We start from the raw sequence: 72089 nt of genomic DNA on the forward strand, positions 1-72089 counted from the left end.
AAAAAAAATAATGAAAACAATTAAAAATTCTGCTAGGCTGAATTTTCTAAATCAAAAGGCCTTTACAAAATTAAATTAGCGTTCAAACACAACCTGTAAATCATTTACAACTAGCCTCAATTATAGGGGGCCTGAGAATGAAAAGTTACATAATGGACAGAAAGTTTATAAGTTGAGACACAAGGAAAAGTAGAAGGGAAAAAAAAAAATCAACGGACTTCAACGACGCCTAAGGCGAGACTTCTCAAATGCACCCCAAGAACCAGAACTCATGCCATATAGAGGACCTTTGTCAGCACCACTCAACCTTGAATAGAGGTCAGGTAATAAAACAGTATATACACTCATAGTCTAAGTTACACTATCTAAAATTAAATTTTCAGTCATAAATATTTTCTGCAAAAACAACCATACCAAATGAAGTCCATATCCAATATCCATCACCATATGAAGCAGCAAAGCCCCCCTCTGTTACTAATGCTCCACCTTCAGTTACCAATACAAAGACAAAAGTTTACAAAACAAAATAAAATAACCAAAAAACAAATTTGATATAAAATAAAAGGAATCAATAAATACCTGTAATAAGTAGATGGAGGAGAGTAGCTATGAATTTTTTTTTTTTTATAAATATGTGGACAGATTTTTCTTCCCTTTTTCTTCAAGGATAAAACTGCATCATAGCATGCAACTCAATATGAGCTTTTTTACAGAAGCATTAACTAGCATGTAACTCAATATGGATGGACCTGAATTCAGCACAAGGAAAGCCATATAGTGGCTTGTACCTGATGAGCAGCTTTGATCATGCATCCATGTAAGCATTGTGGACCCCTGAGCCTACACTCTATATAGTTACTTTCACTTTGAATAAGCATCTTACAACCAAAGATAAATACAAAATATAACTCAAACATTATGGAAACCCTTCTTTATATTGAAGCAATGAAGATTGGTAAGAAAAATAAAAATAATAATAATAAGCCAAGGGTGTGGGGCCCTTGCTTTTGGTGATCCTTACATGGAGTGGACTTGCCTGATTTTTGGACCGTGGCATCAAGAAGTGGGGAACCACCTGATGGAAAGCTTGGATATTGCACACCTTCTATCCAGGCCTGTGTTGGATTGTAAGAGAGTTGGGTTGCACAAGCTCGAGGCTTTCTGACCTCAATGCATCTGTGTAAGCATTCGATATAAGGATAATTAGTGGTTGAGGTCCATTTCTTGGCTCAAGCAATTATGGACAAGCCAAGCACACAAGCTCGAGGCTTTTCTGGTCTAGAGGTTTGAATTGATCCTTGTTGCAAGTGTCTAATAGGTCTACTAATCTTTAATGGGAAATATTATCTCTTTACCTTTTATAGCATATGCCCCGACTGCAAGATATAATTGAAAAGAAAATCTTACCATTGAGAAAATTACCCTTAAGTTTAAAATCAATAGGTTATTACTCCTGGTACTATCCTTCTTTGAATAAAAAAAATATAGATAGTAAAATAGTAGGTCCCATAGCTTAGATTTACTGTAAAAACAAAAAAAAAAAATTAAAAATTTAAAAAAAAAACTTGTAGATTTACAAATTAAGTGAGTCACAATTTACAAAATAAGTGCATGTCAAGAATATTGACTGAGTACTCTTCACTGTCCATTTGTCAGGACCTGGAGATGAGTGGACCAGATCTCACACTAATTACATACAACATGTCGAGTGCTCTAGTCTAGAAAATCAGAACGTGCCACCTAAGACATACATCTGCACTCGGCCACACATGCCAACCTGACACGAGAAGGACATTGGAGTCATCCATGTTGCTGGGGGATGCATGTAATGTGTATAAGGATTGTAGATGGAAACAGCCATTAGCAGGCCCTACCATTGGTGGCCCATTTTTATTTTTTATTTTTTAAACACCAATCAAATGGTCTTGGTGGTCATTTGGATGAAATACTTTTTAGTCCTTCAAAACCCTTTTCTCAACATGCAAAGAAATAAAATAATAGGAAACACTTCTGAGAATCAAAACAATGTCATATTTAACCAAAAGGAATGCAAGTATAACAACTAGAGAGGATTCTTATCATCCAAACCTTACACATAGAGGAGCACTATGGCCACTTCAGAAGCGTAAAAGACGAGGATCCCCATCAGTTGTGTCAAAAATCCACATCTGATTCAAAGAAAAGGCAAATATGTTGTTTTGGTTAAAAGAAGAATCATTGGCATCTCAAGTGCTGACAACAAGTAGGAAGAAGAATTTGTAATTCAATATTTTCCGCTGATCTAAACCTGCAAGGCTGAGGAAACAGTCTCATGCATAGATGAATCCTTGAGAAGAACCACCAAAAGTTTCACAAGGTAAACTGATAATTAAAATATATATTTAATGTTCTTCATAGGTCATAAAATATTTAATGTGGTCTAAATTGTATGCCCTTCATTGAATCTTCTTTTCATTTGGCTATCCAATTGGAGAATTCAATCGAGCAATTGTTATTGTATCTCCTAACAAGTGACAAGCAATCTGCAGGAAGCTTCACAAAAACTTCATAGGGCTTCTCAAAGATTGGAAAAACAGGAAAACGGGCACGTGAAGTTACCCCCACCCCTGTTTTAGTAATTGCAAAGGGGTTTATGGCCCTTTTTAGGCATAATAAAATACATTTAATGTAAAAGGGTGGCTACCAAAGCTATGGCAATCAGAAAGTCTGTTCTGCACACTTATGCAGAGCACATTTATTTGTATCTATTAAATAGGCCTTTGGTAACAAATACCAATAAAATGTTGAAATACCATGATAGTTTTGCAGTATTTAAAAAATCAAAGATTTAAATACAAACTGCTTCCATGCAAAAGAGACTAATACATCAAATCTAATAGTAACGTCTAGATTTGAGTTGGAATTTGAACTTACACCGTGCTGAGTATGTCTACATGAACGTTTTATTCCTTTGTAAATACAAAGGGGATGATCCCTTGAGGAAGAGCTGCCTGCATGCAACAACATAGAACTTTTAAAGGCCCAACTTCTAGTAACCTAAGATGTTGATCTTTGTGGGACCACCAAGGGATGAGCTCACTTATACCTCCCCCATCAGATGATCCAACCAAATGAATGATTCTCATCTAGGTCTATGAAATTATAGCCATGGGCAAGTGATGTAGAGCGGGTCGCGGACAGTTACATGGCCAAGATGGATCAGAAAAGGCCCGGTTGATGACAGAAGTGATCCAGACCATCGAACCTTAAATCGGGCGTATCTCGCAATCCGGAATGAGTTATCTAATATAAAATATATGATTTTGGGGTAGAACGAGCTACTGAAGCCAACCAACCCTGCTACGCTAGGTTACGCAGCCTGAAATTGCAAAAAACCCTTGGATCGACGGTCGTTTCCCTGTTTTAATTTCGTTTTTACTATAAATAGTAAGTTTTAGTTTGATTATAACTCTTCATCCGTCGGGCTTTAGGAGTTGCGCCCAACGTGAAAAGAGCTTAGAATAATTAGGAGAATGGTTTGGTGAAGCCAAATAGGATGCTTACTATTTTTGGCTGAAAACCTCGCGCACTAGTAGACATCACGACCGTCTACAAATAGTAAGTTAACTATTTATAGTAAGTCGCGGATTCTAGGAGTTTGAGTTGTAGTTTGATTCTAATTTCTTTCCCATTGCTTGGAACCCCTATTTAAAGGGTTGTGAACTCGTTTTCATTCATCAATTAATCAATTTCGAATTTATTAGAATTTATTTCTATTTTCTGCTTTCTTTCCTCGTGGATTCGAGAAGTCTCTGTGAGGCGTCCAGAGAAGCTCCATGGATTCGGAGTAGTTATCCTCATCACGTTCATCTCTGCGTCAATTGGTATCAAAGCGAGGATTTCCCTCGGACTGATGGTAAACAATAAAGGTATGAATCAAAATCCTGTGGACGGTGATCCAGGGATTCGTTATCTTTCAGAAAGAATGAAAGCTTTCCACTGGGAGAGTCAGTTGACCATGCAAGGGCTGTAGGCAACTCTCGACCGTCTTGTGGATGCGCTACTTCCACCCCGAGCCTTAGGCGGTGCTCCAACACCCATGGTGGTTCCACCACCCATGGTTGCTGTACGACACAATCCCAATTTTCATAGAGCACTATCAGTGGCAAACCGTAGGGCTACACCAGATGATTCAAGTTTTAGCGACGAGGACCTTAAAGAGGATTTTGCTCGACGACCAATCCATGGAGGTGATCATCTAGATCGTGCTGAAAGAGACTATCGAGATAAGGCTGAACTTCCTAGTTTTAACGGTTTATTACGTATAGAAGATTTTCTCGATTGGCTAGCCGAAGTAGAGAGATATTTTGATTACATGGACGTGCCAGATCATAAAAGGGTAAAATTGGTAGCGTTTAAATTAAAATCTGGTGCTTCTGCATGGTGGGAACAATTACAACTCTTACAAGCCCGCCAGAATAAGGCGCCCATCTCATCATGGCCACGGATGAGACGTCTTCTTCGATCACGATTTCTTCCCAATGATTATGAGCAGATATTATTCCAGCAATATCAAAATTGTAGACAAGAAAATCGAACTGTCACAGATTACACTAAAGAATTTCAACAGTTGGCTACACGAAACGATCTGTCAGAATCTGAGTCACAGAAGGTGGTACGATTTATAGATGGGTTGCGACCAATAATTTAGGACCGAGTTCAGATGTACCCAGTCGGGACCGTCGATGAAGCAGTTCAATTGGCGGGTAGGGCAGAAACACAACTTGCAAGAGCTCCTGTTCGTCCATATCCTTCAAATTGACCCCCCATGACGGGTCCCACGTAGGATTCAATGCTGCCACGAGGAAAAAATCCAGTACCTCAACTTTCTACAACCACAAACTGTGATATTGGGAGCGGCTCATCCAGACCTCAATGTGCAACACCCACAACAGCGGGTCCGAGTAGGATTCCAAATCTTTATACTCGGCCAAGGTCGAACAATTGTTACCACTGTGGCCAACCAGGCCACTTATCAAACACTTGTCCTCAACGTCCCACAGCACACTTGACTATAAATGAAGGGGGCACTGAAGATGAGGCCACAAAAGAAGACCATCGCTTTGATGAACATGAACAAACCACTGAAGAAATAGCAGGTGGCGATGAAGTGACGAACGAAGATCGTGGCGAATTTCTAGTTATGAGGCGATTACTGTATGCCCCACGAAAGGAATTACATCCACAGCGACACAATATATTTCGTACTCGGTGCATCATCAACGGAAAGGTCTGTGATGTGATCATAGATAGTGTTAGTAGCGAAAACATCATCTTAAGAGTAATGGTGGACAAGTTGCGACTACCAATGATGAAACATCCTTCCCCATACTCAATTGGCTGGATAAAAAAAGTGAATGAGACCAAGGTAACTGAACAATGTACTATGTCATTTTCAATTGACAAAAATTATAAGGATCGTGATGCGACCCATCGGGGACGAGATAATGTCTACGTATTCGTCAAAGATAGTCGAAAAATAATCCTTGCCCTTATGACACCAGAGAACCACCCTGAAGCCTCTAAAGTGGATGGGAGTTTTCTCTTGACTATTCAGGATTTCATGGAGGAATCTAAGGAAACTGACGAGGTATACACCGTAGTAGTGAATGGCGAGGAAGAGGAACCCTCAAACATCCCTTCAAGTTTAAGACTGTTGCTAAACAAATTCAAAGAAGTCTGGCCTGAGGATTTACCTGATGGATTGCCCCCCATGAGGGACATCCAACATCATATAGACCTTGTCCCTGGGACTAGCCTGCCCAATCGCCCTCATTATCGGATGAGTTCGAAGGAGTGTGAGATACTTCAAGGGCAAGTGGAGGAATTGATCCATAAGGGTCTCTTGAGAGAGCATGAGCCCATGTGCCGTACCAGCATTATTAACGTCAAAAAAAGATGGAAGATGGCGCATGCATGTTGATAACCGAGCAATCAACAAAATTACCATCAAATATTGGTTCCTAATACTACGGTTGGACAACATGCTCGATATGTTAGAAGGGACCAAGGTATTCTCTAAACTAGATCCAAGGAGCGGGTACCATCAGATTTATATTCGACCCGGTGATGAGTGGAAGACGACATTCAAGACCAAGGAATGGTTGTATGAGTGGCTGGTTATGCCCTTCGGCCTATCGAACTCACCAAGTACTTTTATGCATTTGATGAATCAAGTTCTAAAACCGTTCACTGGCCGATTTGTGGTAGTATATTTTGATGACATATTGATATATAGCCAGGATGAGGCGGAGCATAGGAAACATCTCAGGCAGGTGTTACATGTCCTACAAATTAACAAGTTGTACCTCAACTTGAAGAAGTTTAGTTTTTTAACTGACAGCCTGTTGTTTCTAGGATTTGTTGTAATGTCCACATGCATTCGCATGGAAGATGAAAAGGTGCGAGCTATTAGGGAATGGCCGATCCCGACAAACATTCATGAGGTGAGGAGTTTTCACGGGTTGACGACTTTCTATCATTGATTTGTGCGAGATTTTAGCACCATAGTCGCACCTATAACAAATTTCATGAAAAAAGAACCATTCCAGTGGACCGATAAAGCTGATAAGAGCTTTCATGATATCAAACATCGTTTGTCTACAACACCGGTCTTAGTGCTTCCTAATTTCGATAAATTGTTTGAGGTTGAGTGTGACGCTTCATATGTCGAAATTGGATGAGTATTATCATAGGAAGGCAGGCCGGTAGCCTTCTACAGCGAGAAGCTCAGCGAAACCCGAAAGAAGCGGTCAACTTATGAGCTTGAGTTATACGCAGTTGTTCAGGCGCTATGACATTGGCGGCATTATCTGATTCAAAGAGAGTTTGTTTTGTACACTGACCATTAAACATTAAAGTTTATTAATAGTCAGACTAACGTGAATTGTGTGCATGCTAGATGGGTTACGTTTTTATAGGAATTCACGTTCGTTCTGAAGCACAAGTCAGGTCAGTAGAACAAGGTGGCTGATGCACTTAGCCGTCGTGCATCACTACTAGTTACAATGAGCAACGAGGTAGTTGGCTTCGACTATCTCAAGGAGTTGTATGCCGAGGATGAAGACTTTAAAGATTCTTAGATGAAGTGTCAAGAAGGTCAACCCTGTGACCTTCATATATAGAACGATTTTCTCTTCAAAGGGAATCGATTGTGCATTCCCCAAAGTTCTCTAAGGGAGCAGATTATTTAGGAGCTACATGGAGGTGGCCTTGGTGGACACCTGGGGCGAGACAAGACGCGAGCTCTTGTGGAAGAGCGGTATCATTGGCTGCAGTTAGTACGCGATGTGGGAAAAGCCATACAACTTTGTTATGTTTATCAGACCTCCAAGGGACAATCTCAGAATACGGGCCTCTACACTCCGTTACCTGTTCCTGACGGTCTTTGGGAAGATTTATCAATGGACTTCATGCTTGGTCTCCCACGAACACAACGTGACATGGATTCGATATTCGTGGTGGTAGATCGTTTCTCAAAGATGGCGTACTTTATCCCATGTAAGAAGACCTTCGATGCAACACACGTGGTGAATTTATTTTTCAAGGAGGTCGTTCGGCTACACGGGGTCTCCAAGACCATTACTTCTCATCGTGACACGAAGTTCATTAGCCACTTTTGGCGGACTTATGGAATCGATTCGATACACGACTTCAATTCAGCAGTGCTACCACCCACAGACTGATGGGCAGACCGAAGTTGTGAATCGCACATTGGGAAACCTCCTTCGCGGTATTTCAGGAGAAAAACCGAAGCAGTGGGATTTGTCATTGTCCCAAGTAGAGTTTGCATTCAACAACATGGTGAACCGCTCGACAGGAAGATCACCGTTACAGATTATCTACGGACGAGTGCCTCGCCATACACTTGATTGATTCCTCTACCCAAGCACCCAGGCACCAGCATTACAGCAGAACATATGACAAACAAGATCATGGGCATCCATGCAGAAGTGCAGACCAAGCTACATGCCTCGAACGAGAAGTACAAGGAACAAGCGGACAAGCATTGGCGACAAAAAGTGTTCGAGGTGGGAGACCGCGTTATGGTCCATCTGCGCAAAGAGAAATTTCCGAATGGGACATACAACAAGTTAAAAAATAAGAAGATTGGACCCGTCCCAATCATCCGAAAGATCAATGACAACGCTTATATTGTTGATCTTCCAGATGACATGGCAATCTCACAAACTTTCAATGTCGCGAACCTGACCAAGTATCATGAACCAGAGCATGACGAGAACTCGAGGACGAGTTCTTTTGAAGTGGAAGAGACTGATGTAGAGTGGGTCGCGGACAATTACATGGCCAAGGTGGATCAGAAAAGGCCCGGTCGATGACAGAAGTGATCCAGACCATCGAACCTTAAATCGGGCGTATCTCGCAATCCGGAATGAGTTATCTGACGTAAAATATATGATTTTGGGGTAGAACGAGCTACTAAAGCCAACCAACCCCATTACGCGGGGTTACGCAGCCCGAAATTGTGAAAAACCCCTGGATCGACGGTCGTTTTCCTATTTTAATTTCATTTTTACTATAAATAGTAAGTTTTAGTTTGATTATAACTCTTCATCCATCGGGCTTTAGGAGTTGTGCCCAATGTGAAAAGAGCTTAAAATAATTAGGAGAACAGTTTGGTGAAGCCAAATAGGACGCTTACTATTTTTGGCTAAAAACCTTGCGCACTAGTAGACATCATGACCGTCTATAAATAGTAAGTTTACTATTTATAGTAAGTCGTGGATTCTAGGAGTTTGAGTTGTAGTTTGATTCTAATTTCTTTCCCATTGCTTGGTACCCCTATTTAAAGGGCTGTGAACTCATTTTCATTCATTAATTAATCAATTTCGAATTTATTAGAATTTATTTCTATTTTCTGCTTTCTTTCCTCGTGGATTCGAGAAGTCTCTATGAGGAGTCCAGAGAAGCTCTGTGGATTCAGAGTAGTTATCCTCATCACGTTCATCCCTGCGTCAGCAAGTGCTGAACTCTCTGCTTCTAGCAGGTTGGACCCAGCTGTTTTTGATTTAAGCTGAAGAATGGATACCACGGTTTCTTTGACAGGTTTCAATGATTAGTAATAGCTCCTCCTGCATTGAAGGCCTGTTCAGGGCCTAGTGAGTTCAGAAATCCTTCCACTTTTAATTAATGCTAATACAATTGTGTTTCTTAAGGAATCAAAATGTTTTAATGCACTATTGAAATGAATTGCAATTGTTTGTTCAAGAGAGAGGAAATGATCACATTGCAGTTGCATTCCTTCCATGTCTAACTTGAATTATGATTGGGTCATTTCAACTTTATTGGGTTTCAATTCAATTAGATTGTGCATCCAAACATGTCCTTATTATTCTTAGTTCATGTGAGACACACCCGAAAAATAAGCCCACCTTATGAACCACGTGCTGCCATATGTTTCTCAGTTTGTCTTCAGATAGAGGTTTCTGAAGAAACTCTGTTGCACCCAACTGAAAAAATAATAATAATAAAGAAAGGAAGAAAGAAATCATGAGACTCTGAATAACCACCACATACAAACAAATGTATACATGTGTATCAGGAAGCAGATGAGAAAACACACCTTTGGGCAATTTTACCATTCTTCATTTTGAACCTCACATTTACTATAATGAAGATGAAGCGCATAAGTGGAAGTTTGGTGTGAATGGAAGCAAGAGTCCCTACCATCATAAATAAGAATGTGCGCCTTGCCATGGCCCATAAGAATGCCTGATCTTATCATGAACCATACTTGAAGCTAGGACCCACAACACAGGACCACCCAAGCAACCAGATTTTAGGAAGCTATAAGAAGCCAAGGTATCTCCAATTTGTTTCCATGTACCTAGGTATTAGGTAACAGTATCAGCCAGTGTATTGGCATGTTGTTATTTCCTTCTTTAGCATTCATACAGTGCATCAAGGCTTCAAATTGCAGTCACATTACTTCCAAGTTCCAAGTTGGACCTGTGAAGAACATGATTGCAATTTGAAGGCTACTTCCTCATTACAAACATTTGGAAACATGTACTTCGACTAAAGCCAAAATACTCTCAGGAGAAATGTAAGAACAAACAACAAACTTTAGAAAGCCAGATTACAGAGAATGACATAACAATGAAATCTTTGGAATGTGTTTTCTTTCCATACAAACTTGGGGATGGTGCATCTCATGCCCAAAGATCGGGTGTAGTTGGCCTTGGCCGTGCAATTTGACAAGGTAATCTATTGATTCCGTTCACAGTAATTTGGAAGGACTCTGCACATGTAATGCTAGTAAACTAAAAGAACATTGGAATTTCAAAAGGCTAGAAAGATAACATCAAATCAAAATATGCACATGCTGAGATGATCTGTACAATTATCTGAATTTTTTAAACTATCTGAGATGATTTGTACAATTTCAGAGCATTTCACCAATTTAAAGCTTTAAATTCCACCTAATGTGTATTTAGAAGGACCGAATCACATCTATAGTCATCAAAGCTTGGGCTAACTTTGAGGACTTTTTACTGGGATTTGGCAATATGAAGCCTGGCCCCTTGACAGCCTATCCAATAGATCACCACCAGGCCATTCCTTATAGCCCATAGTTCTAACTATGAATGCAAGTGGAAACACCAGCCTATCCAATAGATCACCACCAGAAGGATTATTTTACAGCTAAAGTGAACTTCATTTTCTAGAAAAATATAGCATGGAATCAAATGGAAACGAACCTGCTGTTTGGGAGATTCTTCAATGCATTAACTACAAAACTCTTGTACAACCCAATGAAACTGTCAAGTGCCACGATACCTGCATTCGCATTGGGCAATCAGAAGATTGCTTTCCTTCGCAATAGACAATTTCTGTTGGAAGCAAATTAGAGATCAACAGTTGCACAACAAAAGACTACACGAACTAAACTGAGAAATGCAGTATCATTGTACAATACAGGAATGTAGAATATTGGTTGGTTTAGTTATCATCTAGTGCATGAACAAATTTTTTTATATAATCATTTTAGTGTATGCAACCTGGCTTCCTATGTACAAAACAGATTTTTTTTTTCCATTCAAATTAACTGCAATTTACTGCACCGGTTGCATTCTTAGTTTGCTGATTCAGTTTTTAACATGTTAAAACTGAGAGAAAGATAGGCCCGATAGTTGAACACCTCTTTCTTGTGGAACCGAATGCAGTATAGTACAAGAATATTCTGGAACTATCTTATAAAACCCATGTTAAGGAAGTATGTTTGACAGATGAAGCTACCAAGCAATAATTTCAAAAAGGGAGTAGCCACGATTTACACCCACCTTTGTCACTAGCATACAGTCAATTTTTCCATTTGGAAAAATGGTGGGTGTGGACGATATCAACTCCCTTCTTAAAATACATCAAACTCCTTATTAAAATAAATCATTTCTTAATCCATATCCATGCCCAGTCTTGTCCATGCATAGGCCTTGCATGATAGCAAACACACGTTGCAATCAAGAAATCCATGTCCAGGGCAGGTATTGCTTGTAGAGGTTTACTAATCAGACACACAAGTATAAGGCATGCCATCTACATACTCCCATTTGTGTCAATCAGACACAAGTACAAGATCCAAGCTGTCCACCAATTGAGTACCAGCTTGCAAATGTCCTATCCCAACATTCATGCTGCTTTATTCTTGTTGACCATAACATTTGAAATAGGGAAAGTACATAAATCAATTTCACTTACAACCAAACAGAGCGTGGGCCATGCCGACTATGTCAAGTGACCTGAAAATTAGTCAAGTGACTTGAAAATTAGTCGAGTGACCTGAAGATTAACGTTGTATGTAAAATAAAATGGAAGAAAATGACACAACTCACCTTGACGCCCTTTTCCCTCCTCCTTTACTCGGGCTTGGGACCGGCAATGCGAGAAGTTGCATTGGCGGAGTTAAAAAAGGGCTTAAGCTCCATTTGGTTTGAGAAAAAATTATATTCATAAAGATTGATGTGATGACCAAATAGAGCCTAAGACTTATATGCAAATTTACTAAAAGTTATGATAGGAACTCTTACACTACAAATATGATGACCAAGTGACCACATGTAAAAAGAAGAAAAGAAACAGAAGAGATTAAATTAAAGACATGCAACTCAAGAAAAAAACACCCACAACAATTAATAGGAAACTTCACATTCATCTATAAAAATATGAATCCGCACAAGGAAAACAAAGCAAAAAGGAAAAAGAAAATGTGAACTTGTGAAGATGTCAAGACATGATACACAAAGCTCCCAACTCAAGAATACAAACCTGCAGTCAAACAAGGAAAATCTACATGAAGCACTCCAAATAGTGAAGAAAAAGAAATGTTTTCATGGACTTATAACCATTATGTTTTAGAATTTTTCAATGGGACTCTTGATCCACACATGATTGAGATCCTGACTGTTCATCGGGTGGAGCCACAACTTAGATGTGTTGGCCTAAAACTCGGGTCTATGGGCTAATCATGTGCTCCTCACGTGTAGACAAGAATAGATAGTTAAGAAAACTTGATTCATAGCACATTTGATGTATACATGTGTTCCACTAGATAGTAGGTCCGTTTTACAAATTCCAGGTTGGCATGGAAAACATGACTGTTTCTATGGTGGAGAATCATGAACTGCATAGTCTTATGTATAGCGGTTAAATTGCAGACCTATCATGGATATAGCATGGCCTAACAATCATTTAACTGATAAAATAGACAAAGGGCCTCTGTGTTAGAGAAAACCCAAATCAAACCACTTGAAAATAAAAATTTAAAAATAAAATAAACCTCTGTTTTGCAGCCTTCTTTTGCAAGAATCCAAAAACCAAAAAGAAGAAGAAGAAGCAAAAATCCAAATCAAATTGCTTCTTTATTAACAAGTTATTTTAAATAACACACACACACACACACACACACACACACACACACACATTTGAGGCCTTTGATTGCTAGCTAATTAGACAAAAAACCAAATTTAGACTAAATAAAAAATATTTAGGACTGCTACCTGTGCAACATGTAGATCCACTTCCAAGAAATTGTTTTGGGTTTATAAGGTGGTAAATACAGTCTTAGGTAGCTATTTTGGATAGGCTTTCTTTTGCAATTCTATTGAAGTAGTGACTTATTTGATATGCTCTTGAATTCAGGAGAATGTGTATAAAACATCATACTTGTTGTGCTGAAATGTTTAAATTTTCTCATTAGATTATGGTGAACATAACTTTTGAAAATGATGAGTAGAGTAAATCAGTTAAAGTGTTAAATTCAAATCACAGACACACAACAAACAGATCTCGACTCTGGCAAGATACAAAAAGATGCCAAAGGTAACTGAGTGAAAAAGCAAAGTCTTCCCACTAATGATCAAGATTGGAGAATGGGAGCATGCTGCAAAGGACTAGAAACACAAACACACATCTGGGACCCCTCAGTGCCCAAGCCAATTAACAGTGGTAATATCCAAACATGGATTCTTATCAGTGGATAATATTTTTAGAATCAAGTAAACAGAAAAGCTTACACAACATTTTTGTACTTCTAAAAAACCAAAAAGGTAAAAAAAGAAAAAAGAAAAAGAAAAAGAAAGAAGGTTTGAAAGAAAAGTAGCACTCTAGGAATAATAATAGGATCAATCACAAGAAGACTTACAAGGCTTATCATCTTTTGAGAGTGCCAAAAGTTTACCCTGATGATATATGAGAGTTGTATTACCTGGCATACGGTTATAACAATCGGTTCATTTCCAGCATGTGTCATTCTAAAGTTTGAAAGAAGATTATGGATGGAAGAATGCTTTGAAATTTTAATAGGTATGTAACAGGTATACTAGGATGTTGCTGCATTGAAAGAGAAAACAAGTGATAAACTATCATAATGGGCACAAGTAACAGCCTTACCTGTCCCTCTTCCTTACGAGACATCCAGAACTTTCAGTTTTGCTCGAAGAATTTGCATGTTAACCATAAAAAGTCCAAACAATCCCTTAAGGTCACCAATATACAGGAAAAAACAAAAATTTACTGTGATTATGGGAGTTCAAAGCATACTTCACTCAGCCACAGTTAGTCAAGATGTATTAGCCCCAACTCGGCCGAATTTATGTGACTCCAATCGACTTGATTTCCAGATATTGCACAAGAAAGTCAAGTGTTGGATTTATGTGACTCCAACTGACTTGATTTCTAGATTTTCATATGCTAAAGTGAAAATCACCTTGTTACTTTCTATTATCTGGGTTATCCTAAAAATTATTAACAATGCAGGTGCAACCAAGGAGGCACATGTCAAGTTCCTAACACAAAGGGGCTGCCTCAAGCCCATTGGATATCAGGCTATCAGCTTAATGTACAGGAAATGAAAAATGCATTGCTTTTCATGGTTCGCACTTGGTAACATATGCTTGCATATGCATTTCATGGTTCGCACTTGGTAAACTCAAAAACCATCCATGCTATGAATTCAAATGTATATAGGTGGTATCCCAAAAATCAGACTTGTATAATGGATTTATACTTTGATTCGTAAACCCTTTTGTTGAATTAGGTCCAAACCGTCGAATCTCCTAAGCGTAGGTGGGTTCATTGACCCGTTGTTCTTCTGTCTTGGGAGGGATCTCAAAATCTGAAATTCCCATTAGTGGTCATGCTCAGCAGAGTCCATGTCATTAGTGTTCAGGATTTAAGTCCGGTTGGGTCAGCTCTGTCTTGATTGCAGCCCTTGTGCACAGCTCAATCTATAACGCTGTCAGTGTCATGGGCATTCACCTCTCCCATGGCCAATTCCAATGCCAGGTAAATGAGAGAGCATGTGGTATGGTCAACAGATATATCATAGGACTTCTGCCAACCATTTAAAGCACAACCCAAATTGCTACATGAAAGCTTAAGGTAATGATGATAGTTTAATGAAAAGCTGACATTGAAGGTTAATACTAATACAAAAGTGGCACCCGCTGGAATGTTTTCTTCATAGCACAATAAAAGATGCATGCAGTTATTTAGGAAGAAAAGAAATTTTGAAAAAAAAATGAAAAGAATTTGGGAAGACAGTACAAAACTTACAAAACAGCAGGAGCTTGCATGAGTCCTATCACTTTTGGAATCTTCCCAGTAAGCCTATTTCCCTAAAGAGACCTAATAATAGCAAGTTTTTTATCAGAAGGGTCAGCACACCATTATCAAGAAAAACAACCTAATTAAATGCAACAAGAATGGATGACAACTGGATGCAAAAAATAAAAGAAAAAAAAGTTGCAAATTATCAGCTGCAATAGAGATTCGGTGCTGTATACTACAGCAAGCAGTTTAACTATAAGAGTTCAAAAATATCAGTAGCTGAATGATTCTGGTTAGTTGATTAGTAGATGAAACGAATAATTATTTGCAGATGAAAGAAGAGATACAATAGAGCTTTTGAAAGATGGAAACATACAATGTAGCTACTTGTAGGAAACTAATGTTGTAAGGAATCTCTCCAGTGATTTGATTGTAAGAAATATCCTTGGAAGTCATAACAGTCAATAGACCATAAACAATTGAAGAAAGAATAAGAACAACACCCACATCAAAAGGAATGCCAGCCATCTTACAGGATTTCGTAGCTTGTACAATTCCCAATGTTATCCAGTATGGTTCCTGAGATGTTATTGCCCCTCACATCACTGCAACAACACCGGTAGAGATGGTTCAAACAAGGGTATGAACAAAATCTCAAATATAAATTCCCAGACAACCATTGATGCAGGTTCCATCAGTATCCACTTACAAGTACCATAGGCCAGTCAATTGGCAAATATCAGGAGATAATGTTCCTGTCAGCAAATTCTCCCGTAACCCACTACAGAAAACAACATCATTCATCATTTCGCAGGGAAAAAAAATTAACATAGCAAGGTTTAGAAAATGGAATTGTGACCATAGAAAAGCTGATTGGTGTTACAGTTGCATAACGGTAAAGGCCATGTGAAAGCAAAAAAATGGGTAAATTGAGAAAACAGAAAACATCAGGCGCACAAAATAACGGCTGTTTTTCATTGGAATAGTGTTACATTGGATGACATAATGCCACTAGATGAAGAAACAAAACATCCAGTGTATGCAATGGATGCAATTACATTACATGGAAGCAGTTATTGAGGAAACAATAGCCTGATTTTGGCTAACAACTATTGTTTATCTAATGTCCATCTTACATAACAAGAATCAAAGTGGTCATCACATTACATAACACAACCCATAGTGTGGCAACAATAATGGGCGACTCCAAAACATACCAAATTCCTAGATGAACTAGATCTAATTTGAGATAGACTTATAAATTGTGATTTACATGGGAGTACACAAAGTGCAGGAAGTACTCATAGATACTGCAATACTTCATTCCAATAAATCAACCTCGGAATGTCACCAGTGAGCTGATTCTGAGCAAGATCCCTAAAAAAAGTTTAAACAACAAGGGACCCATTAAAATCATTTTGTACACACAAATCCACACCATTGAAAACAAACAGTTGTAGTTCAGGTATGTTTTATCAGACAAACCCCCAATGCAAATGTGTGACTAAGAAAACCATAATGAGAAGGGATTTTCGGATTCCCAAATAAGTGATTAGGAATCTTTAATTCCCAAATTGAAATCAAATAGGGATTTTAATCCCAAATTCAGAATCACAGATTAGGGATTGCGATTCCCATATCAGCCATTAGGGTTTTCCATCCCCAAAAATTGACTATTGAGGATTTTGGATTGGAATCCCAAATCCAGTTACGATTGGGGAATTTTGGATCCCAAAACCCAAATTCCAAATCGCCCATTAGGGATTTCAAATCCCCAGATCCGGAAGAAATTGGGGATTTCAATCCCATTAGGGTCTAGACAATCATACCAATCAGGAACACTTAGGGTGGATCTATGCGACCTTGGACTCGGATTTGGCCATTAGGGGTGTTTCTGCATCCAATTCCAGCATCTAGCCACAACAGCAATGTCTATCGCCATTGAGAGACTGTATTGAGATTGGGATTAAAGGATTACAGGAATCCCGTGATTAGAATCATCAGTCCTGTGTATCAAGTGTAGAGATATTATCGAAATCCATCATACCTATCAGTTACAACCATGGTAGCTTGATCCCGATAGTGCTGCCACCCACTAGAGCCGAAATTAAGATAATAGACAACCCTATTAGTGCCATTGGCAGCCATGACTGAAAGCAGCGGCCTCCTAATTTGCGTATGTCGTCGGAATCCAACATGATGGTGAAAGTATATCTCTCCATACAGAATCCTAAAAGGGAAAACCGCATCAGATTGCTCGGCTATTGGGAAAAACTCTCTTTGCCAGAGAGAATGACATTAGAGGAAGCTCAGGCGCTGTCATTGGTGGCGGTCTTCCTTTTCATCAGCCTCTTTCGCACGGCAGCCAAATTTTGCAGCCGTGGTTTCAGCCAACGATTTAGGCGAGATCGGCAGTAGTGACGGTGTAGAGGGAGAACCGATAAAGATAGTGCAGCTTTGATTTGGGGTTACAGGGACGCAGCTGCTCCGTTGATTAGGTTAGGGATTTTTTCCCTTTTCCCTCCTTCCTCCCAAAACCCAACCCTAGAGCTGTAGATCTGATCTAAGAACCCTGAGAATGAGAAGAAAGGAAGAGAAATAAGAGAGAGAATGAGATTTGGAGATGGGAGATGGAAAGTTCCAAATCAAAGATGGGGGAAGCAGGAGACGAGAGGGAGAGATGATAAAGGGAGTGCTAATTAACCAAATAAGCAGCAGCAGAATTCTTTTGGAGAGAAGAGGTGAACCTGACGAGGAATAGAAAGAGGGGAGAAGGTTTTTGGAGAGAAGAGGCGCGCGAGAGAAGAAGCGCCATTTGGAATTCGGGTGGGCAATTTGCCCACCCCAAATTGAAATGTGCAGCGGTGGCTTCATCCTACACGGGCGGCCACAAAAAAACGCCCCTCATTTCCATCTATAGTGGCGTTTGTTGTGGCCGCCTGTGATAAAAACGCCCCTAATAAGGATATTTTTTGTAGTGTGGTCCAGGAGTTGGAATCATCTGATCTAGAACTATTTTAGGCATTTCCCATCCTTTGTATTTACTTAGATCAATGTGATGTAGAGCGGGTCGCGAACAGTTTTATGGCCGAGATGGATCAGAAAAGGCCCGGTCGACGACAGAAGTGATTTGGACCGTCGGACCTTAGATCGGGCGTATCTCGCAATCCGGAATGAGTTACCTGACGTAAAATATATGATTTTGGGGTAGAACGAGCTGCTTTAGCCAACCAACCCCGCTATGCTGGGTTACGTAGCCTGAAATTGTGAAAAACCCCTTGATCGACTGTCGTTTCCCTATTTTAATTTCGTTTTTACTATAAATAGTAAGTTTTAATTTGATTATAACTCTTCATCCGTCGGGCTTTAGGAGTTGCGTCTAACGTGAAAAGAGCTTAGAATAATTAGGGGAACGATTTGGTGAAGCCAAATAGGACACTTATTATTTTTGGCCGAAAACCTTGCGTACTAGTAGACATCACGACCGTCTATAAATAGTAAGTTTATTATTTATAGTAAGTCGCGGATTCTAGGAGTTTTAGTTGTAGTTTGATTCTGATTTCTTTCCCATTGCTTGGTACCCCTATTTAAAGGGTTGTGAACTCATTTTTAGTCATCAATTAATCAATTTTGAATTTATTAGAATTAATTTCTATTTTCTTCTTTCTTTCCTCGTAGATTTGAGAAGTCTCTGTGAGGAGTCCAGAGAAGCTCCGTGGATTGGGAGTAGTTATCCTCATCACATTCCTCCCTGCATCAATTGATATTAAAGCCAAGTTTCCCCTCGAGCCATGGCAAACAATGAAGGTATGAATCAAAATCCTGTAAACGGTGATCCAGGGATTCATTATTTTTTGAAAAGAATGGAAGCTTTCCATCAGGAGAGTCAGTTGATCATGCAAGGGCTGCAGGCAACCCTCGACCATCTTGCGGATGCGCTACTTCCGCCCCAAGCCCTAGGCGGTGCTCCACCACTTATGGTTGCTCTACCACCTATGGTGGCTCCACCACCCATAGTTGCTGTACAACGCAACCCCGATTTCTGTAGAGCACTACCAGTGTCAAACCGTAAGGCTACACCAGATGATTCAAGTTCTAGTGACGAGGACCTTAATGAGGGTTTTGTCCGACGATCAATCCATGGAGGTGATCATCTAAATCGTCCTGAAAGAGACTATCGAGATAACGTATAAAAGATTTTCTCGATTGGCTAGCCGAAGTAGAGAGATATTTTGATTATATGGACGTGCCAGATCATAAAAAGGTAAAATTGGTAGCATTTAAATTAAAATCTGGTGCTTCTGCATGGTGGGAATAATTACAACTCTCATGAGCCCGTTAAAACAAGACGTCTATCTCATCATGGCCATGGATGAGACGTCTTCTTCGATCACAATTTCTCCCCAGTGATTATGAGCAGATATTATTTCAGTAATATCAAAATTACTGACAAGAAAATCGAATCGTCACAGATTACACTGAAGAATTTCATCAGTTGGCTATGCGAAACAATCTGTTAGAATCTGAGTCACAAAAGGTAGCACGATTTATAAGTGGGTTGCGACTGACAATTCAGGACCAAGTTCAGATGTACCCAGTTGGGACCGTGGATGAAGCAGTTCAATTGGCGGGTATGGCAAAAACGTAACTTGCAAGAGCTTCTACTCGTCCATATCCTTCGACTCGACCCCCCATGACGGGTCCCACGCATGATCTAATGTTGGCACGAGAAAAAGATCCAGTAGGAGAATGTCCTCAACCTCCTACAATCGCAAACCGTGATACGGGGAGCGGCTCATCCAGACCTCAACATGCAGTACCCACAATAGTGGGCCCTAGTAGGATTTCAAATCCTTATGCTTGGCCAAGGTCAAACAATTGTTACCGCTGTGGCCAAGAAGGCCACTTATCAAATACTTGTCCTCAACGTCCCGCAGCACACTTGACTATAAACGAAGGGGGCATGGAAGATGAGGCTGTAGAAGAAGATCATAGCTTTGATGAACATGAACAAACCATTGAAGAAATAGTAGGTGGCGATGAAGTGACGGGTGAGGATCGTGGCGAATTCTTAGTTGTGAGGCGACTACTGTATGTCCTACGAAAGGAATTACATCCACAGTAACACAATATATTTTGTACTCGGTGTACCATCAATGTAAAGGTCTGTGATGTGATCATAGATAGTGGCAGTAGCGAGAACATCGTCTCGAGAGTGATGGTGGACAAGTTACGGCTACCAACGATGAAACATCCTTCCTCGTACTCAATTAGCTAGATAAAAAAGGTGAATGAGACCAAGGTAACTAAACAATGCACTATCTCATTTTCAATTGACAAAAATTATAAGGATCAAATACTTTGTGACGTGGTCAATATGGAAGCTTGTCATATGCTACTCGATTGACGGACTGTGATGTGACTTATCGGGGACGAGATAATGTCTACGTATTTCTCAATGATATTTAAAAATAATCCTTGCCCTTATGACACCAGAGAACCACCCTGAAGCCTCTAAAGTGGAGGGAAGTTTCCTCTTGACCATTCGGGATTTCATGGAGGAATCCAAGGAAATCGACGAGGTATACGCCGTAGTGGTGAAGGGCGAGGAAGAGAACCCTCAAACATCCCTCTAAGTTTAAGACTATTGCTAAATGAATTCAAAGAAGTCTGGTCTGAGGATTTACCTGATGGATTACCCCCCATGAGGGACATCCAATATCACATAGACCTCGTCCCTGGGGCTAGCCTGCCCAACCATCCTCATTATCGGATGAGTCCGAAGGAGTATGAGATATTTCAAGGGCAAGTGGAGGAATTAGTCCCTTAGAGAGAGAGCATAAGCCCATGTATCGTACTAGCATTATTAACACCAAAAAAAGATGGAAGGTGGCGCATGTATGTCAACAGCCGGTCAATCAATAAAATTACCATCAAATATCGATTCCCAATACCACGGTTGGACGACATGCTCGATATGTTAGAAGGGGCCAAGGTGTTCTCTAAACTAGATCTAAGGAACGGGTACCATCAAATTCGTATTTGACCCAGTGATGAGTGAAAAACGACATTCAAGACCAAGGAAGGGTTGTGCGAGTGGCTGGTCATGCCCTTCGGCCTATCGAACATACTAAGTACTTTTATGCATTTGATGAATCAAGTTTTAAAGCCGTTCACTGGCCGATTTGTAGTAGTATATTTTGATGACATATTGATATGTAGCCAGGATGAGACGGAGCACAGGAAACATCTCAGGTAGGTGCTGCAGGTCCTACAAATTAACAAGTTGTACCTCAACTTGAAGAAGTGTAGTTTTTTAACTGATAGCCTGTTGTTTCTAAGATTTATTATAACGTCCACAGGCATTCGTGTGGATGATGAAAATGTGCGAGCTATTAGGGAATGGCCGATCCCGATAAACATTCATGAGGTGAGGAGTTTTCACGGTTTGACAACTTTCTATTGTCGATTTGTGTGAGATTTTAGCATCATAGTCGCGTCTATAACATATTACATGAAAAAAGGACCGTTCCAGTGGACCGATAAAGATGACAAGAGCTTTCATGAGATCAAGCATCGTTTGTCTACAACACAGGTCTTGGTGCTTCCTAATTTCGACAAATTGTTTGAGGTTGAGTGTGACGCTTCATATGTCGGAATTGGAGGAGTATTATCACAGGAAGGCAAGCCGGTAGCCTTCTACAGCGAGAAGCTCAGCGAAGTCCGAAAGAAGTAGTCGACTTATGAGCTTGAGTTATACGCAGTTGTTCAGGTGCTGCGACATTGACAGCATTATCTGATTCAAAGAGAGTTTGTTCTGTACATTGACCATCAACCATTAAAGTTTATTAATAGTCAGACTAACGTAAATCGTGTGCATGCTAGATGGGTTGTGTTTTTACAGGAATTCACGTTCGTTCTGAAGCACAAGTCAGGGCAACAGAACAAAGTGGCTGATGCACTTAGCCATCGTGCATCACTGCTTGTTACGATGAGCAACGAGGTGGTTGGCTTCAACTGTCTCAAGGTGCTGTATGTCGAAGATGAGGATTTTTAAGATTCTTGGATGAAGTGTTAAGAAGGTCACCCTAGTGACTTTTATATACAGGACGACTTTCTCTTCAAAGGGAATCGATTGTACATCCCCCAAAGTTTTCTGAGGGAGTAAATTATTCAGGAGCTACATAAAGGTGGCCTCGGTGGACACTTGAGGCAAGACAAGACGCGAGCTCTTATGGAAGAGTGGTATTACTAGCCGCAATTAGTACGTGGTGTGGAAAAAGCCATACAATGTTATCATGTTTGTCAGACCTCCAAGGGGCAATCTCAGAATACTGGCCTCTACACCCCGTTACCTGTGCCTGACGGTCCTTGGGAGGATTTATCAATGGACTTCGTGCTTGGTCTCCCATGAACACAACACGGCATGGATTCGGTATTTGTGGTGGTAGATTGTTTCTCCAAGATGACGCACTTTATCCCATGCAAAAAGACCCTCGATGCAACACATGTGGTGAATCTATTTTTCAGGGAGGTTGTACAGCTACATGTTCACTCCCCAAGTATAGGGTTGTGATGTAGTAATAAACTCGGTAAGACCGAGGTCGAATCCACAGGGACTGAAACTTGTACGTTTCCTGAAACTAGGTAGAAATAGAACTAGCCTAAGATGTAATCAAAATCAAATGTAAATTTAAGGAATAATTGTGGAATAATTATCTAAAACTTTAAGGAATTCAGAGGAAGGAAACTAGGGATTCAGAGGATCCACTTGTAGAGATCAGGGAGAAATTATGCCTGCTTCAGAAATCATGGAATTGAACTAGACTTCCTTTGATATAGTTTTCAAGAGGTGAATGGTATATGAATTAGGATGGATTCCATCATCTAACCATGCCCAGGAGACAAAGCAAACAACAGGATTAAACTAATTACCAACCAATCAACAATGTATGAGGATCAGGAAGGGTACTGTCATCCTACCATGCCCATGGAGCAATGATGAACAACAGGGCTTCCTGACTTCATAAACATAAAAGGGGAAAGAAATATTCAGAGCCATTGCAAACCCATTGTAATTTCAGTCACAACAGACCATTAAAGACTAAGAAAAATATTCTTTATAATAATCACTAAATCAAATTCAGTTTATGAAATTTAAAGGCACAAAGTAGAATCTCCCATCTTCCTACAAGCTTCACCTCCTAGCCCGAGCTAAGAGGTCTAGCCTAGCATGATCCTGCTAGAACCAAATAAAAAATATGAAAGGAAAGAAATAAAAAGAAAAAGAAAAAGGAAAAAAAAACTCCCGAAACCGGCTTCAAAATTCGCCTCCACGGCTGCACTTCCTGTCCCAGATGATGGCTCCCTTTCTCTCTTCTCTGTCCTTTTATAACTCGATGTAGGTCGGCTGGGCTGTTTGCGCAGCAAGCAAGTCAGTTTTTCGTAGTTGGAGACGTTTTACGCAACAGAGAAAACTAACAATTTTTCAATTTTGTTTGCACATGCAACCATGATCGAAGTTGGACAGGAAATCCACTCCGTCCACTGAGCTCACCTAGAAAAACCGGTCGTATATGGATGGTTTTGGATCGGATCTTTAGTGGTACGAAATATCTCTCTCACTGCCGTCTATCTTGCGTTTGAACGGATGAAAATATATCTCTGCTGCCTCTTGAAAATTCGTCACCTAGGTTAGGATGATGGGGAGCGTGGGCTTCTTATGGACGGTCCAGATCAGACCGTTGCTGTCCTATGGAGGCCTATAGAGATCAACCGCGAACTCTGTTTGCGAACAGAGCTTCCGCGTCCGCGCTGTGATGGATGGCGGCCCACTGATTGATGTCAGGACGAAAATCCATTCCGTACATTGGAATATACTCCAAAAAACATTTTGGAAGGGATATTTTTGGAGTGAAATTGGAGTGGCCCATACGATATTTTATTCTGCCGTCCATCCTACGTTTAACGGCTAGGATCTTACAATAGCTTGCATGGTGGTAAAACGACACCTAGGCGAGGGTCTACCCCAACCTCTCGTCACAATAGACGGTCCAGATCTGTCTTTTGAACAATGCCTGGGCCCCACAAATGCCAGCTGCGAGCTCTGTTTTCGCGCTGGCGAAAATTTGAATCCGAGAGGATGACGTCCCTGTGTTGCCATGCAGTGTTAGTGCAAAAAGTGTACTATATACACTGTATGATGATTATGAGAAATCCACACCATCCATCTTGTTCTTCTCATGATTTAAGGCGTTGAGACCGAAGATGAGGAGTATCCAGAGATCAGGTGGGTCCCAGATCAATAAATTGTGGGCTGATCTGTCCGTTGGGCCCCTTCCACAGCGATCCAATGGATGAAAATTTACGTGTACGGTTAATTTATGACCCTCAGGCCATGTATAAAGTTTTGAGCTGATCGGATGGCGAGAACCCCGTGATCTTGCATTTTGGACGTCTTTTGGGCCACTTAAGCTTCAGTTTCTCGATTTTCGCGGACCCCTAGTGTATAATTCCGTTGCTCTTGGTCTTCTAGAGTCCGTTCCTTGCCTTGGTGCTTCTGGAGCGTCAAATCCATGCATTTACCACCCTTTTTCAGTCCAGGCTCTTAAAAACACCCTGCAGCACAAACACGATTTAAATAGGCCTTTAAACATTATCATGGTCGTAAATCCATGAATAACTGGGGTCTAATATGCAATATTTGACCCTCAACACAACCCCCAACCAGCATCTTGCTAGTCCCGAGCAAGGTATGCGAAAAAATAAATTGAGAATTACAGGACAATTTCTACAAACCCAAGAGATTTATGAAAAACAATTCAGATACTCGAATTTAAAAAAACTAAGATTCATGAATGTTGGCATTACTTTCTCCTGAAATCAAGCTCACGGTAAACTTCATAATCAAGCTTAAATACTAATCCATTAATTAAAACGATTCTAAATATTGAATTCCATGGATGTATAGTCTAATCTCGACTTGACACCATTTAAATTTCACTCCTCTATTTCAGGATATCATTGGTAACCACAAGAGAATTCATGATAACCAATACCTAAACCAAAGCTTGATCCATTCTTCCAGCTTTTGATGATTTTCACACTATGTCAACTTGCTTAAAAGTACAGCCAAGGAGGAGAATCGAATCTACACCTATAGGAGCAAACCTATGGTAAAGACCGGTTGCCAAAAAGTTTATGAATGTTAACCTTGGGGAATCAAACCTTCACCTGTAGGGAGCAAACCTATGGTGAAAACCATTCGCCCAATCTTTTCAATTTCTCAAGTTGGTTCCTTTCAAGCTTAGTGATTACCAAATTAATCCTTCAATATCGAATGAAACCTTAATGTGTAAGCGAGATGTGACATGTAAAATTAGGATTCAATCAGTGTTTAAAACTTCTAATCATGGATTAATAGTTCTAACTTAACTGTGAAATCTAACAATAGTTGAATCCAAGAGTCATCAATTCCAACATCACTTATCTTGTAATTCTAAGTCTAAGATGGCCATTAAAATCGCTTCGAATTCATACGAAATTCTGAAAAATTAAAAAATTTCACAACTTTTGCTCAAGACCAAGAAACACTGATTAGGAAACCTAATCTCCCACCCCCAACCAAAAATCTACACTGTCCTCAATGTAAAAGATATGAGCGTGCAATGCACTTAGGACACGAAAAGTGAATATGAAGTGATGGGAAGATAGTACCTGGCTGATGAATCGAGAGATACTTTCCAAGAGATCGCAGCATGGGCGTCGGTCAGCACGAGAGAGAAAGTAACACAAAAATGATAAAAATAAAACCCTACCTGTACCACTTTCACAGGTGCCCTCGATTGCATTTAGCATATGCAACGAGCCTTTAAACCCCTAGGTTACCCCTAGTGGACAAGTTGTAGTCTCGTGAGGGTTTGCAGTAATGTTACCCACAAACATTGAACTAACTAATGATAAAAACGAAATGAAATGAAGAGCTGGGTTGCCTCCCAGGAGCGCTAAGTTTACCGTCTTCAGCCATACAAATAAAGCAACTACTCTAGTCCTAAGAAAGCAAGGAAAAACTACTGAGTCAAGCTGCAAGGTTCCTCTTTCGGCCAGTATCTTGATAAGTTTCTCAGTAAGTTCCTCAACAGGATCATCCAAAAGCCCTTTTTGCAATAGGCTTGGACGCCTTGGAGCATGACCTTCCATAGAAACTTATGTACCTCATTAAAATTTTGCTGTTGATTCGCTTGAGGTATCCAAAGTATATGTGATTCACCTGTGTCAGAAAAAGTTGCAAAGTTACTATCCCATGGTGAATCAGAGACTACAGGTAGATTAAATTGAGAAAAATTTTCAGGAAGTAGTGTAGTCTCAACACATTCCGAAGTAGCAAACTTCAGTTCAATTTTCAGCTCCTCCTCCCCTAATGGTAAATATTCAGGGTCTGTGGAAGAAGGGGCTTCAGAGTAAGGGTTCACTCGGTCAGTGATGACTACCGAGATGTCGTCTTGCAAGGCATTCACTATGTCTCTTATCATGTGATCATTTGAATCTGCAAAGTGTGCCAAACAATCATCAAAAGAGTTGGGACATTCAGCTGAGGGTGACTCATTTTCCACATTAAAGCTTGTGATGATCTGCCCAAGGAATCCATTGTCCTTAAAGGTAAATGGAGGTGTACTCTCTTGCTCCAGCCCTACACAGATGGATTGAAAATCAATAGGGGAAGCATCGATGTGATCACTTTGTTCATTGAAACTACTCAATCGAGGTGTTGAATTGTCAAACGTGTACAGCTCAGATGGTGGCCTCAACTTAGTGGTTTCAATTTCCAAGGTCGTAACGAGCAACTCGACCTTCTCCTGAATCACATCATCATTTAATTCAAAAGAGTGGTCCAAACATGTTTCACAAGAGTTAGAAGGGTCGATTGTAAGGGGCTCAGCCTCCACCTTAAAATTCAGACATGTCAGGTGAAGGGAGTGGCTCATTATGACCGACCACTTCATGTACATCTTGATCATTGACCTGGACCAAACTTGAGATTGATTCTAGGGGACTTTGGGCTGTATATTCATGATCATCATCCCAATAAGCATCATTGTCTAATTCCGTGCAGGTACACACTTGGGATGGGGTCGCTCTCCTCACATTCTACACCTAAGTTCGGTTGAGGTTTGAAAAACTAACCTCTACGTCATCATTGAGATCCTGTGTGTCATGTGAGGAAAGTGTGTCATCATCACGGTATTTGAAAGATACCCACGCATCTTGACCATTCCTTTGAACAGTCATCGAGATCAACTCATCGGGAAATTGAACCATATGTTCATTGATAGAATCCAACTCCTCATTTGTAATTCCGGAGTTCTTCCAAAGCGAGTTAGGATCACTTTTCTCGCATTGTATTTCCGGAATGAATTGTGGTTGAGATAACCGAGCCTCCTCTATCTTATCAAGGCGCGAATTAAGCGCTTCCAACGATTTTCTCATTTCCGTGAGATAGGCCAGCCTACGCTGAGCTGAATCCCTTGGATTGTTTCTGGTTGGATATCAATGGTAGGATATCTAAGAGGATAATCATTATAACATATAGTTGGTTCATCTTCCAAATTTTGATGTTTCCCCTGGTAATAGTCATAATGATCATACATGGGAGAATATGATGGTTGATAATAATCCTCGTTTCCATAATTACGATCATATACGGCCCTATTAACGATGGAACATAACGTTCTAGTCGGTTCTCAATGTCTTTCTTGATGGAGAAAAATCTTGAGGTATACGTTGAATTCCACAACCCTCGGGCATTCCCCAATATCTCTTATCCATCTCGGCATATGCACGTACTCCACGCTTCCATGGTAGAACCCTAACTCGGAGTCTAATTCTAAGAAGAAAAACCCTACAGTAATACATAAAGTAAGAGGAGAAGTTAGAAGGATGTTACAGACTAGAGATTCTTATATTAAGATCCTGCAAAAGAAAACAACAGAAATTAGTTTCTAAATTTAAAAATTCTAAAATAATGTTAGTTTTTAAACAAAAAGTCTACAAATAGAAATTTCTAAAAATAAATTAGGAAACAAAGTTAGATTCTAAAAGAGTTAGAATTAGAAAGTTAATAAAAATAGAAAGTTAGTTCCTAAAAAGGAAAGTTCCAGAATTAGAAAATTTCTAAAAATAAAGGGAAGATGAGTTAGTTTCTAAAATTAGCAAGAAACTCTAAAAAAATAAAAAAAAGAAATAACTAACCAAATTTCTAAAAACAAAAGAGGAAAGTTTCTAAAAATAAACTATTTCTAAAAAAAAATAAAATAATAATAATAAATAAATAAATAAATAAAATAAATAAAATAGGAAAATACTAGAATTAGAAAATTTCTAAAATTCAAACCCTAATTCTAAAAATAGAAAAAGTAGAGGAATCAGAAAAGGATTACCAATTTAGAAGTTTATGTCAGGATCCTACAAAACAGGAAACAAGTTAGTTCTAAAAATCAAATAGAAATAAGAATCTAAAACTAAAGTTAGTAAAATCCTAATCTCAAACTAATTCTAAAACTAATTAATCCCAGAAAACGTAACCGTCAGTCCCCGGCAACGGCGCCAAAAACTTGTTCACTCCCCAAGTATAGGGTTGTGATGTAGTAATAAACTCGGTAAGACCGAGGTCGAATCCACAGGGACTGAAACTTGTACGTTTCCTGAAACTAGGTATAAATAGAACTAGCCTAAGATGTAATCAAAATCAAATGTAAATTTAAGGAATAATTGTGGAATAATTATCTAAAACTTTAAGGAATTCAGAGGAAGGAAACTAGGGATTCAGAGGATCCACTTGTAGAGATCAGGGAGAAATTATGCCTGCTTCAGAAATCATGGAATTGAACTAGACTTCCTTTGATATAGTTTTCAAGAGGTGAATGGTATATGAATTAGGATGGATTCCATCATCTAACCATGCCCAGGAGACAAAGCAAACAACAGGATTAAACTAATTACCAACCAATCAACAATGTATGAGGATCAGGAAGGGTACTGTCATCCTACCATGCCCATGGAGCAATGATGAACAACAGGGCTTCCTGACTTCATAAACATAAAAGGGGAAAGAAATATTCAGAGCCATTGCAAACCCATTGTAATTTCAGTCACAACAGACCATTAAAGACTAAGAAAAATATTCTTTATAATAATCACTAAATCAAATTCAGTTTATGAAATTTAAAGGCACAAAGTAGAATCTCCCATCTTCCTACAAGCTTCACCTCCTAGCCCGAGCTAAGAGGTCTAGCCTAGCATGATCCTGCTAGAACCAAATAAAAAATATGAAAGGAAAGAAATAAAAAGAAAAAGAAAAAGGAAAAAAAAACTCCAGAAACCGGCTTCAAAATTCGCCTCCACGGCTGCACTTCCTGTCCCAGATGATGGCTCCCTTTCTCTCTTCTCTGTCCTTTTATAACCCGATGTAGGTCGGCTGGGCTGTTTGCGCAGCAAGCAAGTCGGTTGTTTCGTAGTTGGAGACGTTTTACGCAACAGAGAAAACCAATAATTTTTCAGTTTTGTTTGCACATGCAACCATGATCGAAGTTGGATAGGAAATCCACTCCGTCCACTGAGCTCACCTAGAAAAACCGGTCGTATATGGATGGTTTTGGATCGGATCTTTAGTGGTACGGAATATCTCTCTCACTGCCGTCTATCTTGCGTTTGAACGGATGAAAATATATCTCTGCTGCCTCTTGAAAATTCGTCACCTAGGTTAGGATGATGGGGAGCGTGGGCTTCTTATGGACGGTCCAGATCAGACCGTTGCTGTCCTATGGAGGCCTATAGAGATCAACCGCGAACTCTGTTTGCGAACAGAGCTTCCGCGTCCGCGCTGTGATGGATGGCGGCCCACTGATTGATGTCAGGACGAAAATCCATTCCGTACATTGGAATCTACTCCAAAAAACATTTTGGAAGGGATATTTTTGGAGTGAAATTGGAGTGGCCCATACGATATTTTATTCTGCCGTCCATCCTACGTTTAACGGCTAGGATCTTACAATAGCTTGCATGGTGGTAAAACGACACCTAGGCGAGGGTCTACCCCAACCTCTCGTCACAATAGACGGTCCAGATCTGTCTTTTGAACAATGCTTGGGCCCCACAAATGCCAGCTGCGAGCTCTGTTTTCGCGCTGGCGAAAATTTGAATCCGAGAGGATGACGTCCCTGTGTTGCCATGCAGTGTTAGTGCAAAAAGTGTACTATATACACTGTATGATGATTATGAGAAATCCACACCATCCATCTTGTTCTTCTCATGATTTAAGGCGTTGAGACCGAAGATGAGGAGTATCCAGAGATCAGGTGGGTCCCAGATCAGTAAATTGTGGGCTGATCTGTCCGTTGGGCCCCTTCCACAGCGATCCAATGGATGAAAATTTACGTGTACGGTTAATTTATGACCCTCAGGCCATGTATAAAGTTTTGAGCTGATCGGATGGCGAGAACCCCGTGATCTTGCATTTTGGACGTCTTTTGGGCCACTTAAGCTTCAGTTTCTCGATTTTCGCGGACCCCTAGTGTATAATTCCGTTGCTCTTGGTCTTCTAGAGTCCGTTCCTTGCCTTGGTGCTTCTGGAGCGTCAAATCCATGCATTTACCACCCTTTTTCAGTCCAGGCTCTTAAACACACCCTGCATTACAAACATGATTAAATCAGCCATTAAACGGTATTATGTTTGTAGATCCAAGTAATAACTGGGGTCTAATATGCAATATTTGACCCTCAACACTACACGGGGTCCTCAAGACTATTACTTCTGATCGTGACACAAAGTTCATTATCCACTTTTGGCGGACTTTGTAGACTCGATTCGATACACGACTTTAATTCAGCAGTGCTTACCACCCACAGACTGATGGGCAGATGACAGATCGAAGTTGTGAATCGCACGTTAGGAAACCTCTTTCACTATATTTCAGGAGAAAAACTAAAGCAGTGGGATTTGACCTTGTCTCAAGCAGAGTTTGCATTCAACAACTTGGTGAACCGCTCGACAGGAAAATCACTGTTCCAGATTATCTATGGACGAGTGCCTCGTCACATGCTTGACTTGGTCCCTCTACCCAAGCACCCAGGCACGAGCAATGTAGAAGAACATACGGCAGACAAGATCATGGGCATCCATGCGGAAGTGCAGACCAAGCTACATCCCTCGAACAAGAAGTACAAGGAACAAGCGGACAAGCACGTTCATCCCTGCGTTACAATGACACCATTCATCGTGGTCTAAAAAGCCAGCACATCATGACACCATTCATCATGGTTTTAAAACCCAATAAAATTGATATGTGACTCACCTGAAAACTCATTGAACTAACTCAACTCCACCGAATGACTCACCTCGAAATCTCATTGAATTAACTCAACTCAACTAAGTTTCAAGTCAAATCACCAAGTTTTATAACTATGATTGAGGCTCAAAAACATTTACATTTTAAATACAACAATGGGAAAAACTAGTCCAAAAGCTACTCGACCCGACAGGCCTATGAATCCTAGGAATCGAGTTTCCGAGTATTTAAACTAGGCAATTAAAGTTTGATGGATCATGGCTAAAATTCTTCATGGTTGACAATCTCTTCTAAGCAATCCACTTGAAAAATACAAGCTTGAAGATTTAATCCCAACCCTAAGTTTCCACAAGCCGCCTTTTAGGCCTTATCAAGAAGTGGGCCTTTACAGGCAAGAAAGATGCATTGGGATCTTTTAAAAAAAGGCACCAACATAGAATCACAACCCAACGTTAATCATTATTGTTAGATTTCACAGTGTAAGGAATCAGAGATTGTCACTCAAGCCTACCGCATAATTCAACTTCTAGAAAAGCAATTCCCACTAAACCTCTCTTTTTCCATTCTTCTTCCCTTTGCTTTTGGATAACCTAATTTATGCAACTCTCTCCCTCTTGGAAGATTATCAGAATATGCTTTAATTATAGAGGAATATGGAGCCCAGGGATCTAGCTCTCTTCTGATTAGTCCCTCCATTGCGGCCTGATTCTATTAAGCAGGTGGACCCTCAAGTGGACGACTGACTAGGATTAGATTCCATTCTCGGATGGCAGCGATGCTTTTCGTCAAGTCATGAAAACTAACTACATTATGAAAAGGACCCAACTCTAGCATCCAGCTTGTTAGTTGAGTTAGCCCACTTGAGCTCGGGTCAACTAACCTGTCGCTTATGGAAAATCCTTCCCAATGAAAGAGAAAGGAAAGGGGACCCTACTCCCAGCTGAACTGATTTTTTCTTGGCAGTTGGGTGGTAAAGGTTGTTTCTTTGAAGTCAGGTATAGGGTTTACGGTTTAGGGTTTTTAACATAGAATTTTAATTTGACTTTTACATAAAAGATAACTGTTCATATAAAGAAAAGAAGACACCAACCTTTCCCCTATTCACAAATGCCAATTAGGAGTAGCCCGCGTGGCCTCCCTTTGAACTTAGCTTGTGGGTGGCCTTGGGTTTCATCATTTTAATATTTTCCTGGTTAAGGAACACATGCATCTTTGTATTTAAAACTGCCTGTTTCATTTTTATAAATATTTATTTTTATGTATGTAGAACTCACTTGGCTTGTTTGGATTGTGAATTGCAATATTAATGTATTGTAAAAATACAATGATTATAAATTAAAATACTTGTCTTTTAAAAAGTAAGTAGTTTGATCAATAATTTTCATATTTAAATAGGCATAGTAAAATTATAATAATGATACTATTATATTACTAAAATATTATCTCGACAATTAAAATACATTTATTTTCATATTTGGATGAGAGATTTTCACATTGTAATGAATATTTCACTACTGTTAATAAACAGTGTAAAATCATAATGATGCCATTAATAATTCAAACAGATTAATGGACGGATTAAAAGCATTTATAAAGGAAATTGGGATTTATTCAATTTTGGGCCAGGTTGCGTTGAGTATGGGCCAACCAATTTATCCAGAGTAAACCAAGCCATTGCGGAGCCTAAAAGGCAGTGGGGTCCACTAAAATATCTCTGGCAGTAAGTAGTAGGAGCCGTTAGATCGTTGATTTGACCGGACGATAGTACTTGGGTTATTCCTCCTGACCACTGCCACTAATGTAGCACATATACCATGTGTAGACATTAGAATCGCTACTTTTCTTTAGGTAATGGAAAGACACTATGGTAGACAGTGGATGCCCCCACACCAGACACGTGGCACCGCCTAATAAAGAGCGGCTGCATTATTGGTGGGCCATCCAGGCGCCAAACTCGAGGGAAAGAGAAAATCGATCCCGCGGCTATTTCTTACAACCTAAGAAACTGGAAGCTTTCATAAGGACCCATCCTCCAACTACTACCAGCCTTCCACGCGTCAAATGAATCAAACACATCGCCATGTAAGCACAACCTACCGAAGTTCCGAATGCCAATTTTCAAGCGTCTTGCATAAACGCACCGGATGCCAAAACAGGAAAACTTTGATAGTCTGCACAATGTGATAGATGATACGTACGCGTGCACTAATGAATTACTTAGAAATTGTGTACTTCAAATAAAAGTAAATCAAATTAACTATTCAGATTGTGGGTCCCATGGACCAAAGATTATCTTATTTGATTAGCTAACTATTGTATTGGTGGACATTTATTTGACAGTTAAGAATGAAATATTTCAACAAGTGTCTAGGAATGAGCGGCTAGATTTGTTTGACCAATCTGATTTTAAGGCAATTTCTACAATTTACTTGGTTTAATTTGAGTTACATATGACTTTTGTATAATTTATGAGTACTTGCTTATCAAGCGTCATATGAGGCAGAGTACCAAATAACAGTCGAAACCAGAGTCCATTGTTTGGTTTGGCTGGAAGAAAGCATTGCATTTTAAAGCTTCGAAAGATTGCTTGCTTGCATGATAACACTTCTCTTGATGAATAAGAGGCGCTTCTTATTGTTATTTTTTTTTATTTTAATATATTTTTAATTAATTCCAAAAAGAATATGAAGAATTTGATACGTTGATTAATCATCTGTTAGGTGGGAGTCATTTTCTGGATTATGCCCACTTCTCTGTTTTTGGGGCCCACATGGTGCCAGGCTATTGTGGGGCTTTCATGCGCTTTAATCAGTTTATGACATCCAAACCATCCAAAAGATGTCCTACAAATGGTAGGCACGTAGCTTAAAAAACAGGATGATCTATTTTAAGTGGGTCGCAGCATTAGAAAACTATATATGTACAACCACCAAAAGGACACCTTATTTTTAAGTGGTGGGATATAGGAATGGGTACGGTATCCGACATCCCAACCTATCTAATAGGTGGGCCCCATTACATTACACTCCTAAAATAAGTCAATTCAATAATCAAGTGGGCCCCATCTCTTGAATTTGGAAGTTTAGGGGATTATTCATTGCTTTCTACGGTGGGAATATCTTGATTCATGTGGTGTGGCTCACTTGAGTTTTGGAATAACCTTATTTTTAGTTTTATGGTGTGGCCCACTTTTGAGTTTTGGAATGCATATACACAACACGGTGGCCCCACTAACCATGGAAAAGGTTTATTGGTTTGGTGTACTCTCCCAAATGTTTCTTGTTTTGTGCCTCACCTAAGTTGCTATTAAAGCTGAGTTTTGGCACCATGGCATAACATGGAAGGGACATCTAAGTGGATAGGGTGGATCTAACCACTTACCATATTGGCCCACGCTAACCTAGCAGCACCACAGGTAGTTTTGGCACCAGTACCATGTAAAGGGTGCCGCTATAGTAGGTGTGGTTACATGGTGCCATTACTCACACTATTAGCCAGTAACTTGGCTATTGTTGGGCCCACATGACCTATTAATTGTAAGTTCCTAATATAATTTTGAGTGTTATTATTATGAATCCAGTCAAGTGATTATATGACGGTTTGAGTAGCTAAAATACAGAACTCAATGGTCCACTCAAACAGGAGCATTTCTTCATTTTGAAAGGTTTCCTTCTTTATAGTATATTTTTACCTTCTTGCATTTGGATTTCTTGTATGATGGGGGAACCTCCAAGATCCAGCACTGCTTACCTGTCTGATTGTAAGTGTTTTGATACAATTCTTAGAAAAGTACTCTATTTGTCCATACAAGGGGCATTTTCTCGATTTCGAAACATCCAAGCTGTTTATTTAGTGGGCTCAAATAGAATTTAATTAACTAGGCTGTTGGGCTGGGGCTTTTGAGTTCTTTGTAACATTATATAGATTTTGCGTCACAACGCGTGGTAACCTAATCCCAACGCGTGGTAACCCAATCCCAATGTAACTTTATTAACTAGGCTGTTGAGCTGCCAACCGAACCAAGTCAAGCTGGCTAGTTAGGCTCTGTACTCGAGCTGAAGTAGGTTGCTGACCGAACTGAGACGAGCTATTCGAAGCTCGACTCGGTGTCTAGCGCTAGACTGATGACTAGATGGACATGGACTTTTGGACCCATCTCAACCCATGGGCCCACGAGCTTGAAACCATGAGCTAGGCTAGAAGATTGGGTGGGCTGGCTAACCCGACCCACTAACAAACATACACACCAGTCCCATTCTTTGGATGATCTGTTTTGGGTTATTGTGAGGTACTAAAAACGATGATATACCTCGAAAATGTCGATATGTCAGGTCGCAAAAAACAATCATGTGTATACCCTATGTTAGAGCTTACAACTAATAAAGACAGAGAAGGAAGCAGGATTACAGCCCAGTTATTTTATAATCAGCTCTAAAATGTTCTACTACACCATTTGAGACAAAAACACAACATACGATGCTTGATCGAGATTTTGTTTTGTCTCCACAGACCATACGTGCGAGGCCCACAGGCTGCTGATCCATTTTATTCCTACTGTGGTAGGTCCCATGGTGGATAAGAGGTGGACCCCAAGATCCTCCCAATCAAATGATGCTAAGGTCTAATAATCTGACCCCTTGGGATAGGGATAATTGGTTGTAATTAATTTGTGGCTCCAGTTCAAAGGCTTATGTTAAATACTAATGCCGGGTCAAAAACATATCTATGTCTATCTGTTTATCTCTCCATCTGCTTATATGTGTTCGTTCGTGGCCCACTGGTTAGGCCATTTACTGTGGATTGAGTTGACTAGCTCAGGTAGGCCTTTTTCTCATTATATGTGAAATCCTTTTGGTACATAAAAGTGCGTCAGCCTACGTTGGCCTGTGGCCCAAAACTCAGCCCAAAACCCAAGTTTAGGCCTAGGGGATAAAAAACTAGTCATATCTGTGATTCAGGTGGATTACACGATTGGAAACAGTATATGGGACGACACTCGCCCTCCAAACTGTTGCCCTTGGTGTGGCCCACCTGAATTAAGGGTTGACCCAGTTTTTAGAACTCTTACCTAAATTTTAGTGTGTTATCTGATGGTTTGAGTGGATTTCACCTGATCATCACAGTAGGCCTCAAAACAATCAACAGTGTATGCATGTTTCTCTTCCAATAGTTTCCTTTGGTATGGCCCACTGAATCCTGGATAGGGTTGATATTTGGCCCTCGGCCAAATGGGGGTGACTTACCTGGTGGTCAAGGTGGATTTCACATAAACATGACGGTGGGGCTTACTTGAGCCACCGACCTCTTAAGACCGCACTTAAGGTTCCTTAGGATCTGTTTGGCACCATTGAGAGAGAGAGAGAGAGAGAGAGAGAGAGAGAGAGAGAGAGAGAGAGAGAGAGAGAGAGAGAGAGAGAGAGAGAGAGAGAGAGAGCATTTTGTCTCTTAAGCCATACATAGATGTATTCTACAAGGGTTGCGTGTGGGGTCCACCATATGTATGGGCCCTAACCTGTTGAAAAGGGTCAGCCCATTGCGAAATTTGGACGCTCCAAAATCAGTCTAATCCAACCATCATGTGAGTCACCATGCCAATGAGATGTTTATGTGTTCTTCAATTGTTTTCTATGTTGTGGCCTATCTCATTATATTGGTATGCCTGATTATTGGAGCATCCCATCATCATAGTGGGACTCACTTAATTCATTAGGTTGGATGGAATACACACAACATGGAGGGCCCCACACATGTATAAAGAGAAGGTTACTTAGTAGGTGATCAAATAGTTGATAAATATCAGGTGAATAATTTTCACACATAGGTTAATGATTTGGATACTAATTAGAAGTGTACTCAACAAGGACCAGTAGGTCCGGCTAAAGTTTCAGTAGTTATAGAACAGAAGCACCAACAACCCTACAAAACAGACCATTACACACACAGACACGTCTATGCTACACTCATTACTAGTTGTAGCATTTTATTTCAACATTTAGACCCAGCAAAAGCATACTAGATGCAACCCGAACGGCTGTGAGTACTACTTCTCTAGCAGTTGAAGTAGCAAAAGCATGCAAATCCCGGAAACTGGAAGAGGCAGGCTCCATGCTTAGCCTTCTCCCAGGTCTTGCATTGTCGGTTGCAGTTGCCGGTGTTGGTGCAGACGCCCGACCATGTCTTGCTTCGCCTCTCGCATAGTTTCGCTTCAACCATTGGCACACTATATATATATATATCCCCAACACCAAAAAGTATTAGTCTTACACAAATGGTGATAAAATGATCAGGCCGATCCAGTCATTGAGTGGGTTTCATCATCAAAATGTCTGAACCAACATGCAGAATTGGCCCACTCTAATGAATGGATCAGACCCATTTTTCAGTCGACTTACAACATCCTACTCTATATATGAAATCTCTTTGAATATTGAATATGAAAATCACTCACCCAATGTAGTAGCTACGAGGACTATGAAGAAGAGGGAGAGGAGACCTTGATACTTAGCCATTGCTTTCTTGGGTTTCTATTTCATTTTGATGACTGCTGAGATATTTATAGGCGATGGAGAACTCAGAAAATCTACAACCAAATAAAGAAGAGAAAATGTATCGAGTTGGCGTAGTTTATGCAGATTAACATTACATTCGGGTGTGGATATTCGTGCAATCCGATCCTCATATCTACCATTTCTGTTTATTTTTTATTTTTATTTTTATTTTTTCCAAAGACCACCTTGAGGACAGTTCATCATGCATGCTTTGCAATGCTTTCTTTGATTGTAGAATATAAGAGCTTTGGTAAGAGCTCATGTAGACATAATACATGTGCCAATATGGCATTATTAGTTGTAGATCCAATCTATGTTGGAGTTAGTGTCTTATAAAATCATTCGTGCCATTATTCATGTAAATATGATTTGGTGGATCTTAGCCATTGATCGTGATAACCACAAGTTTTAAATTGGACATGCAATATGCCTTAGATTTAATGTTGCGGAGGGTTTGTTAAGGAATAATTCCTTTGGCAGTCCTCGGGAACATGAGATTAGACATGATGATGATTGACTTGTGAGAGTTACGGTCTATGAATCTCAGTACCTTGCTTGACCATGACCATCACAGATGTATGGGACACACATGTACGCATTAGTTCATGAGATGTATGGTCATCCTGCATGAGGGGATTGACTTGAATTAGGATGGAGTATGATGTGGATCTAACAATTCATCAATCAGAACGGCACCACTATGTAAATGCCCTACCCTAAGAATCCGGTTGATCAGATGATGGGTGGGCCACAATTTGCAGAACAAATGCATGGGTCTGAAAATTTTCGTTGAAGTTTTCAACCCATCAACCTGTAATTCCAACATTTAGGCACGCATATAAGTGGATCAGAATTATTTTTATTTTTTTAAGGAAAGCGTGTAAAAGGGCAGAACCCCATGGCAGGCATTTCATTGTACACTCATGTGCAATGGATACGTGCAATCTTATCCTTATAGTATAATATTAGCCATTGAATGCAGCGCACCACTGACTTTCACGAGTCACAAAGGCCATATCCCACGTCGCCATTTTAATGGAGGAAAAATGTCACTCGAGCATAGACACTTCTATAGATTATGGATTATTAAACCATCATCTAAAGATGAAATCTCAATATCTTTTACAAATCACACTACAAGAGAATCCCCACGTATCTGGAAATTAATCATATACAATTAAAGAATAAGCTAGGTTTTCTAGCTCAAGCCAAATCCAGTACCCAAACATATAAAGATAAGTAAGATAAAATGTAAATGATGATATAGAAGTTAAATATGGCATTGGCCCGAATTTGGATTGACTAGGCTTAGTGCTCTTTGTTCTTTGTTAAATTTATAGAAATTGTGAGGAGGTGGCTGGAGAGTTTTACTCGGATTCGACCTCTATGATTTTCGTTCAATTAATTAGCCAATCAAGAGTTATGACTGTTCATGTTTCCATCCTTAAGAAGAATAATATAATTTTCCACTAAATCAACCAATTGCTAAAGAAGCATAGCCGATTGGGTTTCTATGATTCTTAAATGATTTTTTTAACTTCTACTCTTCGTACTATCGATTATGATTTGCCGTAAATTTGGAAGCAAATTACTGCTTAGCGTTGTATGAGCATTTTAGGCCATTACACAAGTTATGACCATTACCATATTGCCATGTGTCTATGGTAACATTGGTGTGCTTTTGTCTCCTAAACGTGTGGCACACATAGTTTGAAGAGAGATTGCTTTCTCTTTATGATTTACTGCTGCAGGGGTTTTGTGGGATCTTCATTTGGCGTGCCGTCACATGGCCACTTCCTAGCGATTGGGCTTGACCGCGTCAGGTCGAGTGTAAACACTAAAAACTGAGGTTCTCATTAATTATAAGCAATATACGTTGGGACCCAACTAATAGATGGATTGAGTTGTTGATTGGACCTATTTTTGTTCAAACAATCTTTGACTGTCCATGTTAAAGGCTAGTGATCAAATAGTTATGAATGTAATAAAGTCAATATGATATTTACATGATGGCCCATGAAATATGTGTTGAATGTAATGGATAATCCGGACTCTCTACAAGTTCCAATACAACTAGGAGCACTAGAACTTGTAGTTATCTAAGAGATCAGAGCATATCATTATTTGGACATGGTTTCCTTCTTTATAACATATTTTTACCTTCTTGCATTTGGATTTTTGTGAGGTGGGGGAGCCTCCAAGACTCAACACTGCTTGCCTCCGACTGATTATAAGTGTTTTGATACAAATCTTACAAATGTGCTCCATTTGTGTCAATACAAGGGCACTTTTATCCTATTCATAACATCTAAGCAGTTTGTTTAGTGGGCTTCATCAGAGTTTAACTAGGCTGTTGGGCTCGGGACTTTTGCTTTCTTTGTAACTTTAATCAGATTTTAATTTGCTAGATTTCAGGTCAAGTCACAATGCGTTGCAGCCCAAACCCAATGGCCAGAACATGCATAATCAGCCCAATGCTACTTGACCCGATTCCAATCCATGTTGGGGATCTTCACATCAATGGTCTAGATCAGTTTTCATTGGCCCATTTTAAATTTTCAGATAGAGTCATGTAAGGGTGGATTGTGTAATTTGATAGTGAGTTGGGTTCTTGCTGATGAAGTGGGGTTGAAAATCAGATCGAGTTGGGTTCAAGTTAATAGTTGATTATTCAGGTTGGGTAGCGGTTTACCTTAACCTGCGCTAACAGGTTGCACCCCGAACTAAAACTGATGTTACAGCACATTGTGGTCGACTCAGTGGAGTGCGGGAATTGCAAGAATTCAAGCTGGAAGGGTAGAGATTGGGTAAAAACAGCTTAATGCTCACTATGACATTCAACGGCCATAACTTTATAACTAGTTATTGTAATCACATTTTTAATAAGTCATTATTGGAAAGTTATCAAACTTTCAATCACTAAGTTTTATTGGGCCCTAAATAATATTACAAAATTCAATCATTTTAGAAGTCTAATTTCAGTTAAAGTCAAAACTTACTTTTTTTAGTAGTTCTAAAATTATTATTTTTAAGGTATTATGAGTTTAACAACCGTTAAAGTCTTTATTAATTTATTCAGGTACAAGTTTGGATATATGTTTAAACATCTTTTATATTTTAAATGTTTGCCATTTTCATTTTTTTTAAAGTCAAATTACATGGCTAGGCTTATTTAAGCATATCAAGGTTGTTAAGAATATTTTCTCTACAATTCTCAATTATATTCTCATTTTTTTGAGAGTTGTTACTTTCAGATTCAAAGCTCCTCATAGATTTAAGTGAAATTGCATAGTGGGATACCGGATTTTACTATTGGATATTTTAAACTAGGTTCATCTCTAACTTTTATAGCCCAACACAGGATTGCAGTCTTACATAAGAACCTACCAAGCATACACTCCTACTAGAAAAGGGTTACACCATTGCAAAAGTTGGACACTCCAAAATCTGTCTAATTCAACCATCATGTGAGCTGCCATGTAAATGAGATGTTTAGGTAGTTTTCAATTGTTTTTTTATGGTGTGGCCTATCTCATTAGTCGCATACTGCTTGATTATTGGAGTATCCCATCGTCATAGTGGTGCTCACATTTGTTGGCTTGAACGGAACACGGACATTATGAAGGGCCCCACACATGTATGGGGAGGTTAGTAAGTGAATAGTTGATGAATATCAGGCGAATAACTTTTCACACGTACGAATCACTTGGACCAGTAAGTCTGGCTAATGTTTAGGTAGTTTTCAATTGTTTTTTATGGTGTGGCCTATCTCATTATTAGTATACATGATTATTGCAGTATCCCATTGTCATAGTGGTGCTCACATTTGTTGGATTGAACGGAATACGGACATTATGAAGGGCCCCACACATGTATGGGGAGGTTAGTAAGTGAATAGTTGATGAATATCAGGCGAATAACTTTTCACACATGCGTAAATCACTTGGACCAGTAGGTCTGGCTAATGTTTCAGTCAATTGCGACGGCTTAGAAAATCAGAATAGTTATGGCATACATGCACAGACCATTACATGACACACATCTATCCTACACTCATTACTCGTAGCATTTTATTTCAGCACTGAGACCCAACAAAATCACACTAGACACAGCCCGAACAACTGTGGGTGATACTTCTCTAGCAGTTGAAGTAGCAAAAGCATGCGAATCCCGGAAACTGGTAGTGGCAGGCTCCATGCTTAGCCTTCTCCCAGTTCCTGCATTGTCTGTTACAGTTGCCAGAGTTGGCGCAGATGCCCAACCATATCTTGCTTCTGTTGTTGATGTCTCAAATCTGTCAATAACAGGGTCTAGGATCTGTCGATTCCATCGACAGATATTCAATCCCATTGAGAAAATTCAGAAATTTCATATTGGTTTCTGGACTGATTTAGAGTTGCCATTTGATGGTATCGAATGCCCTATTAACCAACCTGACCCACTTGGCATCCATCAAACCTAAGCGTGACCAAGTAATTTATATCATTCTTGTTGTACGTACATGGGGTTCAACCAACCCCACCTAACCTGACACTACCCAACTCAGGTTTAAATTAATTGATACATACATATATATACATACATAGAAATTGTCTGGTGCAAACGTTTTTACCACAATATGGTGCAAATGGTTTGATGTGGGACCCAATAATGTATAGTTGATGACATCCACTAGGACCATCATACATACATTACACTTATTTGTACTGTTCTATTATTTTGTTCCTGATAAACTATATGGTGGGCCTGCTGTGTAGGGTCCAACCTGAGCCCTTCCCATTTCCCAGACTAGAGCATGTTTTATAGCCCAAGCCCAATCAACTACCAATTGGGTCTGGCTAGTTGAGACGTCGGAAAGTTGAAAAGTGGATGGCCAAAGCCACCTCGATTTCTCACGGGTTTCTATAGCAATGGCTGTCGATGGTCTGGTACCAAGTTGAGCAAAATTAAAATTTTGAATAGGGCCAACCTAACTGGCCCATCCCGAACAGTTATGATAATCAAGGCCAAAGCCAACCAAAGATCCGGCCCATGGACAGCCCTTGTAATCTTGCTTTGGCTATGGGCTTTATGAGAGTAACCAAAGCAACGGTAAATCTGATATCCATATGAAGGGTTTGGTCAGCATCATTGTTTCTTCAAGGGTTTGCTTGCAAGTGAGGTGAAATTGGTATCCTTCTGTGGGCCCTGGGACAGGCGGTATACAGGCCCAATTACTAACCTGGCCTAGGCCTGGAGAGAGTGCATAAAGGCCCAAAATAAAACCATTCACCAGGTTGAGCTTGGGGCACAGTGTTTAAATTCATCCCCCACCATTTAAAGATAGTGGCGGGAATCTATAAGAATTACGAATTCGAATTGTCAAAAGTCCAGTTTGAAATGCATGGTAAGATTCCCCCCAATGTGGACACTACTTGCGAGAGATTTAGTGATCTAGATGGTTCAACCATTGATTCCAGTGTGGATGATGAGCCCCATTCTAACAATTACATCAAACAATCTTAACTGTCCAAATCGTGAGGGGCCACAGGTGAAAAATCAAATCAAAGGTCAAAGGATTTTAACCTTTGGCCGTTTTCTAAATTTCTCTTGTGGTAGGGTGCCTATCAAACAATTGAAATCATCCAATGCGTGTGGCGTTGAAACGGCAGGACCCAAAAGTTTCCAGAGTGGATGATTCTACCTATCCAATCTACAACTGTTTTTCAGTCCATGTTTTAGGCCACTGGTCCAGGAGTTGGAATCATCTGATCTAGAGATATTTTAGGCATTTCCCATCCTTTGTATTTGCTTAGATCAATGTGATGTAGAGCGGGTTGCCGACAGTTTCATGGCCAAGATGGATCAGAAAAGGCCCGGTCGTCGACATAAGTGATTCGGATCGTCGGACCTTAGATCGGGCGTATCTCGCAATCCAGAATGATTTACCTGACGTAAAATATATGATTTTGGGGTAGAACGAGCTACTTTAGCCAACCAACCCCGCTACGCCGGGTTGCGCAACCCGGAATTGCGAAAAACCCTTTGATCGAAGGTCGTTTCCTTGTTTTAATTTCGTTTTTACTATAAATAGTGAGTTTTAGTTTGATTATAACTCTTCATCCGTCAGGCTTTAGGAGTTGCGTTCAATGTGAAAAGAGCTTAGAATAATTAGGGGAACGGTTTGGTGAAGCCAAATAGGACACTTACTATTTTTTACCGAAAACCTTGTGCACTAGTAGACATCACGACCGTCTATAAATAGTAAGTTTACTATTTATAGTAAGTCATAGATTCTAGGAATTTTAGTTGTAGTTTGATTCTGATTTCTTTCCCATTGCTTGGTGCCCCTATTTAAAGGGTTGTGAACTCGTTTTTAGTCATCAATTAATCAATTTCGAATTTATTAAAATTTATTTCTATTTTCTTCTTTCTTTCCTCGTGGATTCGAGAAGTCTCTGTGAGGAGTCCAGAGAAGCTCCGTGGATTCGGATTAGTTATCCTCATCACGTTCATCCCTACGTCAATTGGTATCAAAGCCAAGTTTCCCCTCGGGCCGATGGCAAACAATGAAGGTATGAATCAAAATCTTATGAATGGTGATCCAGGGATTCGTTATCTTTCGGAAAGAATGGAAGCTTTCCACCGGGAGAGTCAGTTGACCATGCAAGGGCTGCAGGCAACCCTCGACCGTCTTACGGATGCGCTATTTTCGCCCCGAGCCCTAGGCGGTGCTCCACCATCCATGGTTGCTCCACCATCCATGGTTGCTATATGATGCAACCTCGATTTCCGTAGAGCACTACCAGTGGCAAATTGTAGGGCTACAGCAGATGATTCAAGTTCTAGTGACGAGGACCTTAATAAGGGTTTTGCCCGACGACTAATCCATGGAGGTGATTATCTAAATCGTCCTAAAAGAGACTATCGAGGTAAGGCTGAACTTCCTAGTTTTACGTATAGAAGATTTTCTCGATTGGCTAGCCGAAGTAGAGAGATATTTTGATTATATGGACGTGGCAGATCATAAAAAGGATAAAATTGGTAGCGTTTAAATTAAAATATGGTGCTTCTGCATGGTGGGAATAATTACAACTCTCACGAGCCCACCAGAACAAGACGCTCATCTCATCATGGCCATGGATGAGATGTCTTCTTTGATCACAATTTCTCCATAGTGATTATGAGTAGATATTATTCCAGTAATATCAAAATTACCGACAAGAAAATCGAACTGTCACAGATTACACTGAAGAATTCCAGCAGTTAGCTACACGAAACGATCTGTCAGAATCTGAGTCACAGAAGGTGGCATGATTTATTGGTGGGTTGCGACCGACAATTCAGGACCGAGTTCAGATGTACCCAGTTAGGACCGTGGATGAAGTAGTTCAATTGGCAAGTAGGGCAGAAACACAACTTGCAAGAGCTTCTACTTGTCCATATCCTCCAACTTGACCCCCCATAACCGGTCCCACGCAGGATCTAGTGCTGACACGAGGAAAAGATCCAATAGGAGAACGTCCTTAACCTCCTACAATGCAAACCGTGATACGGGGAGCGGCTCATCCAGACCTCAACGTGCAGTACCCACAACAGCGGGCCCGAGTAGGATTTCAAATCCTTATGCTCGACCAAGGTCGAACAATTGTTACCGCTGTGGCCAACCAGGCCACTTATCAAACACTTGTCCTCAACGTACCACAGCACACTTGACTATAAACGAAGGGGGCACTGAAGATGAAGCCACAGAAGAAGACCATAGCTTTGATGAACATAAACAAACCATTGAAAAAATAGCAGGTGGCGATGAAGTGACGGGCGAATATCGTGGCGAATTCTTAATTGTGAGGCAACTACTGTATGCCCCACGAAAGGAATTACATTTACAGCGACACAATATATTTCGTACTCGATGCACCGTCAACGGAAAGGTCTGTGATGTGATCATAGACAGTGGTAGTAACGAGAACATCATCTCGAGAGTGATGGTGGACAAGTTACGGCTACCAATGATGAAACATCCTTCCCCGTACTCAATTGGCTGGATAAAAAAGGTGAATGAGACCAAGGTAACTGAACAATGCACTATCTCATTTTCAATTGACAAAAATTATAAGAATCAAATACTTTGTAACGTGGTCGATATGGAAGCTTGTCATATGCTACTCGGTCGACCCTGGCAGTCGGACAGTGATGTGACCCATCGGGAACGAGATAATGTGTACATATTCGTCAAGGATAGTTGAAAAATAATCCTTGTCCCTATGGCACCAGACAACCACCCTGAAGCCTCTAAAGTGGAGGGGAGTTCCTTCTTTACCATTTGGAATTTCTTGGAGGAATCTAAGAAAACTGGCGAGGTATACGCCGTAGTGGTGAAGGGCGAGGAAGAGAACTCTCAAACATCCCTCCAAGTTTAAGACTGTTGCTAAATGAATTCAAAGAAGTTCGGTCTAAGGATTTACCTGATGGATTGCCCCTCATGAGGGACTTCTAACATCACATAGACATCGTCCTTGGGGCTAGCCTGCCCAACCGTCCTCATTATCAAATGAGTCCGAAGGAGTGTGAGATACTTCAGGAGCAAGTGAAGGAATTGATCCATAAGGGTCTCTTGAAAGAGAGTATGAGCCCATGTGTTGTACCAGCATTATTAACACAAAAAAATGAAAGCTGGCGCATGTGTGTCGATAGTCGGGCAATCAACAAAATTACCATTAAATATCGGTTCTCAATACCACGATTGGACAACATGCTCGATATGTTAGAAGAGGACAAGGTGTTCTCTAAACTAGATCTAAGGAGCGGGTACCATCAGATTCGTATTCGACCTGGTGATGAGTGAAAAATGATATTCAAGACCAAGGAAGGGTTGTATGAGTGGCTGGTCATGCCCTTCGGCTTATCGAACGCACCAAGTACTTTTATGCGTTTACTGAATCAAGTTCTAAAACCGTTCACTAGCCGATTTGTGGTAGTATATTGTGATGACATATTGATATATAGCCAGGATGAGGCGGAGCATAGGAAATGTCTCAGGCAGGTGCTGCAGGTCCTACAAATTAACAAGTTGTACCTCAACTTGAAGAAGTGTAGTTTTTTAACTGACAACCTGTTGTTTCACGGGTTGGCGACTTTCTATCGTCGATTTGTGCAAGATTTTAACATCATAGTCGCACCTATAACAGATTGCATGAAAAAAGGATCGTTCCAATGGACCGATAAAGCTGACAAAAGCTTTCATGGGATCAATCATCGTTTGTCTACAACACCGGTCTTGGTGCTTCCTAATTTCGACAAATTGTTTGAGGTTGAGTGTGACGCTTAATACGTTGGAATTGGAGGAGTATTATCACAAGAAGACAGGCCGGTAGCCTTCTACAGCGAGAAGCTCAGCGAAGCCCGAAAGAAATGGTTAACTTATGATCTTGAGTTGTACGCAGTTGTTCAGGCGCTGCGACATTGGCGACATTTTCTGATTCAAAGAGAGTTTGTTCTACACACTGACCATCAAGCATTAAAGTTTATTAATAGTCTGACTAACGTAAATCGTGTGCATGTTAGATGGGTTGCATTTCTACAGAAATTCACGTTCGTTCTGAAGCACAAGTCAGGGCAATAGAACAAAGTAGCTGATGCACTTAGCCGTCATGCATCACTACTTGTTACGATAAGCAACGAGGTGGTCAACTTTGACTATCTCAAGGAGCTGTAAGCCGAGGATGAAGACTTCAAAGATTCTTGAATGAAGTGTCAAGAAAGTCACCCTAGTGACCCTCATATACAAGACGACTTTCTCTTCAAAGGGTATCAATTGTGCATCCCCTAAAGTTCTCTAAGGGAACAAATTATTCAGGAGCTACATGGAGGTGGCCTCGGTGGACACTTGGGGCGAGACAAGACGTGAGCTCCTGTGGAAGAGTGGTATTACTAGCCGCAATTAGTACGTGATATGGGAAAAGCCGTACAATGTTGTTATGTTTATCAGACTTCTAAGGGGCAATATCAGAATACGGGCCTCTACACCCCGTTACCTGTGCCTAACGGTCCTTGGAAAGATTTATCAATGGACTTCGTGCTTAGTCTCCCACGAACACAACGTGGCATGGATTCAGTGTTCGCGATGGTAGATTGTTTCTCCAAGATGACGCACTTTATCCCATGCAATGTTGAGGGTCAAATATTGCATACCAGACCCAGTTGTTGCCTAGATTTATGAACATGGTACCGTTTAATAACTCATTTTAATCATGTTTCTGTTGCAAGGTGGAATTACGAGCTGGGACTGGATCGGGATACTAAAAGCATGGATTTAACTGTCTGAAGTTACCAAGGCAAGCGACGGACCCTAAGAGACCAAGATCAGCATATTTGCACGCCAGAGATCTACAAAAATAAAGAAACTGGAACTCAAGCCACCTGAAAATCAGCCAGAATGCAAGATCACGGGGTTCCCACCATCCGTTCAGCTCAAAAGTTCATGCATGGCCAGGGGCCCACAAATTAACCGTACATGTCGAATTCCAACCCTTAGATCCCTACGGAAGTGGCCGAACGGACAGATCAACCCCTTGAATCGTTATGTGGGGCCCGCCTGATATCTGGATTTTCTTCAAATTTGGTCTCAACCACTCAATCTACAAGAGGGGAGGAATAAGCGGAGTGGATTTGCCACACGCATTACAGTGGACCCCACGTGCGACGTGCGTGTACACAGCACGTCCGCACGCGAGCCGCACCAGGCATAGTCTCCTGGTTAAAGTCGGTTTACCTGACTCCTTCTACAGCGGCAACAGCGGACGCACCAGCGTCCGCTGATCTTTTGTAGTGGGGCCCACCTTTCATCCAAAGCATCGATCTGGACCGTACATTAAGTCTAGAGGGAGGGCATGACCCCCACCTAGGTGAAAGTTTTGCAGATTATTGCGAGGATTTAAACCCAATCGTTCGAACGGAAGATGGACGGTAAAATGGGAAATCCAGTGGACCGCATCAACGGACGACAAAGACCTCTCTTTCCCGACCGAAATTCTGAGAGAAATCCGGTGGACAGCTTGGATTTCTCATTTGAATCTGAGTGTGGACCCCACCATCGTCACAGCGTAACGAATACGCAGGCCCTGTTTTTACGCCGGACGCTGTCCGGTTTTTGCGGCAGGTTGTGTGCTCTTGGGGGCGATCGGATAGAAGATCTGATCCGTCCATCATGTAGCTCATTCAACAACGTCTCAAGGGACGTTGATTTTACGGACAGAATGCAAGGAAAATGGGAGTGGGAGGCTCTGAATTTGACTGCGTAAGGTTTATTCACGCAGCCGACTTGTCTGCGGACTGCTGTGCGTAAAGAGAACTTCCGCAGCTGACTCGTCTGCGGACTCCAACCCTCCACCGCCCCTGGATGTATAAAGGAGAGGGACGGCCAGTTGTGGAGGGCAGGAAAGGAAAGGGAGAAAAAGAAGGGAGAGAGTACAGGGGTCCTATGGCTTGGGCTTGAACGGGAAGGTAGGGAGAAATTTGGTGGCAGTAGGGCTTATCTCATTTTGGCTGGACGTAAGCATGGCTTGGGATTGAACGTAAAGATAGGGAGAAAAAAGGAAAGTTTTTTTTTCCTATTTGCTGGCCTATTATTTTTTTCTTTTCTTTCTTTCTTTCTCTCATGACTTCTAAGGTTATTGGCCTAATCATGCTCGGCTAAATCTCTTAGCTGGGGCTAAGAGGGGAAGCTTGTAGCGTGATGGGACTGATTCTATGCCTTTGATTTATGCTAGACTGATTGATGTTGATGTTAGTTCAAATAAGAGGAATATTTTCAGTTTGTTTTAATAGTTTGTTATGACTGAAATTATAATAGATCTGCGATGGCTTTGAGTATTTCTCCCTCCTTTTTATGACGTTAGGAAGTCCTGTTGTTCACCATCGTCTCATGGGCATGGTTAGATGACGGTATCCTTCCTAATCTTCATGCATTGTTGAGTGGTTGGTAATTAGTTTAATTCTGTTGTTCACCATCGTCTCATGGGCATGGTTTGATGATGAAATCCATTCTAATTCATTTACCTTTCATCTCTTTAAAACTATATTAAAAGAAGTTCAGTTCAATTTTCATGGTGATGGCATAAGATCTCCCTGATCTCTACAAGTGGATCCTCTGAATCCCCAGTTTTCCTTCTCTGAATTGTTTAAGTTTTAGATAATTATTCCACAATTATTCCTTAAATTCTGCTTGATTTGGATTACATCTTATCAGTCCCTTGGGATTCGACCTCGGTCTCACCGAGTTTATTACTACATCACAACCCTGCACTTGGGGAGTGAACAAGTTTTTGGCGCCGTTGACGGGGACTGACGGTTACGATTCTCTGAAATTAATTGGTTTTAGGATTAGTTTAAGATTAGGATTTTACTAACCTTAGTTTTTTTAATTTTTATTTGAGTTCAAAACTAACTTATTTCCTATTTTGTAGGATCCTGACATAAACTTCTGAATTGGTAATCCCTTTCTAATTTCTCTACTTTTTCTATTTTTAGAATTAGGGTTTAAATTTTAGAAATTTTCTAATTCTAGTATTCTCCCATCTGTAGGAAATAATTTATTTTTAGAAACTATGTTATTTCTTTCCCTTTTTAGAAATTAACTTTCTATTTTTATTTTTAGTAACTTTCTAATTTTAACTCTTTTAGAATCTAATTTTGTTTCCTAATTTATTTTTAGAATTTTTGTTTAGAAACTAACCTTCCTATTTTGTAGGCCTTTAAGATAGAAATTTCTAATTTGGTAAGCTCCTTCCCTACTTTTTATTTTTCAGTTCTCTTTTAGTAATTTACTTTCTAGTTTAGGACTTTCCTAATTTATTTTAGAAATTTTCACTTTCTTTTAGGAATTCCTTCTTTTAGAAATCAGTTTACTGCTATCTTTCTTTTAAAGGATTGTTCTTCTCTTTTTAGAATCTAACTTATTTTGTTTTATTTTGCAGGTTTTTAATTTAGGGGTTTCAATTTGGTAATTTCTTTCCAACTCTCCCTCTCTTTTTTTTTAGATTTTCTTTTCCTTTCTTAGGATTAGGCTTTGAATTTGATTGAGGGCTGCGAGTGTTTTATGCCCAAGTGGGCCCGTGACAACACTCGATGTCTCTTGACTGAAGGATGATTGGTTGAGGGGTTGACTATCCATCGCAGGACTAGACACCGCTCGAAATCCCCTGAGTTAACTGAAGTTATGGCTGAAGACCAACCTCCTCTACTTCCACCTAGGGTGGAGGATACCCAAAATAAGAATGAGGTGCATCAGGCACCCCCGCCTCGTACTTTACGAGATTATCTACAACCAGCGGGAGTGAGTACGCCCTCATGCATGATTTTCTCTGAAAACACAGGACAAATGGACATCAAGCCAGGAGTTATCCAACTCCTTCCTAAATTCCATGGACTTGAATCAGAAAGTCCATATTTACATTTGAAATATTTCAATGAGATTATAGCTACATTATGTTTTCTTAATGTATCTGAGGATACAATCAGGCTGAAACTCTTTCCTTTTTTCTTAAAAGAGAAAGCTAAGACGTGGTTACATTCACTGCGTCCTACATCCATTGGCACCTGGAACGACATGCAGAGGGAATTCATAAAAAAATTCTTCCCACATCATAAAACGATTACCCTCAGAAAAGTAATCATGAACTTTGCCCAAAAGGAAGATGAAACATTCTTCCAATGTTAGGAAATGTTCAAAGATTTGGTCAGTTCATGCCCACAACACGGATTTGAAACGTGGCGAATTACAAATTTTTTCTATGATGGACTGACATCTTCCATGCGCCAAATGGTCGAGACAATGTGTAATGGAGAGTTCATTAATAAAGATGTTGACGAGGTATGGGATTACCTCGATAGTCTTGTTGAAAAAACACAATCATGAGACTATTACCCAATGGCGAACACCACGTCTAGGCTGACTCAATTAAAGGAGAAAGGTGGATTATATCTCTTGAAAGAAGAGAATGATCTCAAGTGTAAAGTGACTACGCTCATAAGGAAAGTTGAGGCCATGGAAGGAAAGAAGGATAAGGTTAATGAAATTGTTTGCGGCATCTATGATTGCAACATTCATACAACTGAAAATTATCCTACAATACCCGCCTTTCGAGGAGTGTTGAATGAACAAGCTAATGCCTTAAACAACTATCAAAGACCTTGTACTGGACCTAATTCCAATACGTACAATCCTGGTTGAAAAAATCATCCAAACTTTAGTTGGAGGAATGGATAAACGACTACCCCTCAAGGTTTCTTCAATCAAAATCCAAATCAAGTGAAACCTCAAGAGGAACCGGTTCAAAATTCCATACAAGAGCTGGCTCAGGCAATGTGGGGAATTACAGATTTTATGCGAAAGATAGATTCTCGTATGACGGTTATAGAAAAGGGGATGCTTCCTGCACAACCTCTCCCAAATCCTAAATCGCAGTACGAGATTAATGATCACAGCTCTTCAAATCAGATAGGGCACGCTAAATCCATCACCACGCTTAAGAGTGGAAAGATCATTGATAAAACTCTTCCAGTTAGGCCCGAAAAGCCTCAAGAACCAGAAGAGAACAACAATGATGTATCTAGTAATGCCCCACAAAAATTAGAACCAGAACTTCTAGAGAAGCCAGTTGCTCTGTTCCCTCAACGGTTGGTTTCACCAAAACCTCTCTCTAACTCTCAGGATATCCTAGAGGTGTTGAAACAAGTGAAAGTCAACATTCCTCTACTTGATGTCATAAAACAGATACCTTCATATGCCAAATTCCTGAAAGACTTATGCACGACTAAACGACGGTAGAGTATTCAAAAGAAGATCTTCTTGACCGAGAAAGTGAGTGTCATCCTAAAGCAAGACGTGCCACAGAAATTCAAGGATCCCGGTAGCCTAACCATATCATGTGTAATCGGGGACCATCGAATTGATCATGCACTTCTTGACTTATGAGCAAGCATTAATCTGATTCCCTACGTGGTATACAAACAGTTAGGCTTGGGTGAATTAAAACCCACCCTAACCATACTACAACTTGCTGATCGCTCTGTTCGTGTACCAAGAGGGATAATTGAGGATGTGCTGGTCTAAGTTGATAGATTTTACTACCCTATAGATTTTATCATTCTGGACACCGAACCCATCAATAACATAAGCACTCAGATCCCCGTCATTCTTGGCTGCTCATTCCTTACCACTTCAAATGCAATTATCAATTACAGGAATGGTGTCATGACTATGTCTTTTGGGAATATGACATTAGAGTCAAACATCTTTTTCAATAACGGCAGAAACTTAGAGGAGGATGACGATTTCCACGACATTAACATGATTGACTCTTTCATGGAAGATACGACACCTCTAACCTTATCCTCCGACCATCTAGAGACGTGCCTGGCCCACTCCCATGATTTTGATGATGACATGATTATGGAGACGTGCGCCTTGCTTGACACTGCACCAATACTTGAAGTTAACCGGTGGAGGCCACTATTTGAAGAATTGCCACAAACCGATGTAGTGCCTCTACCGTCTAACCTCAAGCCGCCGAAGCTTGACCTAAAACCTTTGCCCTCTGATTTGAAATATGCCTATTTAGGTCAAGATGAAACATACCCAGTGGTGATCTCTGCCCAGCTGGAGAAAGAACAAGAGAGTATGCTCATTTCTACTCTCATTAAGCATAAAGGAGCCCTGGGATGGACGATAGCGGACCTCAAGGGAATCGATCCCTCGATTTGTACTCACCGCATATATCTTGAGGATAATGCAAAAACCGCTCGGCAACCACAACATAGACTAAATCCAAACATAAAGGAAGTGGTTAAGGCTGAGGTTCTTAAACTATTGGACGTGGGTATCATATACCCTATATCTGATAGTCAATGGGTGAGTCCAACTCAAGTGGTCCCTAAGAAGTCCGGAATCACCATCGTAGCCAATGCTAATAATGAACTCCTGCCAACTAGAGTCACTACTGGTTGGAGAATGTGCATTGACTACAGGAAGTTGAATACCGTCATGAGGAAAGATCACTTTTCTTTACCATTCATTGATCAGATCCTGAAAAGGTTAGCTGGTCATTCCTATTACAGTTTCCTTGACGGGTATTCGGGCTACAATCAGATAGAGATAGCCCATGAAGACCAAGAAAAGACTACATTTACATGTCCCTACGGTACCTTTGCCTATCGAAGGATGCCATTCGGACTATGTAATGCCCCTGCCACCTTTCAGCGATGTATGCTAAGTATCTTTTCTGATATGGTGGGGCAATATCTAGAGGTCTTCATGGACGATTTCTCTGTTTACGGTCTATCTTTCAGCAAGTGCTTGGAAAGTCTTAAATGTGTGCTGAAAAGATGTGAAGAAAAGAACTTGGTACTTAATTGGGAGAAGTGTCATTTCATGGTTCAGAAGGGAATTGTCCTTGGGCATATCATCTCATCCAAGGGAATCGAGGTAGATAAGATAAAAATTGATCTTATCTCTAACCTACCTCCACCCAAGAACATCAGAGACGTGCGATCCTTCTTAGGACACGCAGAATTTTACAGGCGATTCATAAAGGACTTTAGTCTCCTCTCTCGTCCTTTATGTAATCTTCTTCAAAAGGATGCTCTGTACGAGTGGACTGAGCAATGCCAGGAAACTTTCACCAAGCTTAAGGGCACGTTAACCACTGCACCTATCATGTAGCCACCCGACTGGAGCCTTCCTTTTGAGCTTACGTGCGACGCTTCTAATTATGCTCTTGGAGCGATTTTAGGCCAGAGAAAAGATAAGAGACCTTACGTCATACATTACGCGAGTAGAACTTTAAATCCGGCCCAAGTGAACTACTCAACTACGGAAAAGGAACTCTCAGCTGTAGTGTTCGCCTTGGACAAATTTAGGTCCTACCTGATCCGGTCCAAGATCATTATCTATACAGATCATGCGGCACTGAAGTATCTTCTTTCTAAGAATGATTCTAAGCCCCGCCTGATACGATGGATCCTTCTACTTCAAGAATTTGATTTGGAAATTAAAGATAAAAAGGGAGTAGAAAACGTTGTGGCCGATCACCTTTCTCGCCTTAATAACTTTGATTTCCTTGAGACGACCCATATCAACGACATGTTCCCTGATGAACAACTGTTTAGAGTCTCCCATTCACCTTGGTTCGCTGATATTGCTAATTATCTTGCTACAGGTGTCATACCGACACAATGGACTGCGTAAGATAAGAAGAAATTCTTCACCGAGGTGCGCAACTTTTTCTGAGATGATCCTTATTTATTTAAATATTGCCCAGACCAAATCCTAAGGAGATGTGTACCAGACGATGAGCATCAGAGCGTCATCTCCTTCTGTCACTCACAGGCCTGTGGTGGTCACTTTTCTGCTAAAAAGACCACGGCCAAGATTCTGCAATGTGGCTTTTACTAGCTCACTATGTTTAGGGACACTCATGAGTTTTGCAAAGCTTGTGAGCATTGTCAGAAATTGGGAGCATTGTCCCGTCAAAATATGATGCCTTTGAATCCCATCCTTATTATTGAAGCATTTGATTGTTGGGGCATCGATTTCATGGGACCATTCTCCCAATCGTTTGAAAATCTGTATATTTTGCTCGCTGTGGATTATGTCACTAAATGGGTCGAAGCGATTCCGTGTCGAACTAATGACCATCGCACGGTCATTAAATTCCTAAAAGAAAACATCCTTTCTCGATTCGGAACGCCTCGAGCCATCATTAGTGATGGGGCTCACACTTTTGTAATAAACCATTTGAGAGCTTAATGAAGAAATACGGTATCTCTCATAAGGTGAGCACCCCGTACCACCCATAGACAAGTGGACAAGCTGAGATTTCTAATAGGAAAATTAAACACATTTTGGAGAAAATGGTTAACCCTGATCGTAAGGATTGGTCAATCCGATTGACCGATGCCTTATGGGCATACCATACTGCCTTTAAAACCCCCATTGGAATGTCTCCCTTTAGACTTGTCTATGGGAAAGCTTGTCACTTCCTGTGGAGCTGGAACATAAAGCGTACTAGGCGATCAAAAATCTTAATTTCAATCTGGACAACGCTGGCTCGCTATGCAAACTTCAATTGAATGAACTTGAGGAAATCCAGAATGATGCGTACGATAATTCGAGAATTTACAAGAACAAGATGAAAGCATTTCATGACTAACACATTTTGCGAAAATCATTCACGCCTGGTCAGAAGGTCCTTTTGTACAATTCTCGATTATATCTCTTTCCGGGTAAGCTTCGATCTCGTTGGACCGGCCCTTACATTGTTATTACTATTTTTCCTCATGGGGCCGTTGAGATAAGAGATCCCGACAATGGCAAGGAGTTTAAAGTCAATGGACATCGATTGAAACTATTTGTCGAGAAATTTAATTCAGAGGACTTGTCCATGCCCTTGACTGCTCCTGTTTACCAGGATTGATCTCCTAATCTGATAGAGGTATAGGTAGGTTTATTGCTTTCATAGGATTAGGGTAGTTGCTTTATTTGTCTGGCTGAAGACAGTAAACTTAGCGCTCCTAAGAGGCAGCCCAGCTCTTCATTTCATTTCGTTTTTATCATTAGTTAGTTCAATGTTTGTGGGTAACATTACTGCAAACCATCACGAGACTACAACTCGTCCACTAGGGGCAACCTAGGGGTTTAAAGGCTTGTTGCATACGCTAAATGCAATCGAAAGTACCTGCGAAAGTGGTGTAGGTAGGATTTCATTTTTTGTTATTTTTATTTTACTTCTGTTGGTTTCTCTCTTGTGCTGACCCGCTCTTACGTAAGATATCTTTGGAAAGCCTCTTGATTCCTTCGTCCAGGTACTATCTTTTCATCACTCCTCTTATATTTCCGTTGTCCCATGTGCATTGCATGCTTATTTCTTTTACATTGAGGACAATGTAGATTTTCGGTTGGGGGTGGGAGATTAGGTTTCCTAATCAGTGTTTTCTTAAGCAGTGTTTTCTTGGTCTTAAGCAAAAATTGTGAAATTTTTTAATTTCGAAGTGATATTGATAAGCTATCTAGGACACTTGGAACTTTAAGATACGTGATGCTGGTAATTTAAGACGCTTGGATTCAGTATCTGTTAGATTTCAGAGTTAAGTCTGAATTGTTAATCCAGAAATAGAAGTTGTAAACATTAATTGAGTTATGATCTCATATATCATATCTTGCTTTCACGTTTAGGTTTTAGTCTGATATTGAACGATTAAGGTGGTACTCACGAAGCATGAAAAGAATCAGCCTGAGAAAATTGAAAAGATTGGGCGAATAATCTTCACCATAGGTTTGCTCCCTATAAGTGAGGACTCGATTCCCCTTCTTGGCGTTACTTAAAAAAAAAAAGAAAAAAAAAGAAAAAAGATAATGTGTAAGGCAAAGTTGGGTTACCGTGAAGTCTCTTATTGGTTACCGATAATATCTTTAAATAGAGAGGTGAATCTTAATGTTGATAAGTCGAGATTAGACTATACATCCATGGAATTCAATGTTTAGAATTTTTTTAATTCCTAGAATAATACTTTGAACTTGATTATGAAGTTTACCGTGCGCCTGAGTCTAGGAAAAAGTAATGCCTAACATTCATGAATCTGAGAATTCTCATATCTGGATTATTCTACAAAAATCACTCGAGTTTATAAATTGTTCTGTAATTCTCAACTTACTTTTCGCATATTTTGCTCGGGACTAGCAAAATGCTGGTTGGGGGTTGTGTTGAGGGTCAAATATTGCATACCAGACCCAGTTGTTGCCTAGATTTATGAACATGGTACCGTTTAATAGCTCATTTTAATCATGTTTCTGTTGCAAGGTGGAATTACGAGCTGGGACTGGATCGGGATACTAAAAGCATGGATTTAACGGTCTGAAGTTACCAAGGCAAGCGACGGACCCTAGGAGACCAAGATCGGCATATTTGCATGCTAGAGATCCGCAAAAATCAAGAAACTGGAACTCAAGCGACCTGAAAGTCAGCCAGAATGCAAGATCACGGGGTTCCCACCATCCGTTCAGCTCAAAAGTTCATGCATGGCCAGGGGCCCACAAATTAACCATACACGTCGAATTCCAACCCTTAGATCCCTCCGGAAGTGGCCGAACGGACAGATCAGCCCCTTGAATCGTTATGTGGGGCCCGCCTGATATCTGGATTTTCTTCAAATTTGGTCTCAACCACTCAATCTACAAGAGGGGAGGAATAAGCGGAGTGGATTTGACCACATGCATTACAGTGGACCCCACGTGCGACGTGCGTGTACACAGCACATTCGCACGCGAGCCGCACCAGGCATAGTCTCCTGGTCAAAGTTGGTTTACCCGACTCCTTCCGCAGCGGCAACAGCGGACGCACCAGCGTCCGCTGATCTTTTGTAGTGGGGCCCACCTTTCATCCAAAGCATCGATCTGGACCGTACATTAAGTCCAGAGGGAGGGCGTGACCCCCACCTAGGTGGAAGTTTTGCAGATTATTGTGAGGATCTAAACCCAATCGTTCGAACTGAAGATGGACAGTAAAATGGGAAATCCAGTGGACCGCATCAACGGATGGCAAAGACCTCTCTTTCCCGACCGAAATTCTGAGAGAAATCCGGTGGACGGCTTGGATTTCTCATTTGAATCTGAGTGTGGACCCCACCATCGTCACAGCGTAACGAATACGCAAGCCCTGTTTTTGCACCGGACGCTGTCCGGTTTTTGCGGCAGGTTGTGTGCTCTTGGGGGCGATCGGATAGAAGATCTGATCTGTCCATCATGTAGCTCATTCAACAACGTCCCAAGGGACGTTGATTTTACGGACAGAATGCAAGGAAAATGGGAGTGGGAGGCTCCGAATTTGACTGCGTAAGGTTTATTCACGCACCCGACTCGTCTACGGACTGCTGTGCGTAAAGAGAACTTCCGCAGCTGACTCGTCTGCGGACTCCAGCCCTCCACCACCCCTGGATGTATAAAGGAGAGGGACGGCCAGTTGTGGAGGGCAGGAAAGGAAAGGGAGAAAAAGAAAAGAGAAGAGGCTTGGCTGCTGGAACGTGAGCGGGAGCAGAGGAGAGAACGTCGGCTGGGGCAGGGCCTAAAGGACGCAAGAAGGGAGAGAGTACAGGGGTCCTATGGCTTGGGCTTGAACGGGAAGGCAGGGAGAAATTTGGTGGCAGCAGGGCTTATCTCGTTTTGGCTGGACGTAAGCATGGCTTGGGATTGAACGTAAAGATAGGGAGAAAAAAGGAAAGTTTTTTTTTCCTATTTGCTGGCCTATTATTTTTTTCTTTTCTTTCTTTCTCTCATGACTTCTAAGGTTATTAGCCTAATCATGCTCGGCTAAATCTCTTAGCTGGGGCTAAGAGGGGAAGCTTGTAGCGTGATGGGACTGATTCTATGCCTTTGATTTATGCTAGACTGATTGATGTTAATGTTAGTTCAAATAAGAGGAATATTTTCAGTTTGTTTTAATGGTTTATTGTAACTGAAATTACAATAGATCTGCGATGGCTTTGAGTATTTCTCCCTCCTTTTTATGACGTTAGGAAGTCCTGTTGTTCACCATCGTCTCATGGACATGGTTGGATGACGGTATCCTTCCTAATCTTCATGCATTGTTGAGTGGTTGGTAATTAGTTTAATTCTGTTGTTCACCATCGTCTCATGGGCATAGTTGGATGATGGAATCCATTCTAATTCATTTACCTTTCATCTCTTTAAAACTATATTCAAAGAAGTTCAGTTTAATTTTCATAGTAATGGCATAAGATCTCCCTGATCTCTAAAAGTGGATCCTCTGAATCCCCAGTTTTCCTTCTCTGAATTGTTTAAGTTTTAGATAATTATTCCACAATTATTCCTTAAATTCTACTTGATTTGGATTACATCTTATCAGTCCCTTGGGATTCGACCTCGGTCTCACCGAGTTTATTACTACATCACAACCCTGCACTTGGGGAGTGAACATGCAAGAAGACCCTCGATGCAATACACGTGGTGAATCTATTTTTTAGGGAGGTCGTACGACTACACGAGGTCCCCAAGACTATTACTTCTGATCATGACACGAAGTTCATTAGTCACTTTTAGCAGACTTTGTAAACTCGATTCGATACACGACTTCAATTCAGTAGTGCTTACCACCCACAGATTGATGGGCAGACTGAAGTTGTGAATCGCACATTGGGAAACCTCATTCGCTTTATTTCAGGAGAAAAACTGAAGCAATGGGATTTGACCTTGTTTCAAGTAGAGTTTGCATTCAACAACATGGTGAATCGCTTGACAGGGAAATCACTGTTCCAGATTATCTATGGACGAGTACCTCGTCACACGCTTGACTTAGTTCCTCTGCCCAAGCACCCAGGCACGAGCATTGCAGAAGAACATATGACAGATAAGATCATGGGCATCTATGCAGAAGTGCAGACCAAGCTACATGCCTCGAACGATAAGTACAAAGAACAAGTGGACAAGCACCGGCGACAAAAAGTGTTCGAGGTGGGCAACTGCGTTATGGTCCATCTGTGCAAAGAGAGATTTCCGACCAGGCCGTACAACAAGTTGAAAACTAAGAAGATTGGACCAGTCCCAATCATTCGAAAGATCAATAACAACACTTACGTTGTTGATCTTCCAGATGACATGGCGATCTCACGGACTTTCAATGTCGCGGACGTGACCGAGTATCATGAACCAGCGCTAGATGAGAACTTGAGGACGAGTTCTTTTGAAGTGGAAGGGACTGATGTAGAGCAGGTAACGGACAGTTTCATGGCCAAGATGGATCAGAAAAGGCCCGGTCGACGACAGAAGTGATTCAGACCATCAGACCTTAGATCGGGCGTATCTCGCAATCCGGAATGAGTTACCTGACATAAAATATATGATTTTGGGGTAGAACGAGCTACTTTAGCTAACCAACCTTGTTACGCCAGGTTACGCAGCCCGAAATTGCAAAAAATCCCTTGATCGACTGTCGTTTCTCTGTTTTAATTTTGTTTTTATAGTAAGTTTTAATTTGATTATAACTCTTCATCCGTTGGGCTTTAGGAGTTGTGTCCAACGTGAAAAGAGCTTGGAATAATTAGGGGAACGGTTTGGTGAAGCCAAATAGGACACTTACTATTTTTGGCCGAAAACCTTGCGCACTAGTAGACATCACGATTGTCTATAAATAGTAAGTTTACTATTTATAGTAAGTCACGGATTCTAGGAGTTTTAGTTGTAGTTTGATTCTGATTTCTTTTCCATTGCTTGGTACCCCTATTTAAAGGGTTGTGAACTCGTTTTTAGTCATCAATTAATCAATTTCGAATTTATTAGAATTTATTTCTATTTTCTTCTTTCTTTCCTCATGGATTCGAGAAGTCTCTGTTAGGAGTCCAGATAAGTTCCGTGGATTCGAAGTAGTTATCCTCATCACGTTCATCCTTGCGTCACAATGACACCGTTCGTCATGGTCTAAAAAGCCAGCACATCATGACACCATTCATCATGGTTTTAAAACCCAATAAAACTGATATGTGACTCACCTGAAAACTTATTGAACTGACTCAACTCCGCCGAGTGACTCACCTCAAAATCTCATTGAATTAACTCAACTCAGCTAAGTTTCAAGTCGAATCACCAACTTTTATAACTATGATTGAGGCTCAAAAACATTTACATTTTAAATACAACAATGGAAAAAACTAGTCCAAAAGCTACTCGACCCGACAGGCCTACGAATCCTACGAATCGAGTTTCTGAGTATTTAAACTAGGCCATTAAAGTTTGATGGATCATGGCTAAAATTCTTCACAGTTGACAATCTCTTCTAAGCAATCCACTTGAAAAATACAAGCTGGAAGATCTAATCCCAACCCTAAGTTTCCACAAGCCGCCTTTTAGGCCTTATCAAGAAGTGGGCCTTTACAGGCAAGAAAGATGCGTTGGGATCTTTAAAAAAAAAGGCACCAACAAAGAATCAGAACCCCACATTAATCATTATTGTTAGATTTCACAGTGCAAGGAATCAGAGATTGTCACTCAAGCCTACCGCATAATTCAACTTCTAGAAAAGCAATTCCCACCAAACCTCTCTTTTTACCTTCTTCTTCCCTTTGCTTTTGGATAACCTAATTTATGCAACTCTCTCCCTCTTGGAAGATTAAAAGAATATGCTTTTTCTTCTTTTTTTTTTCTTATTTATTTATTTAAACACACGCACCTGCCACACACTCACGCACACCATAGTGGGATTTCACCACCTATGGGTTTTGAACCCAAGACCTCATGTTGAAACTCCTTAGAGTCTATCACTAGTCCCTCCATTGCGGCCTGATTCTATTAAGCAGGTGGACCCTCAAGTGGACGACTGACTAGGATTAGATTCTGTTCTCTGATCGTAGCATACTTTTCATCTAGTCATGAAAACTAAATACATTATGAAAGGGACCCAGCTCTAGCATCCAGCTTGGTAGTTGAGTTAGCCCATTTGAGCCTGGGTCAACTAACCTGTCGCTTATGGAAAATCCTTCCCAATGAAAGAGAAAGGAAAGGGGACCCAACTCCCAGCTGAACTGCTTTTTTCTTGGCAGTTGGGTGGTAAAGGTTGTTTCTTTGAAGTCAGGTCTAGGGTTTACGGTTTAAGGTTTTTAACATAGAATTTTAATTTGACTTTTACATAAAAGATAACTGCTCGTATAAAGAAGAGGAGACACCAACTTTTCCCGTATTCACAAATGCCAATTAGGAGTAGCCCGCGTGGCCTCACTTTGAACTTAACTTGTGGGTGGTCTTTGGTTTCATCATTTTAATGTTTTCCTGGTTAAGTAACACATGCATCTTTGTATTTAAAACTACCTATTTCATTTTTATAGATGTTTAATTTTTTGTATGTAGAACTCACTTGGCTTGTTTGGATTGTAAATTACAATATTAATATATTGTAGAAGTACAATGATTACAAATTACAATACTTGTCTTTTAAAAAGTAAGTAGTTTGATCAATAATTTTCATATTTAAATAGGCATAGTAAAATTATAATAATGATACTATTATATTACTAAAATTTTATCTCGACAATTAAAATACAATTATTTTCATATTTGGATGAGAGATTTTCACATTGTAATGAATATTTCACTACCGTTGATAAACAGTGTAAAATCTAATGGCATTAATAATTCAAACAGATTAATGGACGGATTAAGAGCATTTATAAAGGAAATTGGGATTTATACAATTTTGGGCCAGGTCGGGTTGAGTATGGGCCAACCAATTTACCCAGAGGAAACCTAGCCATTGCTGAGCCTACAAAGCAGTGGGGTCCACTAAAATATCTCTGGCAGTAAGTAGTAGCAGCCGTTAGATCGTTGATTTGACCGGACGCTAGGACTTGAGTTTTCCCTCCTGACCACTGTCATATGGCACTAATGTAGCACATATACCATGTGTAGACATTAGAATCGCTACTTTTCTTTTGGTAATGGAAAGACACTACGGTCTCCTGAATTATTTGACAGTGGATGCCCCCCACATCAGACACGTGGCACCGCCTAATAAAGAGCGGCTGCATTATTGGTGGGCCATCCAGGCGCAAAAATCGAGGGAAAGAGAAAATCCCGTGGCTATTTCTTACAACCTAAGAAACTGGAAGCTTTCATAGGGCCCATCCTCCAACTACTACCGGCCTTCCACGTGTCAAATGAATCAAACACATCGCTATGTAAGCACAACCTACTGAAGTTCCGAATGCCAATGTTCAAGCGTCTAGCATAAACGCACCGGATGCCAAAACAGGAAAACTTTGATACTCTGCACCATGTGATAGATGATACGTACGCGTGCACTAATGAATTACTTAGAAATTGTGTACTTCAAATAAAAGTAAATCAAATTAACTGTTTAGATTGTGGGTCCCATGGACTAAAAATTATCTTATTTGATTAGCTAACTATTGGATTGGTGGACATTTATTTGACGGTTAAAAATGAAATATTTCAAAAAGTGTCTAGGAATGAGCCGCTAGAATTGTTTGACCAATCTGATTTTAAGGCAATTTCTATAATTTACTTGGTTTAATTTGAGTTACATATGACTTTTGTATAATTTATGAGTACCTGCTTATCAAGCGTCATATGAGGTAGAGTATCAAATAACAGTCTAAACCAAAGTCCATTGTTTGGTTTGGCTGGAAGAAAGCATTGCATTTTGAAGTTTCTAAAGAATGCTTGCTTGCATGATAACACTTCTCTTGATGAATAAAAGGGGCTTTTTATTCTTATTCTTTTTTATTTTAATATATTTTTAATTAATTCCAAAAAGAATATGAAGAATTTGATACGTTGATTAATAATCTGTTAGGTGGGAGTCATTTTCTGGATTATGCCCACTTCTCTGTTTTTGGAGCCCACATGGTGCCAGGCTATTGTGGGGCTTTCATGCGCTTTTATCAGTTTATGACATCCAAACCATCCAAAAGATGTCCTACAAATGGTAGGCACGTAGCTTAAAAAACAGGATGATCTATTCTAAGTGGGTCGCAGCATTAGAAAACTATATATGTACAACCACCAAAAGAACACCTTATTTTTAAGTGGTGGGATATAGGAATGTGTACGGTATCCTACATCCCAACCTATCTAATAGTGGGCCCCACAATGATTACAGTACATTCCTAAAATAAGTCAATTCAATAATCAAGTGGGCCCCATCTCTTGAATTTGACAGTTTGGGTGATTATTCATTGTTTTCTACGGTGGGAATATTGCTTGATTCATGTGGTGTGGCTCACTTGAGTTGTCGAATAACCTTATTTTTAGTTTCATGGTGTGGCCCAATTCTGAGTTTTGGAATGCATATACACAACACGGTGGCCCCACTAACCATGGAGAAGGTTTATTGGTTTGGTGTACTCTCCCAAATGTTTCTTGTGGTGTGCCTCACCTAAGTTGCTATTAAAGCTGAGTTTTGGCACCATGGCCTAACATGGAAGGGACATCTAAGTGGATAGACTGGATCTAACCACTTACCATATTGGCCCACACTAACCTAGCAGCACCACAGGTAGTTTTGACACCAGTACAATGTAAAGGGTGCCCCTATAGTAGGTGTGGTTACATGGTACCATTACTCTCACTATTAGCCAAGAACTTGGCTATTGTTGGGTCCACATGACCTATTAATTGTAAGTTCCTAATATAAATTTGAGTGTTATTATTATGAATCCAGTCAAGTGATTATATGACGGTTTGAGTAGCTAAAATACAGAACTCAATGGCCCACTCAAGTCAACCACACATACATGATAAGCCAATTCACCTTTTTGATCGGACAATAAAAACGACCCAGTCCAATATAATTAGACCAACCCATTATGTTTAATTCTTCTCATTTTCTCATCTACTTTCCTCCAGGGGTTTATAAAGTAGAACTGTACACGAGTCTATTTAGCTCGGTCAGACTTGAGTACAGCTTGCTCGACTCACCTCAGCTCAAAATTGAATTCGGATAGAGTCGAGCTCGGAGTTTGCTTGAGCTCGACTTAACTCGGATCGAATCGGCGGCTCTGCTGGTGCTCGCCGAGTGTTTGATGAAATGACTCAATGAAATATTATTTCGAGTGTATACATTCTTCATGGAATCGATTGGTAGCAAGGAAGGAATGGATGGGAAACAAATCACTACATTAAAAAAAAAAACTAAAAACTAAAAAAAAAAAAAAACAACTTTACACTATAAGGTTGTCCTCATATTTTGATTTTGATGTTGCTCTTCAAGTATTTGTTAAAATATTTATAAAGCATTGTTACAATTTTGCATCATGTGAGAAATTGAAGATGCAATTTATGTATTTGAGAAAATTTGGACGGATTCAAACTAGACTCGAATTAGCCTGAGTTGTTGACCGAGCCCAACTGTCTAGTCAGGCTCGAAGGCTAAGCCAAGCCAGCCAAGTGATCATGCTGGGTTAGCTACCGGCTGAACCGAGCTGAGTTGTGCCAAGCTGGACTCGGTTCTAACTCGTGTACAGCTCATTAAAGAGCGATGAGAGACACTGTTGCCTAACAAAGAGGAGACGCAATGCAGGTTCAAAGAGGGAGTGTGAATAGATAGTCCAATAACAAGGGACCACGCATATACGGTCCAAGGGATGCACTTTAGGGCAGTTGGCTTCCACTAGGGGTTAGCACATGTCCCTGTTATTGGGATGCACTTTAGGACCATGGAGCTTAAATATTGGCCAGTAAGGGAAACCTAGGTGGGCCACACCACAAGGAACAGGCCGAACCAATAAAACCATCCAGAGGTTTGTGGAGCCAACCATGCCTATGTATTTGTCATCCAAGCCATTCATTAAATAGGCCCACCAGAGTAAAGGGACACACCATTTTGTCTTCTACCCTGTGGCCCAACTGAGGAATCAAGAGTCGAGATATATATATTTATGGCAATGAAATCTAAACACTGCAACCCACCTAATAGAGAAATCTGATATTGCAGGTGTCATACTGGCAACAATGCTTGCATGTGGATGGGCACAACCTCTGCCAGCATAAGCGTCCGGAGAACTTCTCTTTTCCACCGTAGATATTAGTTATGAGAGGGCCTGATCTGGGTTAAAATACAAAATTCCAGATACAATATTTACTGGACCCACACTCCCCATGTGTTTCTGAGTCAGAAATCCAAACAGAACATATCTTTCCCTACAAGACCACATTCACTACTGTTGGAATAAATCCAGCATATCATTCTTTTTCCCAAATCAATCTGATTTTGATGCTCTAATGGCTGATTATCCTAACACTATCATTCATATGGTACACATCTAATTCCACAAAGAATACTACCTCTCTTGTGGGCCCCATTTCTCATGACCCATATTCCCAATATTGGATTAATCAGAGATGATTCCCATCATCTGATTAATTGATTAGTGGGAACTTTCTCTCAGATATTTGAAAAATCAAGGCCGTTCATTTCTTTGATGGCATATACCAGACAGCTAGGATCATCTTTAAGCGTGATTTTCGGTTTGTAATCCATCTAGGTATGAAGAATGACACGTGTGCAACGCAACGATTGCGTGTGACCGTATGGGTCCTCATATTATGCCAGATTATAAGGTAATTAGTTATGTTATAATGTTAATATTAAAAATATAAAACATCCCATCATCAGCATTTGACTTGTTGGTGGACCGTTGTTATTTGTACATGTAAACAACCATCCAAAAATAAAATTAAAAAATAAAAAATAAAAAACCAAAGGCAAGAAAGATATGTACAGGTGTAAAAATCCAGTTACCCAATGACCCAAAAAGCTTATTAACAAGATCATAGGATCCCTTCTCTCTGTTTAATAAAAGAGAAATGATCTGATACTAACCCTGAGTACCGTAACCTTACCGTAGCGCGCTGCCTTTCCTAAAAATATGTCACACGGATATGATATCTGATCCGTGCAAACGGTCAGCCCCATCATGAAGATCATGTGGCCTGAAATCCAGGCCTCTACATTCATAATCTAGGCAAACTTGTTCACTGGGGTTAGATCCATTGCTGTTCACGTGATGCTTGGATCGAGCCTTTTTATTTTTCTCTTTTAATGCCAGGTGATATTCAAGGCCGACCTTTTATAGGGCCTAGAAGTCTTACACGTGTAAGAAATTGGTGGATCAGATGTGCAGTATGGCAAGCTTATGGTAGTAAAGGAAGTACCTCTATCATTCGTTTGAATTAAAAATGTAATGTCTTTGCCTAATGTATCTTTTTTAGGTTACTTTCTCTGGTTAGTGAGGTGTTAAAAAAGCAAGCGTGCGTGGACGGCCCTTTTATTTATGTATTTATGAGAAATGCTCCGGTGCATTGAGAGCACTGTAAGTTATAGTGCTCCTAACTAGTTAAACTGGGACACTTGGACAGTCCAATCCATTGCATTAGATTTCTGATTAGATCCATAGCACATTTCATGGGTTAGTAGGCAAAGACCATGCCAATCTGATAAATATTAACCATTGGATCAATGGATTTTAATATGAACGGCCCAGACCATTTACAAAAATATATGTCCAAATCAACAATTAATCAAGGTCAATTTAAGAATGGATTGGATCATCTTATAATCCATGATCAAATACATTTTGGATTTGATCGATCGGTTCAGATGAATCGATATTGAATTGTCCAAGTAAGGTGAAAAAGTGATGGGAGCACTGGAGCATTTCTCTTAATTTTTTTCTCTTCAAATTTTAATTGAATGGGGTTTGGTGGGTTACACCCTCGAGCTGTGATCCCCCCTTTTGCGGTGAATCGGATAAGTCTCATCCACAAATGTATATTAATTATAGGATTGGATTTGTTATGTTGTTTGGGAGCTTTACATCAAAATCAAACTTATATAATTGAATTAGTGTCATTCGTGTTTGGTAACATCTGAGGCTTCTTCTTTGACTTGATTTCATCTTTCATTTTTGACAAAATGGTTGGTGACGATCTCTCTCTCCAAGCACTTTTTTTCTTTTTAATTAGGACCGGACATGGACTGGTCCTGATGGAGTGGGTCGAATTGTCATAAGGAAATAGGCATCAGTCCGTTGGATGGCTAGCTTTTTGGTGGTTTTATATTCTTTTCCTTTAGATGTGGAGTTGAGATGATACTCAGGTCCACTTGATTCCCGACACTCAAAGTTTGTACAGTGGTAAATGTTAACTCCAATTAAGCCAGATAAATTGTGAAATCTATTGTAGATAACTTTACAGTCTTTGCATTAGATTAACTTGTTTGAAGCATCCTAATCTTTTATTAATGGACATGCTTTTGTTGAAATAGGAATTGATCACTATATGTTTTTCAATTTTAGTTGTCCAATAAATGTCCACAAATTAGATGGTTAGATTGTTTGGCTTAAAATTTTATCGTTGGTATATGTGTATGATGTCAGGCATGTTAGAGCCTATTACGATTTAATCCAAACTAAACGCCTATTAACTCAAGTGCCTAGATAAGTGGAGAGACCATGAGTGGCCATCTTTAACCGAGAATTGAAGCAGTTCACCGTGGTATTGAGCTATTTGTAAAGAAAATTAGGTGATTTGTGAAATGTGAGAGTTTATCCTTCTAACGAGTTCTTTTGTCTTTTAATCAAAATAATTTTTTTCTCATCATGATAACAGAGATAAAACGATTCACGAAATATGAAAGTAGAAAGTATTGAAATTCAATTCAGATACAACCACAAATATAATAAAGGACACAATTTCAAATATACGTGTATAAGTATAATAGTGTTAGGTATGTCGGGGTTATATTCGACTTAAATTGAACTGAACGCCTTGTAACGTTAGGCACTGAGATAGACTAATCAAGACCAGATCCATTAAGATCGGTTGTTCAGTCAACCACTAATTCATAAGGTTATAAGAAGATTTACGAAGGAAAAGCTAGCTCTCTAGAAGGGGTTTTTTTTTTTCTTCTGGAAATGAGTACTTTTCTAATAACAGTGATATCTTAAATGTGTTCCTCGACAAAATAATAACGATTTTTTTTTTTTAAAAAAAGCTTGATATCGATTTTATTAATCTATACATAGATGTAGTACAATTAGCATGTAAAGAAAAGTAAGTAGAAGAGTTAAACTGATGATGATTTAAGTTGATAAAACGGTCTTGGGCTTGACAGTCTTCCAAACCTGGACGATGGTGAGAAAAACCAAATGGTCATGGTAGGGGATCCAATGAAGGTCATGGATACTTAAACTAAACAAACCAACACTAAACTGCAGCGATGCACTAGCTATAGGTGTAAACTAAACTAAGATTAAACTAAAGACTCTCAGCTTGTTGCAACATTATGGTGGATATATAGAAGTAGAGGTATCTTAAGTTACACTAGTTGAGATAGGTGTCCATGAGGGACAAGATAAGCAACGTTGAGCTGAAAAGGTTGTGTGATTGGTTGGCATGAGACTCTGAGCTTCTCTCTCTTATGCTTTTATATATTTGAGGCAATGGCTGTGCATAAAATTCTGTAACTTTTGCAAGTAATCTTTCAATTTGGTAGTGGCCTTATCACACCCAATCCATAGCTCAACTGGCAGACTGAGTGGAGATACCTCGTTTCAACACTTGAGATCTTGGCATGGATCCCTAGCGGGGGTGGCTAACATGGAGTGTGTGTACTGACATGGGTGTGTACTAACAAGCTAAAGCAAAAAAAAAAAAGAAAAAAAAAAGTGGCCTTATCTTGATGTATCCTATTAAGATCCGGAATCCTTTGACATTACAATATCATGAATAACGATGTCTCTATCTTCGGACAACTTCCCGCTTTGTGGGTTTTATTTCACGCTTTACGATGGTCACGTATCTCTTCAGACGCAACCCTCTCGCAAAACAAGAGTTCTTTCGTGCAACTGCTAGCAATAGTCCATCAACAACAAATTTTCAGCTAGGCTTCCTCTACATGTGAATCGAGCATGCTCTGCACCCGCTGGTTAGTTGTGGTAAAGTGGACGAACTCCTTTAGGATTTTGGTCATGTGTACATTTCTGGGTGCCTGACCCTTCTAATAGAATTTGTGTCCTTAACTGATAGTCATCCACGATCTTCTCTATGTGTGAGTGGCTTTGTTCCTTAGCTTTCATATGAGTGTGCTAATATATGGTGACATCTCACTTGTTGGTTTGGATCGCATCAGGCCAAGTGTAACAAAATTAACATAATTGTGCTAATGTACATAAAAACAAAAAACTTACAAAGCTAATCCTTGACCATCCAATGTTTATGGAGAGTTGGGGTCACATCACAAGGAACAGTTGGGATGGAGACATCCACCTTAATTAAAACATTTCATATTATGTGCGAGGCCCACCGTATTTTGTATAACCCATCCAATCCATTTATTAGCTAGATGAGATCCACTAGGATGAGTCAACACCCCAAAGATCAGATCATTCTCAAACTCAGGTGGGTTACACCACATGATTTTAGAGGTGTTAGGAACTATATTGTTGGTGTGGCTCACCTGAGTTCAGGATCGGCCTCATTTTGGGAATCCAAGAAAAACATGAGGGACACATGATAGACGAAGCAGATGTCATTTACACATTTATGATGGGACCCAATCACAAAATATTAGAATAAGCTTATTTCATAGAGGAACTGACCTCTTAATTTAAATAACAAACCCTTTATTAGACATTGATTAGGTTGGTTTTGTACGGTCCACAATTCTCAAATTAGAGCTAATGATTAGTGAAAGATGGAAAGCCGTTGAGATTTTGGACCAATCTCTATATAAAAGTACAAAGTACAAGCGATGTCTTATCACAACATCCAACCCTTAGGGATGATTGCGAGGACCCAGTCCTCAACGCTTCATCGATCGAAACATTGCATTTTTTTATTTTTTATTTTTTCATTTCATGTAATCTCTTGCCCTTTTCAGTTCCACACCATAGTTCTAATAATCAAACATCACCCAACCTACCAAACCACTCTATTAATCAAACGCAGCGCGTGGCCATCCAAATCCGGATAAAAGTAAAGGGTAGTGTGGGCCCCACCATCATGTCTGTTCGGGACCCAACTGGATGTGGTTCACACTAGGGGTACACATTGAACTGGTAGAACTGTGGAACCGGACCAGAATCGACCAAACGGTCCGGTTTGGTCCGGTTCTAGAGTGCACCGGTTTCGGTTTCATTTCCAAAAATCAAAGAACTGATTACATTAGTTCGATTCTCAGTTTGGGGGTATGTGGAACCGAACCGAACCGTGAACCGATCCGTAGAACCAAACCGTGAATCCGATCCGTAGAACCGAACCGTGGAACCGAACCTGGAACCGAACCAAGAACCTTTTGATTGTTTCCATATTTGACTCATGATTTATGGTTTATAATGCACCATCTAATTATTTTCATAAATGTATTTTTGCACACCTTATATAATATCTAAACCATTTATCAAATAAACCACAACATGGATGGACATGGGATAGATAATAAAATTAAACATGTAATTGGACTGGATTATAAAAAGCCCAGAACGGTGAAACCGATCTGGAACCGAACCGATTTTAACAGTTTAGTTCTAGGGT

At 40.2% G+C, this 72089-nt stretch overlaps 2 long non-coding RNA genes and 1 other non-coding gene across 9 annotated transcripts; all 3 read right to left on the reverse strand.

Moving 5' to 3' along the window:
* Positions 1-507: 507 nt before the first annotated feature.
* LOC131235333 (uncharacterized) lies at positions 508-11964 on the reverse strand. Of its 7 annotated transcripts, none has more exons than XR_009166069.1 (6): positions 3086-3179; positions 2793-2990; positions 2089-2711; positions 1022-1176; positions 789-878; positions 511-673 (listed from the first exon to the last, which is right to left on the reverse strand). It is a non-coding gene; the product is annotated as an uncharacterized LOC131235333 (long non-coding RNA). The 7 variants fall into 7 exon arrangements; XR_009166073.1 differs by lacking the exons at positions 2089-2711; positions 2793-2990; positions 3086-3179 and adding exons at positions 10761-10892; positions 11758-11798; positions 11892-11906 and having other exon boundaries at positions 518-673; XR_009166072.1 differs by having other exon boundaries at positions 518-673; positions 2089-2168; positions 2914-2990.
* Positions 11965-14808: 2844 nt separating this feature from the next.
* Positions 14809-15888, reverse strand: LOC131235319 (uncharacterized). Its single transcript, XR_009166057.1, has 3 exons — positions 15815-15888; positions 15482-15710; positions 14809-15183 (listed from the first exon to the last, which is right to left on the reverse strand). It is a non-coding gene; the product is annotated as an uncharacterized LOC131235319 (long non-coding RNA).
* Positions 15889-51632: 35744 nt separating this feature from the next.
* LOC131235798 (small nucleolar RNA R71) lies at positions 51633-51739 on the reverse strand. The gene has a single exon (XR_009166319.1). It is a non-coding gene; the product is annotated as a small nucleolar RNA R71 (small nucleolar RNA).
* Positions 51740-72089: the final 20350 nt, after the last annotated feature.

Source organism: Magnolia sinica, chromosome 19 (genome assembly GCF_029962835.1).
Source record: "Magnolia sinica isolate HGM2019 chromosome 19, MsV1, whole genome shotgun sequence".
Classification (NCBI taxonomy): domain Eukaryota; kingdom Viridiplantae; phylum Streptophyta; class Magnoliopsida; order Magnoliales; family Magnoliaceae; genus Magnolia; species Magnolia sinica.